Source organism: Dysidea avara, chromosome 2 (assembly GCF_963678975.1).
Source record: "Dysidea avara chromosome 2, odDysAvar1.4, whole genome shotgun sequence".
NCBI classification, from domain to species: domain Eukaryota; kingdom Metazoa; phylum Porifera; class Demospongiae; order Dictyoceratida; family Dysideidae; genus Dysidea; species Dysidea avara.
The window spans coordinates 2,205,236-2,266,183 of record NC_089273.1 but is presented as its reverse complement, the minus strand read 5'-3'; the positions used below and the strand labels follow the sequence as shown (position 1 = coordinate 2,266,183).

General features: G+C 37.5%; 2 protein-coding genes and 1 long non-coding RNA gene across 7 annotated transcripts in view; 2 read left to right on the top strand and 1 right to left on the bottom strand.

The window, feature by feature from the left end:
• Positions 1-353: 353 nt before the first annotated feature.
• LOC136246398 (uncharacterized) lies at positions 354-2,799 on the bottom strand. Its single transcript, XM_066037783.1, has 6 exons — positions 1,544-2,799; positions 1,336-1,492; positions 1,198-1,265; positions 1,047-1,144; positions 883-992; positions 354-827 (listed from the first exon to the last, which is right to left on the bottom strand). Exons 1-5 carry the CDS (start codon positions 1,702-1,704, stop codon positions 928-930), a joined length of 549 nt encoding a protein of 182 aa, XP_065893855.1. The 5' UTR covers positions 1,705-2,799; the 3' UTR covers positions 354-827; positions 883-927.
• A 5,783-nt stretch (positions 2,800-8,582) lies between these two features.
• LOC136246434 (pleckstrin homology domain-containing family G member 1-like) lies at positions 8,583-40,447 on the top strand. 5 transcript variants are annotated; one of them, XR_010696413.1, is made up of 12 exons: positions 8,583-8,869; positions 13,011-13,357; positions 25,783-25,992; positions 26,641-26,744; positions 29,076-29,201; positions 30,268-30,325; positions 30,490-30,582; positions 31,366-31,416; positions 34,744-34,773; positions 34,911-34,949; positions 37,184-37,250; positions 37,660-37,798. XR_010696413.1 is itself a non-coding variant. In XM_066037877.1 (12 exons), exons 2-12 carry the CDS (start codon positions 13,322-13,324, stop codon positions 40,309-40,311), a joined length of 930 nt encoding a protein of 309 aa, XP_065893949.1. In that variant the 5' UTR covers positions 8,583-8,869; positions 13,011-13,321; the 3' UTR covers positions 40,312-40,447. The 5 variants fall into 5 exon arrangements, 4 of the variants coding, with proteins under 4 accessions (XP_065893949.1, XP_065893950.1, XP_065893947.1 ...); XM_066037877.1 differs by lacking the exon at positions 37,184-37,250 and adding an exon at positions 40,270-40,447 and having other exon boundaries at positions 37,660-37,800; XM_066037878.1 differs by lacking the exon at positions 37,184-37,250 and adding an exon at positions 37,925-40,447 and having other exon boundaries at positions 37,660-37,800.
• A 17,409-nt stretch (positions 40,448-57,856) lies between these two features.
• LOC136246458 (uncharacterized) overlaps positions 57,857-60,948 on the top strand; it is a 133,003-nt gene continuing 129,911 nt past the window's right edge. The window contains exon 1 of the long non-coding RNA XR_010696433.1: positions 57,857-57,952. This is a non-coding gene — a long non-coding RNA (uncharacterized lncRNA). The remainder of the gene's footprint in view (positions 57,953-60,948) is intronic.

Sequence of the window (60,948 nt, the reverse complement as noted above, 5' to 3'; positions counted from 1 at the left end):
GTTTATACAGTTATAAGTGTTGGTGCTTGGTGTATGGCCAGACCAACCCATCTGTGTGTGTATGAATTGTGGGAGGTGATTCATTTACACTACAAAAAAAAAGTGTATTTGCTTCTGCAGTATAAATGTTGTACATCTGTTGTGTATGTCATATTTGATCATGTTGTTTACACATGTGATAAAGTGTGTATGTAACTATTTAATACATATGTGAGCCATTGTCTTTTTGTTTGTAGGCCAAATTTCAACCGTGTATGTGACTACTCAAATGTGAATCCTTTACCAGATGTGTCAGCAACCTTCATGTAATACATACATGTAATACATAAATATTATAAGCATTAGATTTGAAATAATTTTATGAAATTATTAATTTTATAAATGAGCACTAAAAGGAGGTTACACATGTACAGTCAGTGTTGTACATCAAGTACAAAATGTTAAAGTCATGAGAACAGTTCGATTGCCCATTCTGGGGCATTGTCTGGTTGTCTCCTGTCAGATACACCCTCCACCTTAATCTCAAGGCACATAGCCTTAGCACGATCAGATCGTCTACGCTCTAACTTTCTGTCAAGGCTATCAAAGACAGATTGCAACTCTTGGGATCTCCATGATAGCTTTTTTCTAATTAGTTTCTTTTTACTGGATTGCTGTTCACGATCATCCTCGCTGCCACTGCTGTCTGGATGCTCAGTAGAAACACTATCTACTTCAGATTCATCCGATGACATAAAATCCACTGTAAGAACGGCTCTTATTTCCTCTTTTCTTTCAGCATCTATCGACTTTGACAGATTTAAAGCCTTCAGCCTTGCATGTGCTTTCTGTATACAACAATTGGTAATTATAAAGTAAACCTAATAATGCTTTAAAACATACATTATGTTTTCTTTGATGCCTACGGGCAACTTTAGATGTAGATTGCTATTTGCCCCTTTGTACCCTTTGATGGGAACTCTTTCGTGACTTAAAATATGTCCTAGCAGCACCTATCAATATCATGTGTCCATAAAGCCATAGCAAATTCACACTATCATACTTACGTTTTATTAACGAAACATCATACTGAGAATCCTGAGCAACTGCCTTGACATTGCGGGTTATTGAGCTGTTTACATCCTTATTGGACTGATCATCAAAGCTATACGTATCCAATAAAAGTATGGACGTACATTGATAGCAACATATTCATACCTGACTGCATAATTCCATTCACATTCTTCTTCGTCCACCATTTTCTTATATACATCTCGAACAAGAGTCTGAAATTGCAAGAGTCTGAAATTGCAAGAGACATGTTTACATAATGCACACTATTATATAGCACCTCACACTAAGTTCTCGGAGCACATTTATGAGCTTAATACCAGCAGGATTCCCTTTTTCCTTCATCTGCTGCTTTAACATCTCTTCAATTCTAGCTGATGACGATTGCAGCTTTTTTTGCCGTTCTTGGAGATCTTTTATTGCCTGTGAAACATCGATGTCCCTATTGAGATGGTCAACATTGGACAATGAGCATTACAATGGCAGTACTAACCCTGAGTCTGAAATTGGATCGTTATCACTTATTCCATGAGAGTGAAGACCAGGTGTGGATCTTGGTGTGGATGCATGTAGTTGCTCGAGATGTTGATGGAGGTGTCCCGTTTCTTGTGCAGTTACTACTAGTGCTGGTAGTTGGCCGAAATATTCCTCCATTAGCAGAAACGGCGCGGCTGGTGCTTGAAGTCGAAGCAGGTGACTCGGAGCTATCCACGATTCTCCGTAACGCGTCCCTAGGGTTTACACTTCTTGACGGATGGCGGTTTCTCTCGGGTGTATCACTAAAAGAGAAGATTGGCGTTCTTTCCTGCGAGCTTCTTCTTGCCATCTTAAAAACGTCCAGCTGCTTAGCAGGTGCAGAGTTCACGTGGCATCAAATACTAGGGGTTACTATTGACAACCATCTCGGACCACAATAATACAAATGGCGACGTTTCCGAGGAAACGAACACGACATTGTGGCCATTGTGATCAAGACGTTAGCCATCGTGTTTACAAGAGGCATAAAGAGCAATATTATGATTTTAATAATCGCACTTGGACACAACGCAAACAGAGACAGTTTGATGATGATCACGATGAAGTCGTGCTGAATGACGTCATTGGAGCAGGTTCGAGTGCAGGTGAACATTCCGACTCACTATGCATGAACCAATGACATAATACTGTGCCAACTGTTACACTGAATAATGGTCCTATTCTTCATGTGAACAAATCTTTGCATTTCACGTAAGAGCTGAGATTTTCAAAGAACACAGCTAGCTAGCTACTGTACACTGTATAGCTAGCTATTGTGTTTTTCCTGCAAGGCAACTGATGAATCTGTCAATTTTGTGATCTCACTTTGCTGTCGAGGAATTTTCTTGGTAATAGAACACTTTAGTATAGAATTACTATCTGACTATGGATTTTATGTGAAGTTAGCTAATTAATGTTTCCACAAATTGAAATGTACATGTGCACAAGTCATAATACAAGCACATGTACTAATGCATATTGTGTATTGGAGTTGGAGAATCTGTATAGAGATGTGACAGCTATGCTATAAATTAATCTTAACATAACGTTTAAGTGTCAAATACCGTTAGCCCCTAATGCTACACATATAGCTAGCTACTGTTAATCCTTTGACAATATAGAAGCATATATTCTTCAAATAGTGTTGTTCCTTAGTCACTTCACTTTCTTTAGCAGTTACTGCAATAGCTACAGTGTATACTGTATACAAAAATAATAAGGTTGTTGGTCTAAGTCCTCTTCCTTGATTTTATTATGATGTTATGCTTAGGAAATAAGATTGTTTATGTATGCAGCTGATGACATGTTCCTAAACTAGTTTAAATTGTTCATTTCGTAATTTTACTTTCTTGCGTACGTGTGCGCACACAGCAAATATTATTGTCAGATATTAACCTACAGTAGGTATCGTACTTTATCTCCTGACCTAGTGCTTTAGCATTCAAGTGGTTTGTATGAGGCTTTACGGTGAAAATACATGTATTTATTTCCTTAGAGGCTACAGACTGGAATGATTACAGTGATATTGATTGCTCGTGCTGTGAAGATCATCATAATGCTTCTGTTCATGAAGCAGGTACAGATGAAATAGTTGAGGAGCATTGGGATGTCTCTAGTGAAAGTATAGATAGAGATTTTAATGTTTGTGAAGAAGATATAACTAAAGAAGATACCCACTTATGGAGGAATAATGTTGACCCGCAGCCACCTGAAACTAACAGAATTGGGATGTTGCTTTTATCTTTTCTACTTTTATGGACGTCATTTTATGGAATTTCAGCAGCAGCTCTAAACCATCTAGTTCAATTTCTACATTCTATTTTCTCCCTGCTAGCTCCTCTTTCACCACCTATAGCTGCATTGTTGGATATTTTTCCTAGCTCTCTATACAAATTAAAGAAAATGTTTGATCTGTCAACCGATCCATTTGAGAAATATGTAATCTGTCCTCAATGTAGTTCTTTGTATACTCAAAAAGAATGTTTACAAAAAAGCCTAAGTGGCATTATAAGTGCTAAGCCCTGTAATCACATTGAATTCAGAAATCACCCGTTTTCATCTTGCAGGAATCCTTGTGGTCACACACTCTTAAAAGAAGTGATTACTAAAACTGGTAAAAAGTTTTATCCAATCAAGAGTTATTGTTATTATCTTCTTGCGAAAAGCATATCATCTGTTTTAAGCCAACACAACTTAATGGATCAATGTGAACACTGGAGATCTCGCAATATTTCAGAAAACAATTTTGCAGATATTTATGATGGGAGAGTATGGAAAGAGTTTATGAATTATGATGGCAAGCCATTTCTTTCCAGACCATACAATCTAGGATTGATACTTAACTGTGATTGGTTCCAACCCTTTGATTTAAGTACTTACAGCGTTGGAGTCTTTTACTTGGTAATTTTAAACCTTCCACGTACCATCCGATTTAAACCTGAAAATATTTTGATTGCAGGAATAATTCCTGGACCTGGAGAACCTAGTTACAATGAAATAAACTCATATTTAAGATCCCTTGTTAAAGAACTTAACTTTCTATGGACTGATGGGTTCACGATGATGCACAATGATAAGTCAGTAGTTGTTCGAGCTGCTCTGTTGGCTACTGTGTGTGATGTACCTGCAACTGCAAAGATTGGAGGATTTGTAGGTCATATGTCCAAACACGCTTGCTGGAAATGTTCAAAAGAATTTCCATACAATAAAACACTAAACCGTGTTGATTTTTCAGGAATTGAATTAGGACATCTACGAGAGCACTCTCAGCACAAAAGAAATGCATTGAAGGCAAAAGATGCTACAACTCCTTCTGAACGTAATCATCTAGAACTGGAAAGTGGAAGTCGGTTCACAGAATTGTTTCATCTCCCATATTATGACTGTAATAGGTTTGCAATCATTGATCCGATGCATAATTTACTATTAGGAACTCCCAAGAGAATTCTTCATAAGGAGTGGTTAAAAAATGGATTGATTAACAACAAAGCACTAGAGGAAATACAGGAGAGAGTCCATAACTGCACAGTACCTAGTGGTGTTGGTAGAATTCCTTCCAAAATTTCATCAAACTTTAGTAAATTGACTGCAGATGAATGGAAAAACTGGACTTTGTTGTTTTCTCCACTTGTGTTGCATAATTATCTACCTCAAGATCACCTAGATTGTTGGCAATCATACATTTCTGCTTGTGAGATTTATTGCTCTTCAACACTAACATTAGATGACATCGACAGAGCAGAAGAGTTGATGAAATGCTTTTTCACATCAGCTGAATTGCTCTATGGTGCCCCCTTTTTAACAATAAACACTCATTTACATTTACATCTCCCTGACATTTTTAAAGACTATGGCCCATGCTACGGATACTGGCTATTTAGCTTTGAACGCTATAATGGCATTTTGGGAAAGTATCATACCAATCAACTTTCTGTTGAAGTTCAATTAATGCGTAGGTTTATCGAGAATGCACACATTAGAAACATTGCTAGACCTTATGCACTATCTCCAGAGCATTGTTCTATTTTCAAAACCTTGCTAGGTGCCACAAGTAGTGGTTCTGCATCGGACACTGTGTTTGGCCAAACAATTTATCCAGCGGTAGCTGGTGATTTTACTGATTTTTCTTCATTGCAAAATGGCACGATTGAATTTTTGTCACCTTTTATATTATACCATTTTGATCGTACTGAGATTTTCAACTTGAGAAGATGTTACCAGAAATTTATTCCAGATGTAGATGTGCTAGAAATTCCACAACTTTGTCGCACATACAAAAAGGCAATGTGGTTTACCCAATATCTAAAAAGCTCCAAGTATCCTAAGGAAGTACAAACTTGCATTTTAGCTCACTGGGTAGGGAGAGATGGACAGGTAATTGATGCAGCTGCTGGTGACTTATCATCTTGTGGTAGGATAGAATTTTTTTTCAGCCAGCGGCTATTGCTTACCAATGGCCAGTACACTGAGACAAGAATGGCCTGTGTAAAGTGGTTCCAACAACATGATCTTAGGCACGTCTTAATGAAACCAGCTCAACTTTGGCATGAAAATTCCTTTAAGGCATTCGGTCCTGCATCATTTATTCCAATGGAGAAAGTACTGGAAATCTGTGTCTCTATAAGCTTATCTGTAGATTCAGAAATGGTAATTGCTGTAAATCCTTTGAGAAAAAAAATCTTTCTATAAAAATATTATTACTCCATGAAATATGTAACCAATTATGTTTTGTATGCTTATCTGTTCATGTACTTGATAATTAGTTATGTGTTAGTAAAAAGTAAAGGTATTCTCTAACTATGTACATATTCAGTCAATAAGAAACGTATGCATGCCAGTTTGTAGACTTGCGTCTAAAAAGTTTCATATATAATGACCATGAAAGTTTCTCAACAATAGTATTTGACAGTTAATTATTTGGTAGTTACCACCTTCATGCTTTTCTTGTAAGACATACACTGATTATTTTCTGTCAGAACTGAATTTTATCAATTTTTATTAAGTATGGAATGACTGTATGCACATGCATATTTCCAGCACATTTGTGCTATATTTCCTTCACTTATGTGTTACATTAGGTGAAAAGTACATCTGTGATGAATATAACATTTTTTGTGAATGTGAAATGTAGCAAATATGAAACGTAAATGAATTTGTATGCACCACAGATTTATGACATGCTGTATTTCACATATTAAACACTTCATATTTCCTTTAGGTATTGCACAGGTCACATATGTAGTACATATTGTCTTAAATATGTGCAACATGTATGATACTAAAGCACATTTGAGCAAATACATTTTTTCTTGTAGTGTTAGAGGATCGGTATTTTCTGTCGGTTATGTAATATTAGATAAATAATATACTGGATGGAGTTACTGATCTATTATTAGCAGACCTGGGTCAAATATGTATGACAGTATTATATAACATGTTGGCTAGAGTGCTATTCCGGCATAAAAGAAAGTGTAATATAATAGGCTAGAGTGCTATGCCAGCATAAAAGAAGGTGTAATATAATAGGCTAGAGTGCTATGCTATCATATTATTACAGAGTTCAATTGCTTGAAAATACATCAACACTCCCTAATAGATCAGCCAGTGGAAAACTGAAAATAATAGTACATAGCTCCTTAGATTGATACTCTCTAATAGAACAGTCACTTTGCAGTGAAATACTCTAATAGAGCACTATTTACTAATCAAACTGTAGGAGCTTAACACAAGAATAATGGGGAAATTTACTCCTTGTTACAGTATTGTATTTCATGATCACACACACACGCACGCACGCACGCACGCACGCACGCACGCACGCACGCACGCACGCACGCACGCACACACACACACGCACACGCACACACACACGCACACGATGTGATTTAATGCCTCTTAATCAACATGAAGTAGTGGTGGATCCAAAGGGGGGCACAGGGGGCATGTTCCCACCCCCCACCTCCATCCCTTTCAAAAAAATCACATACAAAATCGAGATGCTCTAATAGAGCAGTCATTCACTCTAATAAAGCAGTCACAGTGTTCATGAGGCAGTTAGTGTAGCTTAACTATGAAGCTATATATAAATAAGGGTCTTTATAATATATACATATAGTACAGACTTTATTGCTGTGACCTTTTCTTTTTTTTTTTGCTCTTCAAAGTTTGGCAATGTGCACCCCCTCTTTCCAAACTCTGGATCCGCCCCTGTGAAGTCAGTTTCTACTTAATGTGCGTGGCCAGACTTTCTGTGAGACACACTCACAGCTGGAGTGAATCACTCAAGGTACTAAACGTCATTAAATAATTCTAGCAACATGATAGTTTTGTAATGCATGTATTCTTGCTTCTATAACTTGGCACCACCTGACTGTTTTATTAGAATATATGTGCATGACTGTTATATTGGAGTACCATAAAGTGACACTGTATGCTCCAGCCCTACCTCATCAGCACCATCTCATTCTGTTAACTGTTAGGCCACTCCAAATAAATTTTCTGTTTCCTGTCCACCGCCCGCATCTAGTTACAGTCAGCTCTAAATATTCCATTATTCCGTATTCTTCCATTATTTTCCAGTTATTCTTGCATACTGACAAGCTCAGTAAAAGCCATCTTGAAACAGTGTTAGCTCATGTTTCAGCAGTGCCATCAAGTTGGCATAAACTTCACATTTGTGCTATTTTTGCAACTTGAAAAGGAAGTACAAGCTTAAGCATGTTTTTTATGCAGATTTTCTTGGTTGTGTCAGGCAAATAATAATAATTTGACAGCCTATTAGTTTGTATACACGTTCAATAATAGTCGGGCAGCTTAGGCCCGCATATAGTATGTAGGCGGCAGTAAAAGATGACTCAATACCAGGACATTGTATTGTATTATTGTATTAATGCTTTACAGTGACCAGCACTGAAGGTCTGCAGCAACATGTGCTGCAGCCTTAGGAGAATGATAATGGAGGAGATTTTATCCCTCTTGTATGTGAGACCTTTGGTATTTGGTCACCATATGCCCTATCAATTTTAGGATCCATATCTGACAGAACAACTGTTAGAAACGGTTTACCTCGAAAGTTTGCTAGGCGCCAACTTCTCCAGCAACTGTCTGTGACTTTGTGGAGGTACAATGCAAAAATGATACTCTGCCAGTATTCGCTTACTGCTGAGGATGAATTTCCTAACTTTGACATTGGTTAAGTTAAGTATGTAGCTAGTAATAGGTATATAGTTAAGTAATAAGTAGCATGTATGTGTGTTACTATAAAAAAAAATTACAAAAGATGACACCGTTTTTTTCGCGCAGCCGGCGCTTATGTATTCATCAACGTTTGGCGACGCCACACCTCTTTGCAAAAAGAGGAAGCGTTCACCACCACCCCAGTTTCTGCTAATGTAGTCTCTCCTTCTACTGATTCTAATTCGTTACAAGTCACAAGTTCAATGAGAAAGTCTAATAGTACTGTAGATAGAAAAATTATAATAATGCTACGCTGCAGTTAATACAGCACGTGATCAAACTAACCGCACGTGATCTATTGAAGCCAAAGAAAACATAATTTGAGGACTCATCATCCAATCAGGAAGTCATACTACTGTTCAGGGCGAGTGTGGGCTACGCTAAGATAAACATCTGTTCGTCTACTGATTGTTGAAGAGATCATCTTGTAGCGACTAGCGTAAAAGAATTTGTTATTTCCCGTGTCATCACCGTGCATTGTGAATTGTGTTGTTTGTCATCGCAAACTCATCGAGAACTTGATCATTGTAAGAAAAGCAATAAGAGATAAGTGATTGTGTTTTAAGAGGTGAGTGGTGATTGTTAAACTGTTTATTAACGTCTTGTAAACATGTTTTCGTTGTGTCTTCCTCAACACGCGACCTTTATTATTATTAAGTACAGAACTCAGATTGAGTAATATATGTACAAATTTACAATGTTGTTCTTAAATTGATTAAAAGATTCTGCTTTAACCACCGATGATGATAAACTGTTCCACATGGTAATAGTTGATGGAAAAATGATAATTTGTAGGATTCAACTCTGGTTGCTGGCTGAGAAAGCTTGTAAAACCTTTCACTACTCGTAGAGGGAATGAAGTGACGCATGTTTTTATCCTGCACGCTCTCGCTCATTATCTTCAAAGTGATGTACACTTTCTTGTTGTCAGTCTTCTCATTTGATAAATGAAGTGTTTTAATTTGTTTACGCCTTATCAGTAATGTCAGCATTGTGTGGTAATTTGGTTACACCTGGAATTAGTTTATAATTATTATGCATGACTTGTTAGATCCTTGGTACATTTCTGTTGTACAAGGCTGGGACTGCAAAGTTGTCATCTGATATTCCATACAGCTTGATTTGAAATGTTAAGAGGGTTTAATGTCTTTTAATAAGCAATCCTACAATTGAGACTGGTAGATAGTTCAGTAGGTTAACACACAACCAACTATGACATGTGATGTACAGTTCTTGTACTGTGTACTAGTAGAGGTCGAGTGTGTATGTAGCAGTGTTTATCCAGTAGAGTTGATACAAACATTTATACCTTAGTACATGTACCATCCAGTTTGGTAATACAATAATTTTATCAGACACTGGACAAGGATTTATCTAAATCACTCCATCTATGAATCATTAACTGACACTTAAGGAGGTTATGGGTGTAATTCAGAGGCTATCCTAAATGTAGAGAGGTCCCTAGAAGGACTGTTATTGTAATGTCAGTAAAACAAACAAGACTCTTCCACTGAATTAGAATCGTACAGATAAAGTCTTTCTTCTCCACACTGTATCCCGATAATGACCAGTATATTATTGATGTCATAGTTGAATCTCAAAAGACACCAACAAAATTAATTTTGTCCTTGGTTTATAAAGTGGTTGTATACAATTCAGAGGTGTGTTCCATTATATGGTTATATAGAACAGGGTCTAGTGCTGTCAGTTTAGCCTCCTCCATTCTTCTCACTAGAAATATGATGGTATGTGAGGTCACTATAATAATATTCATCACATTTTGAGGTGTTTTCAGTGTGAGCAGTGTCTATGACCTGACTTCGTATATAGTGTGTATGTGTTTGTGTGTGAGGCAGTATAGCAAAGTGGCTAGAGTATCCACCTGAGGTTCCAGGTTCGATGCCCAGCTATACCAAATTGGTGTTGTTGTTGTTGTTTCTTTGAGCAAGAAATTTTACATATATAGTTGTAGTCTACCCAGTTGTTTAAATGAAGACCTGGTGACTTGGTGTCAACTGGGGAAGCAGAAATATCTGGTGTAAACTATGGTACAATGCAAAAAAAGGTAACAACATATTCGCAAACGTTCGCAATGCTCACAAACTCACCAACTCATTGCGAAATGCTCGCAAGCTACTTGCGAAACAGAAGAAGTCTTCACGAAGTGCTGATGTAATTCAGTGGCCCTGCCCATAATTAAGTTAATTGGCTGGTGATCATGAAATGGAGTAATGTTCGCGAAGTGATCTCTCGTGAATGGTTGCGAAGCTCGGCAAAGCTTTAGTTACCTGTAGAAGTGCTCGCAAAGCTGTTCATAACACAGTTCATGAGTAAGTAAAGAATGCTCGCGAGTTGCAGGCTGGCTTAGCTTGTTTACAAGTTTACTGTGGAATGTTCGTGAGGTGCTCATGAAGTTCGTGAGGTGCTCATGAAGTTCGTGAGGTGCTCATGAACTTAAGAGACACTTAAAAGGCAACTATAAAAGAGCTGGTTAATTTATTTTCACTAAAGTAGTATGTGTGTTATGCTGTTGTCGCTTGCTTCTACGTACATATTTGGTGCTGGTGCTTAGTGTGTCCTATCAGTTTCTTTATCTCAATGTTCATGCCATGGTTTTCAGTAAGTATACAAAACAGAGGATTCTCAGTTTACACTGGAGTAGTCATAAAGTGTCTACTATTGTGGAGTATTTGGTACTAGAAGATGGGATAAGAGTTTCAAAAGTAGGTGTGCGGCGATTTATACATTGTTACACCACAAGAGGTACTATAGCTAGACAGCCTGGCTCAGGGTTTCCTCCAAGACTAACTCCTGAAATTCAAACCATAATCGAAGGAGCTATGAGGGAGGATGATGAAACTACTACAACTCAACTACAAAGTAGACTGGCCGTTTATGGTGTTTATGTATCTCTGGCTACAATTCTTCGTGGAAGACAAAAGTTGGGTTGGATATACCGTGGATCTGCTTACTGTCAGCTAATCCGCACAGTAAATAAACAAAAAAGACTGGAATGGGCGACTATGTACCTGCACGACAACTTCGAGGATGTCATCTGGAGTGATGAGACGACTATCCAACTGGAAACTCACCGACGTTTCTGTTGTCGTAAGGTGGGTGAAAAGCCACGTCTAAAACCCTGCCCCAAACATCCTGTCAAAGTACATGTTTTTATTGAATAAAAAGGTTGTTTGTATCATGCAGTGCACAAAAACACCTTTTTAATAGTTCAAATGTTGTTATACTGAGACATTAAACCACAAAGTCTAGTTACGTGATATTGTATGTAAGACAAAGAGCCACTAGTACTGTTATTACACACTTTATAATGGGAAGGTAGTGAAAGTCTAATGTGCAGGTGGTAATACCAAGCTCTCCTTTTCAACTTTGTAGTGTTCCAAGATTACTGGCTGGAAAACAATAACAGAGTTGTTGTGTTGCTTATACATTGCTCAGCCTGTAGTGCTTCACACTATTGAAGCTCACTGATGTTCGTTATGTTTATCTGAAGTAAGGTTAGTTCAGTTTGTTTACAAAGCTGGGTTAGCTGTACCATGAAACAAACAATGATATGACTGTTACATATCCCTGAGTAGCTTCTCAACAGCACTATCGCAATTGTTTTCCCTTGTGTTTCTCTACCTCCATTTGCTGTAGTGGACCGTTAAACATATTCAAAAACATTCAAGCAATTGCTTCAACCACTATACTTTTGATTGGCAGTCCCTTTAACAGGTGTTCTCAAGCATTCTTCACCACAAGACCAGTGCAAATTCACTAACAATCTCTTGTAGACTTGTAAACAAGTTCTTATGGTATTTCAAGTTGTTACGGTAAGCAAAACTAAATCAAATCTAGCTGTACATGGACACTTCTGTCACTGTAATGTCACCTCACGTGTAATAAAGTTTCTTTATCTGATGTGTTATGATTGACTAGCCACAATGTTTGAACAAAACAAAACCTGAATAAATCACATACACCAATCTACCCCACTAGTAGCAAGGATTGGCAATGACCAATAGTGTATTTCAGTAAACCTTTAACAATTATAGCCTGTGGTTTGTAGTTAAAATGATTTAGTATCAGTCATGGAGTCTTTAACAGTTGTTGCAAGAATTGAAACAGTCATGTTCATACGTGTATACATACACCTTTCAGCTTTTTAACTACTTATCATTTCCCAGTTATCATCATATTTGATGAGGATGATCAGTAGTGATATATTGTGAGTTAATTTGTGACATTCCTGAGAAATATGACTACAAAGTTAATACAATTCTGTGAATTGCACACAATGTGTGAAATCAATGGTTAATAGTCAGCTGTGCTGGAGTATATGATATTGTGTAATTTTTGTAAACACAGTGGACCAGTGTAATATGGATACTTTGTGACCTGATTATCAACATGTACTGGTTGAGGAGTACTTTAGTACCCTAACTAAATGTTTGTTTAGGATGGTGTCCTCAATTTTGCAACGCCTTGGTGTTTTGGCATATATAATACTCTGTTTATGGGTTAGCTGACATATTTTAAAACGAGTTATTAAATTTGAGTTGGACGTTGTTAACACTACAACATCAAACACAAGCTGGGGATCACATTTGCAAGCAACCTGTCTATAATGCAGCCAGTGAAGTTTGTTGTAAGACTTGTTCATGTTGTTTGTGATTCTCACATACCTCGTTACACTTGCTCCATTACAGATTGATTTAAATAATGCCCACCATCATTAGTACAAGATAGCTGGATCACATGATCTCAACAAGATGACAGATGCAGAACACCCTCGTGGTCAGATGGTGTTCCAGTCTCGTCTAACAAGTCTCAAGAGTGATGAACAAGTTGGGGTCTCAGAATACAATAATGACCAGTGTTAGCATTTAAGGTGTACCGTAAGGGTTGGGATGATGGGGATCACGTAATAAGCAGGGAGGTGTGGTCCCCTCAGGCAGATAATGACATAGACGATATAGAAGAGAGTGAAAGATTAGGAGAGAGTATCAACCTGCCATCCATGTTGTCACCTCCTCCAAGATATGTGCCGTCACAGGTGTGTGTGTCTGTTAATATGAATGTTGTACATCTGTGTGAAGGTACAGTAGTAGTAGTAGTAGTAGTAGTCAAAATGTTGTTGGCCTCGCTTTGTTCCAGGCTCAATGTGTATGGAGTTGTTCGACCCTTACAGTAAGTTACATAGGCCAATACTTCATAATGAATGGAAAACACACTATTGTCACTAAATTATGGCTTGTATATAGGTAATGTATTTTACCACTTGTCTTCTCAGAAAAGTTGGAACTTACTTGTTTTGAGTGTTGAGGATCAATATGAGATTATGGTGTACATATTGTATAGCCTGATGACTTCAGAGTGTTTTGTTAACTAGAGATGTCGTCTACCCAGTTGTGTTAATGATGACTTGACGGTCCTGTTCTACTTGTTAGGGTACAAATGACATGTTGTTAACAACTCCAACTCATCTCATAACACGTACAAGCTCAAACCCACAATCACTCCTCACATCTTAGTGTATAAAAGTGTCCAGTGTATACCACTCTTATCAGAGGAACAACACACCTTGTATGTTGTAACAAAGTGATTGAATTTTTGAAGGCCTTACAAGGCCCATAATAAAAATAATATGTGACCTAATTTTAGAAAACCGTCAATATCCGCACAATTTTCAAAATGCATTTTATTTGCTCTTTGTTTTCTACAGGGACAAAGGAATGGACTAGCTAAGTTTCAGCTTCATAAGTTAAACAGAGTTGGAAATACAACACTAGACAGCTGGACGAGCAAATAAATTGATAGGTACAGAAGTTATCGAGAAAAGAATCTACAGGCGCTTACATAAACCATCATAACTTACTGATACAATGATGTACGGAATTGAATCTTCGCTCATTGTGTTTACCATGAATTTGTTCATCCACCAAGGTATAGTTTTTTACCCAAGGCATGCTTCTGTGTTCGAGAAGGAAGGCAAATTCACTGAAAAACGATTGTCGGTAAACTCTTTTGTCACCGCAACGTAAACAAATGTCTGTGACTTTGGAATCCTTTCGTGTATGGAGATGAAACAAAGATTTTGATACTCCCTATGAACAGGCGAACACGATGATGCCCAGGATGTATCCATTGGAGGCTTAATTTGCCCACCAGTGAGGCAATAAAAACTTGTCTAAATTTTTTTCTGGAGCTTGCATAATTTTTAAATGCATTTTATTACAAAAGTACTATTGTGCGTATATCAACGGTTTTCCAAAATTCGGTCACATATTATGAAGAGTGCTGTACGTGTAGCATGTGTTAATGTGTAATCAAATTTTTGAGAATTTTTTGATCTGTAAAGTTTATTTTGACTAATTCACCTATCAATGTTAAGCCCAACCCACCCCAGGAGGGTGGGGTATAGTAGGAATTTGACCTGCAATAAAACCAAATTCCCCACCCTGGCCTACCACTTATATTCCCACCATATAGCGTGGGGATAAGGAGATTTGACATGGAGCTGTGGTTTTATCACGTATTAAAAGTCAGTGCTTGATCATTTTTCCCATCCTATGGCACATTTTAAAGTTTAATCCCTTCCTAAAGCCTGATGTTGTCCTACTTAGGGGGTGGGGCTTAACATTGTTAGGTGCATAAGGCTTCAGCTGTGTTTTTCACATATAAATACACTTGGTTATCATCTTCCTAATATTACATCACCAATTTTATTCACAATAAGGCATCGGTCAGGCAGTCAGTCAGTAGAAAATTCCACTGAAAACTTTTTAAAACTTGTAGCAACCCATTGAAGGTCGTACCGAAGGCACTATTCATACAAACAAACTTGACAATGGCTAAGGTTACAGGCTTGACTTTTCACTGCTTCAGCCCAACAGGTGTGTTTTGACATATCACAGTACGTACAATGCCTGCTTCATGGACTCACCTGTGTCCTCCTTTGTCATTTATTTTGCTGACAGCACAGGATGTCGATTTCCTTTAGTGCATGATGCTAAGTTTGATATAGAAATCATCTGTATTTTCTGTAATTGATTGCAGAAGTGTTTCTCAGATTTTTCATTTGTAACACTGTGTAATAATTAGTAGGGCAGATTTTAGAAAACATGGGGACAGGCTGGATAAAAGCACCAATTTTTTTGGTGATAACTGAGACCCTTTTCAACATTTTCATGCTAGGAGCCCAATTAAATAATTGCCCCTAATCAATTAATTTCAAGTGACTGTTCTATTAGAGTTTTTATCATTAATTTTGTGCTACCAATGTGTTTTAATGGATTTTAAGACACTGTTATGTTGCAAATGTTTATGAAATATGTTCTGAGCATTCAATGACAAATACTAATCTATTTTACAAAATAAATAAATAATTTTAGACTACAGCAAGTTTGATACTGAAATTTGATTGGCTGAAAACGTGGTCTCTAAATCTCATAGAGCCACGGTCATGTCCAATAGAGACCACTCTCTGAGACGATACGAAACACGATAATTACGCGCCTGTAACATTGGCAATGCATGGGTGTTTAAATGGCTAGTAACAGCCGTACTGAATTAGAGGGAGGTGTAATGGGCTTGTTTGTACTAATCAACACTACATTACTTGCTTACAAGCGGATGTCGGGGCACAACAACAGCAATAATGAGTTGTAGTCCAGTTGTTGAGTCCAGTACTTCTGTACATAGCACGCGCCTGTAACATTGGCAACGCATGGGCGTTTAAATGGGTAGCAACAGCCACGCTGAGGTCCCGCAATGTCGGGAGGTGTAGAGGGCTTGTTTCTAGTAATTAGCCATACATTTCCCATTTACAAGCAGCTGTCAACTCAAGGTACAATAACGAGTTGTAGTCTAAATAAGTTAGATGTCAAGAACCACTGGGTTCTTGACGTCTAACTATTATATAATCATGATGTAAAAATGTTATTCTGGATTTTCAAGTAGACAGTTACATTTACAGATTAGTGCACAATAAACTGGCTTTTTTGCAACTACATCTAGTCCCACATCCCTTTTCGCTTTTACAACTGCATTTTACAAACTCCATGCATGCACTGGAAGCTATTGGCTGAGTAGTCCAAACTGGAATCCATACTTTATCATGTTCATCCCAATTCCAACCCCAAGAATCTGGCATAGATTGATTTTGCTGAGAGTTGTGACTAGAAGTCCAAATGCTTGCTTGATAAGTGGCCCTTTTAGCATGTTGCAATAAGGCATCTGACGTTGGTAGAATATTTTCCATTGACTTATTTTCCCGACAAAATAATTCCATTCTTGCTTCATCTACATCTTCCAACGTGCTGCTTTTGTTATATAAAAGAACTGTATACCTTTCCAGCATCCTAAAGTGTGAAGTTGCAGTATCAAAATTTCAAATGGTTGCAGTAATATTCTAGAAAATACTGATGTAATTTCTGGGAAGCTATTCCAAGCTTCCCAAGCAGTTTTTTTGCCTCTTCTATAAAAACTTGATGTTGTATCACAGCCTGTGAAGCTATGAAACAATGGCAATGCAATAGATTTTTGCTCACCCAGATTGGAGCAGATGGTATTTATATGCCAAAAAGCAAAGTTTTTTCCGGTACCAAATGCCACCCAAATGCTTGCATCAGAATTGACAGAGAATGAATGTGATAATTTTCCAATAAGGATGATGATTACATCTGTGTCTACAGTGCGTACAAGACAAGTGCTTAGCCCTTTCTTCAATGAATCAATCAGGTGAATTACAAGTCTCATATCCGCTTCCTCATGATTACACTGTTGCATAGATTGAGTAGTACTGTTTGTCAACACAAATGGACCATCAGTGACAAAGACTTCTTTATTATCTGGATATTTGAATGATATAATTTTACCAGATAAGAACTTGAACAGTTCCTCTTTATTTCTTTCATCACGCAAAAAAAACTTCCTATTTGTTGGTACCTTGTTTTTTCCTGCCACCTTTCATTGAATACCCAGACCTCACCTTTCCCTGGTAGAAGCTATGATACTGTCAGTAATGTGTAATAGATATCATTCAGCTTCAACAATATAACAGCTTATAATCAAATGAAGAAGAGAGAGCTGGTGACCAGCTCCAGCCTTTTTATCAAATCTCTAAGGTCAAGGTTACAGATAACAACAACAAATTAAGAGTTCTCATAACAATTCTAATTGTTCATATCTATTATTTACAGTTCTAATTATCCATATGTATTACATCTCCCCGCTCTTAGATCAGATGTCCCCATCTTTCTGTCTTGGTCTTAGGCGACTTTTCCAGGAGTTGGTTTCCTCATGTGGTAGCACAGTTGGTGATGCTCCCTCCTGTTGTTGGTCTTCAACATCATCATCAATTGAGCTGTCAGGGGTTGAGCCTTGGATTCCCTCAGCCAGGTTAGTAACACCTTCAATATTCTGTGAAATCGGCCTCTTATCACATTTATTCCCACTGCCAGTAGTTCTTGTTGGCCAAAACTTATCAGGTAATAATTCAGAGCAATATCTCACCCTGTCATAAGCTACTCTAAATGATTTTGCTTGCGGCTTATCCACCGGACGAACAACCACTCCAGTTTCATCCTGTGCTATTATTCGATAGGGCCCATGAAATGGCCTAGCAAACTTGTAAGACTTACATGCTTTTGCAGCCGGCATGTACACCATCACTCTATCACCAACTTTAAAATTAGGTGGCTTAGATCGCTGATCATGATATAGTTTCTGATTTTTCTGGGCTTTCTTAATATTGCTTCTCGCCAATTCCCATGCTTCATCCATCTTAATTGTTATTTCTCCCTTGTAAGTGTCCACATCCACTTCCTGCTTGGAGCCACCGTCCATATCCAATACTGTTGGCAATCTGGGATCCCGCCCATAGAGCAAGTAAAATGGAGACTCTCTCACTGACTCCTGGACACTTGCCCTATAGGCAAACAGAACAAATGGAAGGTGACTATCCCAATCTTTTCCACTCTGCTCCACCTTCTTAGCCAACATACTGGTTAATGTTCTGTTGAATCGTTCTGTCAATCCATTAGTCTGTGGATGATATGCTGTTGTGTTTAATTTACGTACACCTAGTAACTTGCAAATTTCTGTCATCAGATATGACAGGAATGCAGGGCCCCTATCTGACAAAAACTGGCATGGAACACCATGACGGCAAATTATCTCCTGTACAAACAGCTTTGCAATAGTGAGTGCTGTTTGATCTTTGGTTGCAAATACCTCTGGCCATTTTGTAAGATAGTCAGTAAACACAACAGCATAACGATTTCCAACATGTGAAGTAGTGAACTGGATCACATCAACCCCCACTCTATGAAATGGCCCCTCTACAGGTATCGGCGTCAATGGAGGGTGGACAGCCCTACCAGGGTAACGTGTAGCACAGACCAAACAACTCTGACACCATTTGGAAATGTCACTCCTCATTTTAGGCCACCAGTAGTGCTTTGACAATTCTCCATGTACCTTCGCATCTCTCAAATGAGCACCGAATGTTCCACTATGAGCCTCTTCAAACAATTTAATACGGTCACAATCTGGAGGAATAAGGCGCAAAGTTTTATCCGTCTCAACATAATACAGAACATCTTCCATCATGAGATATTGATACCTACTCAATAAAATTTCCCTTGCCTTCTTATCATCATCAGGTAACATTCTCCCTTCTTGATATTCAATGATTATCCTTAATTCTGGATCTTCTCTCTGCCTGCTTCCTATACTTTGTTTGCCACTGTCATGCGATACTGGTTGTACTGCAGCAGTGATAGACAATTCAGACTTTTTATCTAAACAGCTGTTCTCTCCTACCTCTTCCACCACCACAGCAGTCACTTTACTCTCCTCCTTCTTGTCAACATCGATATCACCCTGAACCACTGCAGCAGCCACCAGTAACTCCTCTGTAAACTCATCAGGCAATGATGACTGATGCACTGGGAATCTTGACAAACTATCAGCACTAGTATTACTTTTACGCGAACGATAATGAATAATCAAATCTACCTCTTGTAAGGCCAAACCCCATCGTGCAAGTTTGCCTGAGGGATGAGGAGTATTCAATAAGGATTTAAGGGGTTCATGATCACTAAATACATGACAACGATGTCCATAAAGATAATGGCGGAAGTGTTTGACAGCCCACACAACTCCTAAGGCTTCCAATTCTGTAGCACTATTTCTCTTCTCGTGTGACTGTAACGTTCGACTAGCATATGCTATAGGTCGCACTGTTACATCCTGTTGTCTTTGGGCCAATATAGCACCCAATCCAACTCCAGAAGCATCGGTCTCCAGGATGAATTCTTGGTCAAAATTAGGAAATGCCAACACTGGTGCTTGGGTTAAAAGCTGTTTCAAATTTTGGAAGGCATTTTCCTGGGCTTGACCCCAAGAAAATTCAATGTTCTTTCGTGTAAGTGCATAAAGAGGGTTTGCAACTGTAGAAAAATCAGGCACGAATCGACGATAGTAAGAAGCCAATCCAAGAAAAGAGCGTAAAGATGTTAAATCATGTGGCTGAGGAAAACACTGAACTGCTTCTACTTTCTTAATATCAGCTGAAATTCCTTCCTTAGATACAACATATCCAAGATACACAACTTCACTTCCAGCTAGACAGCATTTCTCTGGCTTCAGCTTCAAATTAGCATTTCAAAATCTTTCAAAAACTTCCCTCAAGTTATACAGATGTTCCGCAAAACTTTTCCCCACCACCAACACATCATCTAAATAAACCATACAACAATTCCTTGATAGTCCCACCAATACTGTCTCCATTAATCTCTGGAAAGTAGCCGGTCCATTACATAGTCCAAATGGCATTACACAAAATTCATAATGCCCTGAATATTTGCTAAAAGCAGTCTTCTCCTGGGACCCAGTATCCATTTGTACCTGCCAATATCCAGCAGCGAGATCCAAAGTTGAGAAAAACTGAGTCTGTGATAACATATCTAAGGTATCATCCACTCGAGGTAAGGGAAAAACATCTATCTTAGTCACAGCATTTAATCGTCTGTAGTCCACACAGAAACGGTAGCTGCCATCCTTTTTTTCAACCAAAACAACAGAGCTAGACCATGGACTACTTGAATGCTGAATCACTCCCTGTTTCATCATCTTCTGAACCAGTTCCTCCATCTTGCTGTGCAAAGCAAAAGGGATTCGTCTTAATGGGTGGCGTATAGGAGGACTGTCTCCAGTGTCAATTGAGTGTGTAATCAAATCTGTGCATCCCAATTCCACTGGATCCAGGGCAAAAATATCTGAATACTCAGAAATCAACTCCCTTAGTGAACACAACTGGTTATTTGTCAAACCAGACATGTTTATTTTCAGCAAATCAAACAATTCAGACAGTTGCTCCTGTTCTTTTTGTACTAAAACATGTCTACTGTGTTCATTCAAAGACTCAGTAATCACAGAACTAACCAAAGTAGTTGAACCATGATCGTCATCAGTACCCTCTGTCTCACAAACAGTCACACTACCAAGTAGACCCAGCTCTTGTCCTGGTTCTAAATATACTGGTTCACATTCATGGTTCTCCAAAACGAGAGTACACTTATTACCGTCAAGACAAACCAATGCTTCTGGGGCTGACAAAAAACTACCTTCCAATTCGACAATGTTAGGCTCAAACATAGTCACAAGTTGTCGATCAAAGCATATATCCTTTACTTCAGCCCTCACCAATTTTTGATGTCTTGCAGGTATCCTTGTTGCTTGAATCAAACAAACTGCTCCAGAGTTCAGTTCAGTCTTATTGTCCTCAACAGTTTGTAAAGGTACCTCAGCTAATATTTCAGACTCCAAGTTAATGGACTTGATCACATCACCACCCTCTGCATCTTGCTGAATTTCTTGAGATACAACATCTACCTTACTGTCATTGTCTGACACAGACACATCATCATTCAACATATCATTATCATTCCCCGTCTGAGAAGCTTGAACAAAAAGGTATTCCAGTCTAGACAACAAATCTGTACCAATAAGTAGTTTGGCTGGTGCCCCCCTCTGTACCTGAATCAGAGCATTTGTTGAATATTCTAAACGACTCACTGTAACTTGAATCTGCCGCACCACCTGGAGTCTGTCCCCACTGTAATTCTGCAACACAACTGTGGTAGGTTCCAAACGAGTCTCCACTGCTGCTCTCCATGCGAGAGGTCCCGGGTTCGACTCCCGGACAAGCCCCCAAATGTAATAGATATCATTCAGCTTCAACAATATAACAGCTTACAATCAACTGAAGAAGAGAGAGCTGGTGACCAGCTCCAGCCTTTTTATCAAATCTCTAAGGTCAAGGTTACACATAACAACAACAAATTAAGAGTTCTCATAACAATTCTAATTGTTCATATCTATTATTTACAGTTCTAATTATCCATATGTATTACAAATGTATGTATCCCAAACTAGATCAAGTCGTGAACAGTTTTCAAGCTGTCTGACTAGGTGAGGTATAAATATTGAATCAGCATATTCATCAAATGTAGCGACACTTACTGTTGGTAGAAGGTGAACCAAAGCTGCACCATCAATAACACTGACATCGAAAACTTTGGGACATTCTGGTTGGCCATCTTGTGGAATCAAATTTAATAGATTAGATTTTTTTGATAATCGCAGTTTACCACTGTCTGATATAGAGGGTGGAAAGGGCTGGTTTTCATGACTGAAAATGTTTGCATATGACAATCCCTATTTTTAGCTACAATGTATAGCCGTGAAAATAATGACACATCGTTTTTCAGATTTTCAACAGTCTTGGACTGCTTTGATTTTGACTTATTTTTTGGACATTTAAAGAGTGAAAGATTGTTTCTTCTTATCGGATCATGTATAGACCTAGTGCAATAAACCAACACCGATTTGTAGTAACTATTAAACTGCTCTCTTCCCAAAGCTTCAATTGTAAAAACAGTGTCTACTGCTGACTTGTCCATTATAATTCCTGCATCCATTGTTGACAAGTCTTCAGATTGATCTAAAAATGGGTTACCCATGTCTTCAAATGCTTCCACCAAAGAAAGAACTTTCATTTTAAAATTGCTTTGTGTTGAGTGTCCTTCATTGTGATGAAAATGATCATCATCTTTACTTTCCAAAAATTGCTTCTCGAATTCTTCAATTAGCCGTGCCTGTTCTGGTCCAGAAATTAACCATTTCCTTAAAGCAGCAGGATTCTGCAAAAGACCAATTAGCACCACCGGCCTCTTTTACACAAGCATTGTTTTGTTCATGAGCCTGGTAAATGGGTATTGCAGAAAATTGATTTTTGGTTTTCTGTGTAACCCAATGACTTTCTCATAAAACTCATTGTAAATAGATGTTGGCAAGTTTTGCATATCACGAATATGCACAGGCATCCATCGTGCATAGTGATAGTGATCCAAGGCAAAAACCATAGTGTAATTGCTTTGATAGAATCAAGGTATAGTGGAAAATTTCTCTCACGGTGAGCTCTCACAAATATTAGGCCAGATAGCTCTAAATTGAATACAGTGTCCCAATACAAAAACATGGATAGGTTTTCCTCAAGTTTTCTTTCCATTCTTGTTGGGAGCTAAATGAACCACCTGCTTGTAAAAAAGCCTTCTTTTGCAGTATTGCTAGAGCTAATGCACTGACCTGGTGAGCATTTCTTGTTTTCATAAGGTGAAATGCATTGAGAAAACTTTCTGCAGTGCCTGTTGATGCTACACCAGATTGTGTGAGAGCAGTCACCCATCCTGACCCATCAAGATAATCTCCAACAGAACTCCACAAAGCCATCTCTATGTGAAGGCTACCCATCATAGCTACACATTTGTCTTCACTATGCATATCTGGCCTTTTCCATTGCACTAACTTGGCTAAAGCAAATAGTGGTGCATCAAATGCTATAACTGGAATCTGGCCTGGGTTTAGGAAGTGTATGGCTTTAGTTTGTACAGTGATTCCATGCTTCACCATTGCAGCAGAAGCAGCATACTCATAAAACAAAGGCATTAATTGAGAACTGCTTGCGCATGTAACTTCAGATTTAGAAGATAATGCATGATAAGCAGCCCATGATATCCGTTCTTTTTTGTCTAACTCTTCCTTGCTTATAGCTTCCATGACATGCTTCAGCCAATTGTGTTTAGTCTGCACTGCTTCATTAAAATGTGGATGAGACAATAATTGTGAGCTTGTTGAAACAGAGGAAACCACAACAGCATCTTTCCTCAGAACAACAGCTGGTACTATTGTATAGCTATCTGGCAAATTTGGTAGCTTTTTAGCTGCAGAAGCAGTATTTACAGTGGGTTGGGATAGTCCTTCATTACACAGGGTAGGAAATTGAAAAAGACTGATACCTGTTCCATGAAAAGATTCTCTAGATGTGGTACTTGAAGGATTGTGGTCTAAATTGTCCAGAGCACCAATAGTAAATAATCCATGCCGCAGCTGATGAGGGCACACTAAACCAGTTTCATTGATGGAATTACAAACAGATGTGGCTATTTTGTTTTCAAGTTCCAAAATCCTATCATAACTGACAGAAAGACCCAAGCGGTACAGTTCAGAAACTATTTTCTTCGATCTGGTTTGTGTATGCATTTTCAGCCCTAGATAGAGAGGCAAAGGTGGCTCAAATTTTCTGTAGTGATGATGTGAAGATTTATATTGTCTATTGCAGTAGTCTGTGATATGGTTAGGCAGCTTTGTGAGTCTTGATGTTTAATGGTGCATCCATTCAATAGCATTGACACAAAATACTTGACATTTGTTGGAACTGATTGTTGCTGGCAGTCTACACCAAAGGAGCCATTAAATTTTGTAATATTGGAATTCAATATGTCTTTGTGAATGATTTTAGCAGCTTTTGCAAGAATTATTACATCGTCTTCATAGTTACCATTCACAGCTTGCTTCATTATCTGTTGCATTCCCTTGTCAAAAATAAGCAGTGTATTCTTTCCATCACTTTGAGCTTGAGGAAAATGCGAAAGTATTTGCTCCTTCAATCTAACCTTGTTTATTTCTTTGGGAATACCAAAGAAACTCAAGCGCTTTTCATAGAGTGCTCTTAGTTCAGAAAACTTGAATAAAAAAACTCCTTCCAGTACTGAGGCTTCTACATGCGACAAAAAGTTCAGCAAACGCTCTTGCTTCAAGTTTTCTTTCCTCAATTAGTACACTAGAACTTTCCTCGACTTCTCTTAAGTAATACCTGTGATGATTGCGGAGCTTAGCTAAACAACTCAAATGATATTTAGATTCCAGAGCAATAAGGTCCCCTCCTTCAATTTTTGCGAGCAATGAAGTGTCGTTCAGATCTTTATCAATAGTACACACACTACTGTCAGTTTCCAACATGCTGAAGTGATGAAGCTTACCACAGCCTTCACAATAAATGCATTTGTCCTTATCTAAAGACTGGCGCAAAGGGCAAGTGTGCTTGGGACCACAAATATTTCCAACCTCTAATCCAATGTCTGGAGCATTCCTTTTCCTTGCTTTTTCTAACTTATCTTGACCAAATTTCAAATAATAACTTTTGTGCCACTTTGCTTTATTTTGTACAAAGTCCTGTTCTGTTGTATTTTCAGGTAAATGAGTCAGTGGTAATGGTAAAATTTCTAATTCTTTAAAATCCTTGACTCTATCAAGGAAACATTGATATGGGATAGACTTATCTGCTTTGCCTGGTGCATTTAATAGACATTTCAAAATTTCAGTTGCTTGCTACTGACAGAGAACACACAAGGACCAGTCCATGATTTTGAAACTAACACTGTTCTTACAGCAGAGATGACTCTACAGCACAAACAAATCAGTGATTTCAAGCATTAAGTGTTTTATATTACCTGTATTCAGTCTTTGGTTGAACAGGAAGTCTTTGTTTGAGTAGGAAGTTGAAGATTATCACAAGCACACGGTCGTATTGATAAGCACCTCTTAAACAATTAATTATTTCTAGAGGCGTTTAAGTCAGAAAACTGCTCATGTGTTTATGTATACTATATCTTGTGTGTATTTACCTTTAAACTGACATAGAACTGAACGTTTGAGTTGAAACTATTATAATTACAAAATACAATTACATGCTGTTATTCTGAATTCTCAATTACAAATCCGAGGGCTCCTAGCATAAAATGACATCTAACCATCTCATGGCTATGTACAAAAAGTTTGGTGCTTTTATCCGCTCTGTCCCCATCTTCTTAAAAATACCCATTTATCTGCCCTACTAAATAGGCTTATGTAGCTGAAAATGATGTGTGATCTTCACTTTTCAGATGTAGTTGTAGACTAAACTGGTGTCACCATCCCTTTATTCCTGTAATGTGTAACACACATTCCCAAAGTATCATGCACCTTTAAGGGTTAAACGTTTCAGTTCAGTATTGGACTCTTGTGTTATATAATTAGAACAACTCTATGAGATGTGTTGAGTTAATCATTATTCTCTGTGTTTTGTTCTTACAGGATTTCTCCCAATCAATGCCATCACTAAACACTGATGGACAGTTTGGTAGTGCTACTGGTGGGGAGCCATTTGTATGCTCTTATCAAAAGGCCATTGATGAGAACCCTTTATCTCCAACCACTGAACAACGTCGTACTAAACATGAACGTGTTATCGATGAAATTATCTCAACTGAATTATCTTACGTGAATTTATCCCAGATTATTGAGGTGTGTGCGTGCATGTGCACAATTATGTGTAGTGTGTGTGTGTGTGTGTGTGTGTGTGTGTGTGTGTGTGTGTGTGTGTGTGTGTGTGCGTGTACACGTGTAGTGTAGTATAGTGAACTGGCTATTACATGTTGAGTCATTAATTAATGTGCAGTTTGATCAGATGTGGGAATGTGGCAAAGGATAATTTGTACTAGACATAGGGATCAGAAATTGCCTGGCTATTTGGGGAGAATATTATTGTTAACCTTCCCATTAAAAACATAACCTATACTAATATTGTATTAATTGTTTTGGTGAAGCAACAAGACTACATATTGTCATGTTACGATATGAACATTAACCCCCTGTGTATATCACACTAGTAGTGTTGTGTGTGTTAGTGATTGTAGTTAATGGAGAACACTTAGTCTGATTGTCTATAATACAGGCTAGACTACACACATACACTTCATACAGACTATTGTACATGCTCAAACAGTATAACCTAACATTGTTTACTACACTGATGAGACTTGATAATCCAACATGTTTACTAATCTGACACAACATCTCGGTAGTGATGAGTGTGGGAGGTTTATCTGTTGTTATGTAACTGTTTTCTGTTTGTTGGTTGTGCTACTAATTACTGACCATTATTCCTTACAGGGTTACCAGACCCCACTGGTGGAGAACATGGACTCACTTGGGGTCACTGATGGAGACATCTTAGCTTTGTTTAATAATATTGAAGAGATCAAGGACTTTAATGAGTATGTTGAGATATTTGTGCTGTGTTAACTTCAATAATATAATTTATTGTGGTGCTGCAATCTATTGAGCACACACACGCACACAAACGCATGTACACGCGCACATTACATACACACACACTACACTACACAAAAACAAAGGCTCTGGCAGCTATGCGAAACATAGCTATTGCCGCCCACTGGGATGCCTGTGCACCACTCAGGCACTTGAACCTTATGCAGGCAAATCCTCCTGCAGGGCTAGTAACTCGCAGGAAGACTGTCCAGGTCTCACAGAGAGAGGTCGCGGAACCTAAAGTTCCACAACAACCCCAACACCACTAAGCACGACAAGGACAATTCAGCATTTGTTTCCCCAGTTTACTCCAGGTACCCATTGATGTTACAGCTAGGTGGGCTGCTTCCCCAGTTGATACTAGGCCATAGAGATGTAACAATACAGTGTATAGACGTATCGATATATTGCCTCTTGTGTATCACGATACAGCGATATATTGCGCGGTGCAAAGTGGAGTCTAAGTGATGGTCTATGTTGTTTTTTATGTTGTTTTTTGTTAAGAGAAATAAGTGAGCTGATTTTTCTTTGAGAAGCATTACATACTACTCAGTTTAACCACAATGTACAATAATTTGATTGTCAGCCATGTTAACAAGCTACGATGTGTCGATATATTGATATAGTTTTACTTTATATTGATACTGCAATATTGTCTTAAAACGTTACAATACACGATATATTGTTGCATCTCTACTAGGCCACTACGTCCCCAATTTACACACCTGGGTAGACTGGAGCAATGTGAGTAAAGTTTCTTGCTCAAGGAAACAACACAAAAATGGCTCAACCAGGAATCAAACTGGGACCTTTCGATTATCAGGCTGATGCCCTAACCACTTGGCTATGCTGCCTCGCACCCACACACGCACACACACACACACACTACGCACACACCACACACACTACGCACACACCACACACACACACACTACGCACACACCACACACACACACACACACACACACACACACACACACACACACACACACATACATACACAATTACAGTAAGTACAGTTGTACAACCTGACAATATTTGACAAGTGTGTCATTACCCTGAATGTTACACAAGACTAGTTCATGTGTTTACTATTGTATGTTGTGTTTGTGATATCTGTGGCCTTCCTTAACCCTCTCACCGCCACAATCACCAGATGGCGGTTTCCGATTATAAACGCCCGTAGAATCACATTCTAAACGCTCTGTAACTTTAGTCGAGCGTTTTAGTAGCCCCTGCGCTTATCCTGTAGTGGGCACGCCCTTAAGTGAATGGGAACAGGGGTAACCGGTCTCTCGCGCACTATTGCGCGATTAGATGGTGCAATCGCATGCTTTCGAACGTTGATAACAAACATTGTAGATGATTCTTCGACGTGATAATGGCACTACTAATAAAGAGAAACAGTAAGGAGAGGGAATATATAGGCATGTTGCTACTTTTGTACGCCTCGAAACAGTGACCTCGTACTTGTATGCACATGCGCACTTGCTCAAATGTTGGAAAATCAGACTTAGAGATAATCGCTTCAACTGTAAACTGGTTAGCGATGTTTATTGTGTTATTATAAACAATATATGCTAGCCTGTAAAGTAGTGAAATTTCACGTTTGGTTTTGCTTAGATCGATTTTCGTACTTTAAAGTTATATAATGGATTTGTGGTTGCTCTTGTGTAAACAACAACTTCATAATCGAATTCCGTGTTCTATAGCGAGTAAATTGATATTATAGTTTTATAGGATTATATGGTATGGTGTGCAGTTTAGAAACAGTAGATAGGAGCCTCTACAAATGTGGCGGTTTAGGGGTTAAACTACAGTACTGTATAGCAGGTTTATAATTTATCATGACTGCAACACTACTTTCTGGAAACCTAGATTTCCACGAAAATAAATTTGCTGAAATTTTTGTTGATTAGTAGATGAACTTTGGAAGAGGAGAGGGCATACAATTACTAGCTGAAGGGCATACATGATTGCTAGAGGTGTTGTACCTACCATTGATGGCCGTTTATCGAAGCCAGCTTGGCTGCCTTCACAGAATACAATGAAGTGGTGGTTCATTTGGTACATCCTTGTTGTGTGTAAGGATGGTGTAACAAATGATATAACATAGTAACACGATGCCGTGTTTGAATTTTGCCCGTTGTATTGGTGGTGCACAGAGTTACATGTTCCCTTGTCCATAGGATTTGACGCGCTCTTGGTAATAGTCCAAATCATGTTTGCATTTTGTTAAAACTAAATCTGTTATAATACACTTTGTTGTACGACAGGTTCATGTTAAAGAACTTACAACAGTGTAAAGATGACATCAAACGGATAGCAAAGTGTTTCATCAGAATATGGGAGAATGCTGAAGGGTTTAAGATCTACTCTGATTACTGTACCAAGTATCCAAGGTAACTATGTGTGTTCCAATTAATGCCCACTCAAGTGTACGTTAATATTGACAATGATGTATAGTAATTAAAAATATGTTTAACTGATTTGGTTACTAGACTAGGTTTTGGCTACATGTCATATACATAGATACAGTAGTTTCTGTACTGTATTATATGGTACTGTTTTTATTGTAACTAATTCCTTGTTGTTGATTCTATGTAGCTCTATGTCTACATGGTAGGGCTTGGACAAAGGTTCAAAACTTCAGATACCTTTGGAGAGATCTTGTAACCTTTTAACCCCTCCAAGCTTTACCTCACAGTTGTGCATGCACTTCCTCCTTAAGGCAAACGCCCATGTGACTAGCTGAGCAAACACTAGTTGTTTTCCATTTTATTGCTACTCTGTTATCTATAGAAACATTAGAGTGGACAGCCGTATGACTTTTACAGCAGCAATACAACCAGTTCATGATGAACAAGATTGAGCCAAGTCCTGTCTTTGTAACTTTTTTCAGTCGTCAATTAAACAAACGTTTGTAATTTATATACCCACACATTATACCTAAAATTTTGTTGGTAAAATTCATGTGTCTTTAGTTCTGGACCAACCCAGTTACAGGTACAGTATAAGTTTTAGTAGAGCAGGTAAATTCATCAAGGTATAGTGCTCCTCCAAATGGACAAAGAAGAAAGCTAAAGAAACGACAATAGTAAACGTTATTTCTACTGCATCATAAACAAATGCCCATAACTTGCTAGCCTTTGACTGTACAAGCATGAAACTAAATTTTTCTTACTCTCCATTAACTGGTAAATTCATTGGTATGTAGATTTTATTTATTGAGCTTTGTTTAGTGTGTACTGTAGTTGTGACTGTACTACAGGTGTAGCTAGGGTGAGGCTACTACGGTGTTCACCAATCACTGGTACCAACAGTGTATAATGGTGTACTACTTGTAAATGTGTAGCAGCAATTTGATAGTAAATTTTCAGTGACAGGATGCCAATCATAAAATTATAGAAAGCCTTTGTACATAATACACATGTTAGTTGTTTTAATACATTATTATTGTTTCCACAGAGCTATTGAAGTATGGGGGAAATATGCAAAACATACTGCAATGATCAACTTCTTCAAGGTCAGTGTGTGGACATAACCATCACAATAATTGAACAATATTAAGCCTGCAGTAGGTAAAATGCTAGGCAGACATACATAATGTCACAAAGTCATGTAATACACAACTAGTTATTATGATACAGATGTGTTGTGTAATAATCACTATATTGTATTATTGTACAGAAATGTCAACAGAAACTTGGACACATGTTACCGTTAGGAGACTACCTGTTGAAACCTGTCCAGAGAGTGTTGAAGTATTCACTATTGCTAGAAGTACGTGCGTGCATGTGTGTGTGTGTGTTGGTGTGTGTAGTGTATTGGTGTGTAGTGTGTGTTTATATTTCATATTTATTTGTCTGTTTACAGTATATGCTGACATACAGTTATACATACACACAACAGTACATAATGGGGGAGGGAGGGAGAGTGTCAAACTGTGCTATACGCTGTGAAAAATGAGCCCGTAAATTCCTATGGGAATTTTCAAATGACTCAGTGATTTGTGTTGATTGGTGACCAATTATAAGTGTGCTGTCGGCACACATGTGCACACGCGGAAGACTCTGAAGCTGCAGTACAGAATGAAAGAACAGCAGATTTGAGAAAAAAATATGGTACATCACAGGTAACTAACCTGGAAAGCAGACATCACCAGGAACATCGATACTGCCTTGGGCAAATCCAAATTCCAGTTCTCATGTGTGCTGCATTCTGGTTCATCATGAATATCAATCTCATACGTGACACATGTTCGTTTGAAATTTCATCATAGTCGCCGTCCCCTGCCTCAACAGTTCTGCTAGCAAAAGTGACACATCTAGATGGAATTTCCGCCATTTTGATTCCTTGTGGATCACCCTCCTTAAACTACTACAACAAGTTCAATCTGGGAAATCAACAGTGATCAGGTTTATGAGAGGAAATGAAGGTATGCGGGTTACTTTACGGGCTCATTTTTATAGCTTATAGCGTAGTTCAACACTCTCCCTCCTCATTATATTGATAGAAGTAATTCATCCTTCATTACTAGTCATCATTTTTGTATTGCTTTTACAGAAGATCAATGATTGTTTGAGTACTGGAGAGGATGGGAAAGAAGACATTATTGTAAGTCACATGTGTTAAATAGTAGCCGAAGAGGGGTTCATTGGTTGGTCCCAATTACACTGGAAACTGTTAATGTGGACACTTGAGGACACCTACATAATCCAGATACTTAGTTAAGGTCCCAAAGTATCCCTTAGTACATTAATTGACCTGGAAAATCAGGACACCTTGATAATCAGGACACCTTGATAATCAGGACACCTTGATAATCAGGACAATATTGGTTGGTCTCAAGGTGTCCACATCACGTAAACTGGTCCTGCTGTAGTTACTGCAAGTTATTGTAATTATTTCCCACCATTACAATGCTATCAACATCTCCTCCAGGCTGCTGTATAGACGATGAGTAAAGTTGGTGAGCAGATTAATGAAATGAAGAAGAAATACGAGGCAACAGTTAAACTGCAGGTATCACTTACTTACTATCTATATTGTATACATAGTGTACATCTGATCCTGGTAGAGTTTGTGATGATGTATTACTGGTAGGGTGATGGTGTTGTTAGGAGGAGGATGTTATCTACTAATTACTGTTATATTGTCTGTTACAACTGGTTTAAAAGGTGTAACTAAGTACTCACTACACAGGATCTATATTAGGTGTGGTACAAATCTACCAACTCGTAAGAAATCAGAGTTAATCAGTTTTCGAGAATTACTCATTGAGTTGATAGCATGTACCTATGTGCAATGTACTCAGATACCAACTGTCTCAAGGGTGACCAGAACTAGTTAATTTGTATTCTGTTACAAGTACACTGAAAAGTTTGGAATTTTCAACTAGAGTAGGGACCATAACACATCGATAAAAAGTACTGAAACTATTTGGAGTAGTGTACGATATTGAATCGCAGTAAAACAATAAGAAGTGTTACATCCCTACTGTGCATTTCCATTATGGTATCTTGAGCACAGAAAGGATATAACACTTCTTATTGTTTTACTGTGATTTAATATCATGCACTACTCCAGCTTGTTTAAGTACTTTGTATCGATGTGCTGGTCCCTACTCTAGTTGAAAATTCCAAATTTTTCTGTGTACTTGTTTGTTAACTTTTTTTGTGCATAATTATTATGACTGGTGAACCCTCGTATACCGCATCTGGAAATGGCGCTGTGCACCCATATATCAATTATCGTCTGAAAAGTGAAGTACCCATTACGCTTTGTTGTCAGCTATGTTCAACCCATGAACACAGCATTTTGGATCAAGAACTGTTCGAAAAGCACCTCTGCAATCCATGCACACCAAAAGAAAGATGTACACCCCAGTTATATCAATTATCATCTGAAAAGTGAAGTATCCATTATTTTTTGTTGTCGGTTATGTTCAACTCGTTACACAGCAGTATGATTCGAAAAGCACCTCTGCAATCAGAGTAGCCACTATGAAAAATACGGACAATTTCCATTACGAAGGGAAGCTATCACATGTTACTGCCAAATCAACACTTTTCACTGTCAGCAAAGAATGGGACACAAAGGAGGACACTGGTAAGTCCATCAAGAATACATTGTACATACTGTGGTATTCCGAAAGGCACCTCTCGGACTGAAGCAACGTCAAACTGTGAAAAAAAAAGAAGCTCGTAGCCTTAGACATTATCGAGTTACGTTTGTCTGAAGGCATCAGTCAGTTACTTACTCAGTCAGTCAGATGGTTACTCAGTCAGTCAGTTACTTACTCAGTCAGTCAGATGGTTACTCAGTCAGTCAGTTACTTACTCAGTCAGTCAGATGGTTACTCAGTCAGTCAGTTACTTACTCAGTCAGTCAGATGGTTACTCAGTCAGTCAGTTACTTACTCAGTCAGTCAGATGGTTACTCAGTCAGTCAGTTACTTACTCAGTCAGTCAGATGGTTACTCAGTCAGTCAGTTATTTACTCAGTCAGTCAGATGGTTACTCAGTCAGTAACTTACTCAGTCAGTCAGATGGTTACTCAGTCAATAGAAAATTCCATTAAATATTTATATATATATATATTTTTTAAAAATTCTGTAGGAATATGTTGAAAGCGTTTCGGGTTGATCTGAAGGCTTGTTTGGGCTTACGTAACCAATACTGCCTCATCATCATTAGGGAAAATTGAGGCTGGTTTTGGGTGATATTATTTCGTGGGCCGCACCTACTCCTTTGTGGTCCTCACTATACACAGTACTATCGTACTGTATGATTATACCTGGTGTATGTTGTGTCTATAGTGCTTCTACCTGAGTGGGGTCTTCCCTTAGGAGCCATAGAGTAGTGCTACACAACTCTACTTAGTTCAAAATGGAAAATATGATTAACAAAATGGCTTTGATAGTGGTAGCAAATTGACATTTATATTGCTCCACTTTATTTTTCTGGGGAAACCTCTCACCTCTGTACCTGTACTACAGCTACACTGGGAAATCACTAACAGGATTTGTAATTTTATGTTGGAATGCTTTTTGACGAAAGAACCTTCAATTCATACATGTTGTAATTTCTAGTAGCTTTGTTATGGGTTTTGTTGGTGTCACTTGTATGGCAGCATGTGTGTACGTGTGAGAGTCTACTAATACACATGTACATACTGTACGTACAGTGTTGGGAGTAACGCGTTACGTAATATTATTACTTTTGTGGTAACTAAGTAATAGAACGAAAATATAACTCAAGCTACTTTACTTACAAATTTAATGCGTTACCTAAGTAATATAGTTACTGTAATGAGTCTGATATTACGTAATATTATTGCTACAAGTAACCGAAGTTACTAATCTCGTTAGTAATCCTCTGAGTAACGCCTAGCCACAACGAAGTAATGAAGCCTACTGAATGCTGGAAGCTTATTCACCAGCTTCTTACTTATAACCAAGATTTGCACTTTGTCCAACAACGTAATCATGTCACGTGATAATGTGGTAGACAGCTTAAGGCTGTGGACACAAAGTAATATGTGACCGGATTTGCGAAAAGGTACCTTTTCCACACATTTTACATACCAGCAAACAAAATGATGTAACACTTGACTCCTTATACTGATTAACTTGCTCTTAGTATTAAAATGCAGCCAGATACTGTAGCTACACTCATGGAAAATTTCAGGCAATTATATGAAATGATAAAAAAGTTATGAAACATGAAAGTTCAAAAAATGGGTCAAATTTTGTGTGTGAAAAAGTTACCTTTTCGCAAATCCAGTCACATATAATGTGTAATATTATTATAGTTACTTTATTTTATGGGTAATATGTAACTGTAACTAAATAGTTCAGTTGCAAGTAATACGTAACTAGTTACTTTTACAAAGTAACTTGCCCAACACTGTGTACGTATAATCCAATCTTTATTATTGTAGGAGATTCAAGCACAGTTAGATGGCTGGGATGTATGTTATTATGTGTGGTGTCAGCATATACACTTGTAATCTGCTGTATGGTAGCTGTAATTGTGTAATTTAAAATGCATAGTGTAATTACAAATACATTGTGTAATTTGAAATACACCTATATATTGTTACTATAGGGTAATGACCTCACCACATATGGAAACTTAGTGTGTCAGGTACGGTGTGTTGTATTCTAATAAATTAGTACATTTACTTTTATTACACGTACTTTGTATAAGCTGGAAAGTTTGGTGGGAGGAAACTTTGGTGATTTTACCGCGATAGGATTTTGGCAGAAAAAATAGTTTGACAAATTTGTTGAGCTAATACAGATTTGGTGATAGATCTGAAGAATTTTAGTTTGACGAAACACTTTTCACTCGCCAAACTCTCCAAACTTTCCGGCTATATGGAATACTGTACACATACAAGTATAATGGCTGACAGTAGATGAGGTTGGTAGTCAGACATCTTGTGGTCTTGTCCACCCCCTTAACGGCTTAGTAAAAATATTCTAATCTGTCATGACAGTATGTGTCTCAGAACCTTCAGGCCTACAATACGTGGTTTTCCTAGCAACGTAAGTGCTATATTATCCACACTTCTTGCTAATGTGACCTAAATATCAGTAATACCAAGAGTTCATAATATAGAATTCTTGGTAATACCATATTTGGTTACACTGACTATGTTATAATGCATAACCATTGTCTTCTGGTCTTAAAGGTAAGGTTATGCCTTGTAAGCTTTCATCCATCTTGTGTTATGGACACCTACAGTGTACACATATTGTTTGTTATGTCAACAATACTAAATGTTTAGTACCTGCTGTGATAGAAACCTTACTACTGTATTTGTAAACTAAATACAGTATGCATATACACCCTGTATCAGTGTTCAAATACACATCAAGTACTTCATCCCAAGCTTTAGAATATACTCCATTTAAGACTGCAACACAAATTTCTATGAGTATATATCTTCCACAAAAACAAAATCTGCTGAAATTTTTGCCTGCAAATTTTTGAATACATGCCTGGGTCCATTAAAATACCGGAGTGCTAAAACTAGGCTGTAATTCTAATATACTAAAATATCACTTTTCAGCAGTGAAGTCTTAAATGTAGCAAGTTCAACATACACTACTAACTGTTTTGGTTACAAAGGTGAGTGAAACAGGTGGAAATGTGATAGTTACATGAAGCCTGCAATACCCCTAATGGACGATAATGTGATAAATACCAATAATTATACAATTACTACAAACATGTATGTTATGTGTGTGGTGCTAGTGTAGGGGTAATTGTAGTTGAGGAATGTATTGTATTGTGGGAGGTTGTGTAGTAAGTGATTTAGTTTACAATATCCCAATCAATAACCATATGTGACTTCTCCATTTAAATGTTTGCCTCGCCAAACTGCTGACACAACCAGTAATATAAAGGAGTTGAATATGTGTATACTTCTTGTACTGGAGCAAGTCATGTTGTCTTGTTTAAATACTTTTTGATGAACAATTTCTGGTGTTTAAACTACTGTTATTACAACAAGTAACCTACACAACACAAGTTACATACCTGTATGTGTTATGGGGAAAACTTTACATGTCAAGTGAATACAAATAGCTAGTACACTAATATTTCATTACTGGTTGATCCCTGCTTGTTTGATAAGCTTAACCCTTAAACCCGCATAATCCAGAAAACTGGATTTAAACTTAATAAATATGCATGCTTTGCACAAAGCGCTGTAACTTTTGAAGCGTCCATCCTATGGCAATGCAATTTATGTCATTGTACTTGGTGATGTAGCAAGGATTTAAATGATACCTAGGGTTTTACCCTAATGCTAAATGGTGAAGCCAAAACTAGCTGTGAAAACAATTTTTCGGTAAGGAAACACACAAACCCTTTACATACCTTTATAAAATGGTTGATAACTCGATGGTAGTTGATCCTATTGCCTTGCAACAATTTCTATTCAATTCGTCATGATTTTTTTTATCAGGCCATATATGGCTCATGTGAGTAAACCCACAATTGAAATTAAACACGTGGCAAGAATTTAGAAACACGCACTGTGCAAAAAGTGGGATATAATATGGTATTTCCAGTGGCTTATTGAATACAAATAAGCCTTAATATATATCCTGTATTATACTCATTTTATACTTTAGTATAATCCATACTATACTATTGCATATATGGTTTCAGTTTATTTACCACATTACCTCAAATAGCTTATATCTAATATAATGCCCACACTATACCATCGCATATATGGTTTCAGTATATTTAACACATTAACTGAAGTCTTACATGAGATTGTTAGTATAATACAGGTTATATCAAGCTTTTTTGTATTCAATAAGCCACTGGAAATACCATCTTATATCCCTCTTTTATCACAGTGACGGAGATGCAACTCATTTAGAAACACGGAGATGAAACTCTTCACTGTTCGTCGCTTCATAACAAGTAAGCTACTCTAGTTAGTGTTCATTTAACCTTCTAGAAGTAGCCCAGTGAACACAGTTTTAATCTATGTGTATTTGTAGGCCATAAGAATTAAGTTACCCCACCTAGTGTCGCCATGCGTGCCCATATTGTGTAAACATGCATTTCCAAAAAGTTCTCTGCGGGTTTAAGGGTTAAAACTTGGCTAGTTAGTGTAGGAGATGATGGATATGTGAAATGAAAATAGTACAAATACCTTTCAACTTCACTTTCACAGTTCCTACGGTAAACTACTCTAATGGAACAGTCACTGTTGAAGCTGTGTTATTGTCATAAAGACTACATTATTAATTTGTACATATTTGATGTATTTAACATTTATTTCCAGTATTTAACATGTATTTCACATAGTTAACATATTTCACTACAGGACACGTTCCGGTATCTCGGTGGCAAGCCAGTCAATACTAGTATTGGGCTGACAACAGAGAGACACTTAATCCTCTTCCAGAGGTTACTGTTAATGACTAAGAAGAAGGAAGATCATTTTGTGTACAAACAACACATTAATGTATGTAACTGTGTCTGTCCGTCTCTGTGTGTAGAACTGAACGATTTTGGCAATCAATTGATTATCATGATAGCTATTAACAATCGTGAACTTGATCATGCATGTTATCCATATCTGTGCTTAGTCAAAATATGGACAACAAAAGCAAACACAATAGCGTTGAAGTTCAGAAAACTGTAAAAGACTAGTAACTTGAATGTGGACAGCAAAGATAACAACTGTAATACTGACACATAACAATTTGTAGTGTTTGAAAAGCAGATATGTGATTTGACGTAATTGGAGTATTCATGTGTTGTATATGTGTAGTAATAACTGCTAGTATCTATCGTGATATTATCGTTATCGTGATATAAAAGTTACTATCAAATCGTGATAGTGATAGTTGTACTATCACTAAGCTCTGTCTGTGTGTATTATTATGGTACAGAAGTGTTCACATACAGTCAGCTGGTTGTTATGAATATCACTAAGGTGTTAATCTGTTTATCTCTTGACCTGTGCTGACATTATTGTAGTGTCCCATATCTTAAAAAATTTTCAGTGAAATAAGAAATAAAAATTTGCTGGAAAGAATAATAGGTGGGAAAAAAAGCAAAATAGGCTCATCCCTATTTATTGGTTCTAATGTGTGTTGTATACGGAACTGTTTACAGTGTTCACATATTACCATCTAACTGGCTCACTCAAAGATGAATAGGGATTAGTGTTGATTAGGCTCCGGCCTATTATTCCCAAAATTTTACCTATTATGCTTTTGAGCATTGCTCAAAAATTAAGCCTATTATGCTCAAAATTATGCTTTCAAAATCAAGATTATGCTCTAGAACTGACTGTTTTATTAGAGTATATCAGCTTTTCCTGACTGCTCTATTAGAGTAAGTGACTGCTCTATTAGAGTATCTTGATCTTATTTCTGCAAAGCCGTGTAAATAACCAACAAAGAAACAGTTTAATAAGTTATATTACGTGTTTGTAAATATGAAAGAGAGAATGAGAATAAATGTCTTAATGATTAAGACAAAATATACATTACAACTGAGCATAAGGGGCCTAGGCAAGACTTACATTAACTAAAAGTAAATTAAATTACAATATACCGGAAAAAAAAATCCATATCTACATAATTATATGTAATACTTAAAGTTTACCTAAGGTGGTCTAAAAGATCCCAGCCCGGGGAGGCTCTAGAATTAAAAATTCTGTAAGAACAGGACACAGCAATGCGAGCTGCCTGCTCAAACAAGGAAATTAGAGATGAAAGAGCTGAAGCAGCTTCATCCGTAGATATCGCATCGCTGTTGAGAGCCTCCCGGAGCGGGAAGATCATTGAAAACATACACTAATATGCTTTCTTTCAGGTGCATACGCGCACATTTTAATTAAATTTTCAAATATCGTCCCTATTATGCTGGCATTATGCTTGATGCTTTTGGTCACCTATTATGCTTTAAATTATGCCAGCATAATCGGCCGGTGCCTAGAGTTGATATGGACATTCCTTATAGGGTAAGTGTTGTATTAGTGTTGCTGATGATCAGTGTAATCATTGATATTAGCTAATTTTGCAAATACTAATATCAGTAATGAAATGCTTGATTAACTGAAACCCACAATCAATCATTAAATACTGTAGCAAACATGTGACAGTACAGAAAGTGGTGAACACAGTGGTAAAACATAACTATTTATTAATTATACAAAAAGTATAGTTGTGAGGCTGTAACAGGCTGTGTTGGCATCTAATGAAGAAGTTTTAAAGATTTAGCAAGAGTGATATAGAACCGAAGTGTGCTGCCATCCTACTAGCTTTGTTCCACAGCTTTGGAATTAGATTAAAGCTTGAAAGACAAATAGTTATGCTAGACAGCAGTTGTGCATAGGAGAACAGAAACATGACAGTACAACACCACCTAGCCAAGTTGTAACCAAGGAAATATGCAGCGTTTAAACTAGAGGTGTGGCTTACAAGCCATACTATTCAATTCAAATGACCAAAGGGGTTCTAATAAGCCATGTACCATTGATACCAGAAGGTGTGAAATGTACCTTGATGTAGAAGTGATACTGAAATGGCATAACATGACAAGTTTCTTCTGTGGGAAAGGCCAGTCAGTGACTTCCACCAAAGCAACTTGTATCGCTCAACCTTAGAGAAGTTTCATATTCTACTAAACCTACACTGTGATAGTCTACACAGTAAAGAGAAATGTTAGTCTTTTCATGCTCTTCAAAGTGGTACCAAGCAAAAATTTACCTCGTATCTTACCAGTGACGTCATTTGTACAGGTAGTATACTGGGCACATGACACCATTTACAATCCCAATGAAGAGTTTACAATGTCTTATATATATGGTGACATGGGTCAAAGGATGTCTGACATGTGACTATTCCATTAGAACATATGATTATAGTGTGACTGTTGTATTAGAACATGTGATTATCATGTGACTGTTCATTCATATCAGGTCATGTTGAAGTGTTCTGATGATCTACTACCACAAGTTTAACCAGATCAAGACCACTACATATGTGATGACAACATAACTTGGTGATATTGACCACACACAAACAGCTATTAAAACTGGACTTTGTTTTACATAGATTAAATGTGTGTGAGATAGAATCTAAGTCATAAATAATAAATAGGAATTACAAACTAGTGATATACACAATGTATTACTGAAGGGAATTAGTAGACCATCATGAGAGATAGTCAAAACAGTTAGTGACCTCTTTAAGGTACTTGGAGAAATGTTGTTTCTTCATCACAAGTGATAACACTCTTCTCCAGGAAGAATCCAACTTCTTTCCTACAATAGAGAGGTGACTGAAATAACAACAGAAACTAAGTACACTTAACCCTTAAACCCACAGGAGAACTTTTCGGAAATGCATGTTTACACAATATGGGCACGCATGGTGACACTAGGTGGGGTAACTTAATTCTTACAGCCTACAAATACACATAGATTAAAAGTGCATTCACTGGGCTACTTGGAGAAGGTTAAATGAACACTGTAACTACAGTGGCTTACTTGTTATGAAGTGATTAATAGCGACAAGTCGCATCTCTGTTTCAAAATTCTTGCCACATGTTTAATTTTGAATGTGGGTTTACTCATGTGAGTCATATATGGCCTGATGGAGAATTTCACGACGAATCAAATGGAAGTTGTTGCAAGGTGATAGGAGTAACTACATTGAGTTACATGTATCAACCATTTTATAAACGGTTTGCATGTTTCCTTACCGAAAAGTTATTTTCACGGCTAGTTTTGGCCTCACCATTTAGCATTACTAGGTATCATTTTAATCCTTGCTACATCACAAGTAGAATGATGTAAATTGCATAGCCACAGGATGGACACTTCGAAAGTTACAGTGCTTTGTGCAAGGCATGCATATTAAGTTTAAATCCAGTTTTCTGGATTGTGCAGGTTTAAGGGTTAACTGGCTACAAAATGGATTTGGTGGAGACAAACAATTTCCTATTTGTGCCATGGATGTAATTCAGCGACATATAAAATTACCAATATCAAATATTAACACTTTTAGTTACAACACTACATACATGTGTAAATTGGGTTGAAATTTTCTACCCTACGGGATACCCCTTGAGGTTACACTTCACATGATGGGTACTGTACAACGATGTCATGTTTATCTACTTCATCATAATTATACCCCTAGTTTACCCTGATATTAACGGTCATATTCACCCCTAGGGGATACCCCCTGGGCTTACAGACTTCACCCGTTTGAGCAATGCCACCATACAGTATATACCTCCAGGGAATACAGTATACCAATAGCTAATTCATCATCTGGTAAGCCATACCTATTAGATCAGTTGTTTCTACAAGAAAAATGGGTTGGTCAGAAAAACAAAACATGTATTACTGCACTGTGTGCAGGTATGATACAAGCCACACAAGTGTCGACGTGTAAACATAACAGTAGATACATTGATAACACATTAAAGTTTAATGATTTCTTTTGTTGGGATGTAAAAATGCAATTAAATAACCATCATGATGCAAGCAAGATGACATTAAGAAAATGTTTATACAATGAAATATGGCCGAGTTATGGTCCTTTGTGTATCGATATGCAAAGGAAGAAAATTGAAGAGATAGTTCTTCTGCACTTACAAAGCACAGACTGAAGTTCTGGGATGGAAGGATGGGAAGAAGGATAGAACCATTTAAACCAAACTTTAACAGTGGGTAACATGATATGGTGTTTGTAGCTTTTAGACATCTTTTACAGTTTCTTGTATTTTATGAGTTTGTTTAAAAAGCATGTCATGCATTTAATCCAGTTTTCTGGATTATGGGTTGTCAGTGCTTGCGTTTTTTAAAACGACTGCGAGTTTAAGATATCGATAGCAACAGCCATGTTGAATTAGAGGGAGGTGTAAAGGTTTCATTTCTGATACATTTGTGACCAGATCTGTGAAAACCAGACATAATGGTGCTATTCTAAATGTTCAGTATAAGCCATTGATTGGAATTGGTAAAATATTCGTGTAATTAAAAAAATCCATAAAATCTTTTAAACGGTCTGTTCTTTGTGAAGAAAGGATAAAAACCTTGATATCATCTTATTTGCCTACTCAAGAAAAATCTTTGTTTCGTTGCAGAAAACGTGAGTCATGGGCGTTTGTTTACATCAAGTTGAAACGGTCATATGCGATCGATCTTTCTTCACTTATTTCGTCACTGTATGTAGTGAAGAAAAGTAAATGAAGGAAAAACTTACCCAGTAATGGACTCTCCTGTTCAGTAATGGACTCCCCTGTTCATGCTGAACATGATGACACAAGTTGCAACTCTGTAGTTCATTGTGTTGTAAGTTACAGTGTTCATATATTTTGGTAGTGTCTGTATTATTTATTTCCCAATACTTGTTCAAACCTATCTTTCCATTGTTGCTACTCAGTACGAATGTAACTCCAAAAATTGTTGACATACAAGGCTGAAACTTGGCCAGAACATACACTTGGCTAAGTGGATTATAAATATTCGCTAATAAAAATTTTCACCATTATGCTGGGTTTTCACAGATCTGGTCACATTTCTCGTCTATGGGCAGCTGTCAATACTGTATCAACTTATGTTTCAGCACAATAACAACTCACGTTTGCTCATGATACAGAAATGAAAATTCTTACTCTCGCAAATCCATTCATTTGTATATTAGATATTTCAATCAGTATCTTCTTTCACTGGATTAAAACACATAAAATTATTTGTGACCGGATCTGCGAAAACCCGACATAATGGCGCAAGCCTAAATTTTCAGTATAAGGCATTGATTTGCAATGGGTAAAATTGAAAAAAAAAATTCATTAATTTTTTAAACGCTTTGTTCTTTGTGAACAAAGGGTTCTATGATAAAAACCTGGATATCATCTTATTCGCCTACTCAAGAGCAGTTCAAAAATCTTTGTTTCGTTGCAGTAGACTAAAGGATTCGTAAGTAATGAGCGTTTGTTTACATCACATCGAAACGATCGTACGCGATATATAATTTTTTTCACTGATTTTGTCTCTGTATGCAGTGAAGAATGGTAATAGAAGAAAAACGCTTACCCAGTAATGGACTCCCCTATTCATGGCGAACACAATGGTGCAAGTTGCAACTCTGTACTGCATTGTATTTGTACGTTAGAGTTGTTTTTGTAAATGCATGTAATTTATTTTCCCAATACTTGCTGTACAAATCGATCTTTCTGTTGTTGCTACTTTGTAGGGCTGTAACTCCATGAGTTATTCCCATACGAGGCTGAAACGTGACAAGAGCATACACTTGGCTAAGTAGATTATAGATATTCAATAATAAAGAATTTGAAAAATGTACCATTATGTCGGGTTTTTGCAGATCCGGCCACATTTATGCGCTGTAGCATGCATTCTTTACCCAATGCATTTCAATGGCAAATAATTTTCATTCAGCGGGTCACATATCAAACTAGTGCTGAATAGCAATTTTTACTATTCGAATAGTTGTGAACAAAATGACCAAATACAGCTGTATTGGATTATTCTTTAAGCTTATACTTCTATTGAATAAGTACTGAAACCTTTTGTTAGGGAGCAAGGTAAAGCCTAAGAGCTATTTCTATCTTTTCTAAAATAGAATTTCTACAGCATAGGTACATCACGTCATTCACAAGTTTCAATACAATGTACAAACTGCTAACGATTATGTGAATAGTGTGGTAATGAATCGAATAGTGTCATACCAACCGAATAGTCAAATAATCGAATAATCGTTTCAGTACTATATCAAACAATACTTTATGCGTAGAATGAAATTTCTTTACAACAGACTACTGGTGTAGGTTGACCTTTACCATTAGGAAATTTGTACTGTTAGAGGTCAACATGGATCATGGAATACAGAGAGGTTTTATACACACTGTCCATTATGTGGATTAGTGTTCTAGCAACACATTCACTCTGTTGTGTTATGCTTTAATAAAACTTACTTCTTTGACTGCACACAGCCTTTAACCTCTGGTCAGTTGTCGACGTAATAAACACTTTGCTTTTCAGTGATGACAAGATAGTTTCCTGGTAATGGGAACACCATCCTAACACCATTGCACACCTGTAGCAATGAAATAATTATACAAACAAGTAATGTTTTATGTGGTTCAATTATTAACCATATTAGTACTTGTTATTGTGGCCATCCAGAACTGGAGGGATAACCAGTGACCAGAGGAGGGTGGAAGCGGTTTAAGTGCCGTTAAAATGAATTATGCAAAATGCTCATTTTCTGTGATTAACTAAATCGTGCAAATGGTGTAACGAAGTACGGCATCTTGTCTTGTTGAAGAATTATACATACCTGGTTAGTGCAAGCATACTACACGCGAAAGCGTTTCATCAGTTTTGCATTGAAAACTAAGTAATTTTACAAAACAAAATACATCATTGTAATGCTTACACTAAGTACAATCTAAATATCTAATGATCTCCAGTGATCCCCATTGTTCACTAGTTTTGTACTACGACTATTGAAGCTCATGTGAAATTCTACACAGAGGTATGCAATTAACGTAATATTTTCGAGCAGCACTTCCACCCTCCTCTGACCAGTGACTTTACTGAGAAGAAGACACTCACCTCTACAACATGAGATAGAAGGGCAAGAACAAACTTAGTGGGGCTTCTAACAGACCAGGAAAGTTACCAGTCACTTATCCAATAATGTATGACCACAACCACAGACACATATACACCATTAGGAATAAATTTGAGAGGATACCTGTGTTTAAAACTTAATGGTACAGAAATGAAACAGATCATCTTACCCCATACATACACACATACGCACATGCATCTGATTTACTGTATATGTGTAGATATAATAAATTACTTCATACACTAACATTACATTACATTAATCCCATACATTTTCTTTACTGGTAGTAGCTCAACATATTCTCCATCAGTATCTCCTTTTCCAATTATGTTGGACATGTCTCCGCTTAATAAGGTAACCTTTCTTCACTACTCCATTGACATAATCTAGTATTACCTCACCTGTGGTAATGATAAAGGCTCACAATATCACATATAGACCAAACAGTCAATATTGTGAAGTGTGTAACAAAACCTGAGCAGTTACACCACAGCCATGCAATTTCAGCTCATATTCAACATTTTAAATAGTTTGTAATCAAGTTAGAGAATGGGAAAATATTCTATTTCAGTACTGGGATTTGTATGACAGGACATAGTTCCCTATTTTTTGCACATTACACATCTCTCATCTATAGCAGCCTTAGTTACAGCAAGAGTTCACAATATATATACTGAGGAGAGTATCCTACTGTCATATAAGGGCGAATCGTGAAGTTATGACATAACGATAAGGTGTTGTGGTTTGTGACGTACAAGCAGCCGTAAAAGTGCAAGAATCGTTAGCACCATTTCACACTCGCGACGCTCAGGATAGTTGTATTTGCGAATGGCCTAGCAAAAAACGCCTACGAAGCAGTCTTAACCCATGAAGGAACGATTGTAGTTCGGTGAGAAACGCTTAGAGCTGGAGTTAATTTGGTTGCTAGCGACGTTGTTAGGCACGCATTCAATCGATACCATGTTCAACTAATGACATCATTAATTATACAAAGAAAAACGGGCGAACTCAGAAGTATTACGTCATGATACGCCCTTCTACAGGGGTATATGAGAGTAGGATACTCTCCTTAGTATATATATATTAGGAACTCTTGGTTACAGGTAGTAAAAATCAAACTAATTTTTACAAGACCAATTTTTGTAGAATGAGATTCTACACACACTAACTACAATCACACACAGAGTAGTTTACATTCCCACAACATACACAAAACCACTGGTCTATAATGATCTCATGTTAACATTACTGTGGTAAAGTTGTCAACACTTTGGTGGTAAATCCCCAACTATATCATGTGATGTAACCACTGGACAAATTGACCTTTAACACATTACTGAAGTGTCACTAAATCACTAATGGAGTTATTTTACTGCTAGCTACCATCATTCCAATAGGACAAGAAAGTCATAGTCTGGCCAGTACAACCCAGAACTGATCACATTAAACTGGTGCTCAACAATAAAGACATGTAATAGCTAGAGAAGAAAGGGGAAGTTGCATGTTAGTCTGTCATTTTGACAGATCATGTAAGTAAGAGATATTATCTTGAGCACTGACACAATCGGTTGACAAGTCACAACCTTTCATATCAACTATTCTAGTAAACAATCACGATACAATAAGTACAGTAACACAAGTAGCTATTAAGTGTCATTCTGACATTTTACTACATAGAAATCTATCCCTAAAACAAGGGCCACTTGCAGATTTCTTGTCATGTTTCACTAGAGAATATTACAACTGAACAAGTTGTTTTCTGTTACTATAACCAAAGGTGTTTACCAGTTTAGTACTTCACAATTAACTGCTACATAAACTCAACATGTGACCGGATCTGTGAAAACCTGACACAATCGTGCAAGCCTAAATTTATAGTATAAAGCATTGAATACATTGGATGAAATGCTTGTGTATTATTAAACAAAATCCGTAAATTTTTGGATGCTTTTTATTTGGATGCATTTGTTTGCATCACGTCAAAGTGGTAGAACGTAATCGACCTTTCTTCATAAAATTAGCCTTTGTATGTAGTGAAGAAAGGTGTCACACAGAAAAACTTACCCACTAATCGATTCCCCTATTCATGTCAAACATGATGGTCAAAACTTTAACTCCATATATGTCATTCCATTTGTAAGTTACAACTGTTTTAGCACCTGTATTTGTACTTGCTGTACAAATTGATTTTACTGATGTTGCTACTTTGTAGGCCTGCTACTGTGAAAGTTATTGGCATATGAAGCTGAAACTTTGTCAGAGGGTACACTTGACTAAATAGATTATAAATATGTAATATACAGGAATTGTATGATCGTGTCGGGTTTTCACAGATCCGGTCACATAATTATTATATTGTGTTAACATGTAGTGTGATTGGGACAATGCATCACATTCAAACAGAGCTTAAAACAGATTACACACTCACTTCCAACAAATATCTTGTATCTTCTCAACATCTAGTTTGGCTGCTGCCTCAAGGAAAGCAATCTTTGACTATGACTCTAATAATTTGGCGAAGTCAGCAGCAGACAATACATTCTCATTGAACTTGTTGATGTCAAATGATGTTACTATCGGAGGAGGACGAAGTAGTATAAACTCTTGTTCTTATTGTCTCAAGATGATGGATTCATCATACAGGTGAGGTCTCATGAAATCCTCCAGTATACTGGAGCTGACCTATTATAAACATGTTGAAATAAGTTTGTCCCAAGACTGCAAGTTATCACTACACAGACTAATAGAGCAGTCATGTATTCCAATACAGTAAGGTGTAGCAGTTTTAATGAAATTAAAGCTAAATACACCAAATATGGTATGAGAGAAAAGAGTACACAGGGACAAATATGGCACAATATAAAGCTAAGTGTTATGTTGCGTGACACAACCACTTTTATTGCTATATTGTGTACCTCACAGGCACATGTCCATGACAACCCCAACAATGCTAAAAGTGAAATGAAAAGTTGAGTACTTGCTCTCTTCCTGTCTGTCTGTGTGTTAGTCTGTCCTTCTCACATGTACAAATGCACACAAAACTTGCAAACATGAACAAAGCAAAGCCTCACAGCTATTATTCCCAGTCAATCAACACTGGGATTCTTGCATACCACTTGGGCACTCAGGATCAAGTGTCATGGATAGAGGCTACAAACCTGAAGTTATGCAGTGACCCCTAAAACACAAGTATAGTTAGACATTTGTTTCCACAGTTGATATCAAGCCACCAGGTCCCCGTTACTGTTGAGCAATGTAAACAACAGCACTGCATGGGCATAACGGAGCTTTGCACTTGGAACCTTTCAATTACCAGGCTGGTGCTATAATTACTTGGCTACACTACCTTAAACAATGCACGTGTGTACACACAACATACAGTACACAATTAACACACAGTACACAATTAACACACAGTACACAATTAACACACGGTACACAATTAACACACACACACACACACACACACACACACACACACACACACACACACACACACACACACACACACACACACACACACACACACACACACACACACACACACACACACACACACACACACACACACACACACACACACACACACACACAAAGTACACAACACAGAGAGTGTAACAACTAACCTACACAGGTAAAACGAAATCACCATAACATGATCAGAAGTAATTGTTAGTGAAATCTCATTAATATGGACACCTCTGGGACATCATGAAGTACACCTAGTGGCATCCCAAAACTCCTAATATTTCCTAATTGTTCCTTATACTTGTTGCATACATGTAAACAACTTCATTGAAGGCACTTGATGAACTATAAAAAATTGACAAATTTATGTAATTCATCAAATCTTTCTCCATCAAAATTCTTGTATCACAAGTGTCTATACTCCAAAATTACAGTACAGTCCATTAATAACTTCACACACGCGTGACATTTTGGCGTGGTGCCACACAACTTTTCCCGTGGCAAAAGCAAAATTTATGCGTGGGACTGGTCATTGCCATGCCGTGGCACAAGACATTACCATGCGTGGAAAAAGAGATTGCAAATGCAACGCGTGGAGTTCTGTCATGCTACAACCGGTCCCCCCAAAATCGGTTCCCCCGGACCAGTTGCAGCAACCATACTTGGTCCTCCTGGACTGCTTGTAGTACTGCAGCCTGTCCCCCCCGGACAACTTACGCCACCACGGTTGGTCCCCCTCTGCCATAAGTGGTCCCCCACTGGCTTTATTATAGACTCGATCACAGAGATCTTTGAGAAGGCGTAGGGCTAGGCACAAGGTGCCCCACTGTGCCGACCTAGCTTCCCGTTCCACTGTGGCTTTCGAGGTGGCCTTATAATTACTAGTATGCGTACATGTTATACAAGATTGAGAAACTCTAATAGAACAGTCACCTAAAATCTACAGTTGCATTGGTACATTTAGCCTGCTAAGGATATCTTGCAAATGAAATGCATGCGATCTTGTGTATGCTATTCTTTAGGTCTATAATAATACTCTGCTGGCATGATTGTCACTCTATACAACTCTTGATCAATGTAGTCCACACAACAAGCAGTATGATCTTTATTATTATTATTAACACTTTACAGTGACCAGCACTGAAGGTCTGACAGCAACATGTGCTGCAGCCTTAGGATTACCTAATCTAATTTCAGGGACTTAGACCTAATGACTTGACTTACTGACTGACTGAAAAGGTGTAACAGAAAAGGGGCCAAAGCAAGGAAAAAAATCCCTCCAGCCCCAGGATTCAAACTGCAGCAGGGGCGGATCCAGGGAGGGGGGGGGGGGGGGGGGGGCCTTGGGGGCTGAAGCCCCCCCCCCTTCATATTTAGGCTTTACTTGATCAATATGCAGAGTATTATAATGAAATTTTGTCTTAGCATAATTATATGATCACTAATAATACAAATACTCATAAAACCACCCTATAAACGTCTTTCCAAGGTATTATCAGTGGATTTATGCTAAAATTTATGCAACAAGGACCCGAATCAGCATTGGAGGTTTACAAGATCGAGATACTCTAATAGAGCAGTCAGCTAACTACTCTAATAGAACATTCACTGGAAACATGTAGTTGGTTCTGTTATGGAATTTTTCCAAATCTGCCTGCACCTATACATGCAATGAAATGAATTGGTCTGTTTAAAGGGCTTCATTCATCTACTTGTGTATGACAATACTTAATTCAGGTTCACAATTTCCATTGAAAATGCTCTCAGATTCAATCTTGTATTGTTCAAATTTCAAAATTTTCCACTTTCAACATTATTATTCTAACATGCATCTATTCAGTGTTGTGCAATTGTGAGAGGGGTGCATCATGTACTTGGTTGTCTGTACCTACCCAAACTTTTCCATTAGCAAAATGCTTCAGAGAGCCATACCTATAATCTAAAGGCAGTATATAAAATATCTACAGGCAGAAAATATTATGAATTTTATGTGAAAATGTCTCCAAATTGCAGTGTTTTAGCATCTATTTTTCAAAATTTTCCTGGGGGGGGGCATGCCCCCAGACCCCCTAGTTCCAGCATGCTTCGCATGTTGGGAAATGTGCTTCGCTACCTCTACCCAAGAGATTAGTACCTTGAGTTAGCCCCCCCCCTTTTATAAATCCTAGATCCGCCCCTGTGCAGGTCACCCAATGTCTAGTCGGGGCCACACTCAGTCTTCCTCCAGGAGGGATGGATTTTCTTCCTTAAACCTAAAGTATTTAGATCTAAACCATTCAAGATGTTTTGTCCTGTAAAAAGCTTTAGTTTCTGGAGGGCACAGATCTCTACTCCATATACTGGTTCACCCCCTTTGATAAACCCGGGATCATGCAGCTGCTGTAAACATTAGGGGTAAAAACACTGTAGCTAGCTAGTACATACAATGGGACCTCTCTTAACAAACTCCCCGAATTAAGGACACAATAGAAAAACCTCCATCATAATAAGGACAAAATTTTTTGTCCCAACTGGTCTGGTCAATACATTTTACCTCTAAAAAAGGAAAACCTCTATATTACAGCAAAAAGTGGCAAAAAAATTCTATATAACCATGTGGCACCCGCGACCCTGTGTAAAATGGTGAAATATACAGTAACTTAAATAGTTGCATGGACATCAAGTGGATCTTTCAGATTTGGCAATTATTTAACTTGATTGGTAGTCATTCTAGCCTATACCATAGCACTGGCCAACAGTGAGGGTGATCTGGTCATAACACTGATGCTTCAAGTTCACACACACATATATATGGGTACATTTTCACACAATTATGCTTTGAAAATAGCCTATTGTGCTTTTGAGCAGTGCTCAAAAATCCAGCCTATGGTGCTCAAAATTTAAACAGTGTTTTTGAACATCAAGAGGTGGTCAAGTTTGAATAGCCATCACACAGATTTTTGAAACTGAGGTCTGAGGTAATAAATGTTGCAGTGTTTAACCAAGTAAATAAGGTATATGATATGGCCGGTATAGAACAATAAAACCATTGCGTGCGGTGATTCAATTAAACTATTACTTGTCACACTCTAAGTTTACTAACTTATTGGCTTGTAAGAACCACGTAAGGTCACCAAACTGCATTAGTTCTAGTATCATTAATGGAGAGTGTAAAGTTTACACACTAAGACTAGAATAGAACTTTTCAAGTATAGCCTGCTTGTATAGTATTTTTGATGAAACTGACACTTTAATACATGCCGACATGTTCAAAAAATTATTGTCTAGAACTATTGAAGCTGCGTATGAGGCATGAATCATGCAGCTTGATTGATTATTACTTTACAGTACTACATACAAGTATAGAACAAGAGATGTACAATTAATAAAATCTTTAGGGTACAGTACTGATGGTCCACTAGCTCAAGGCTACCGGCCATTAAAAATCAACAATTTACTTACTGTATCACATTACTTATAAAAATTACATTACTTATACTTAAAGAGTTACATTAAAGGGGGACAGGGTGTGTTGGAACATCTACTACATGGGTATAAAAAATGAAATGTACAAGGGTCGTCAGCTAGTAGTTCCCGATCACTGTTCAAGCCTATATATCCAAGTAAATTAATGATTTTCACCATTGGTAGAACAGCTGTCTAACCCATACTCCAGCCTAAATCACAATATAGAGATTAAATCATATTTATGATAGAACTGAGAAACTATAGCCAACTGTTCGGGTGGTGTGTCATAGTCTCTGGAAAGTGGAGATGGCAAATTGAGCATTACAAGTTACTCTGAAGTGGTAAAGATTCCCAAAAGCTTTATTTGTAGCCTCTTCTGGAGATGCATCTTATAGTGTTATCCTGTCACATATATACTGCTGACAACTGCATGTGGATGACTACATGACACTAAGCTGTGTCATAGTGGTGACTGTTCTATTTGACTGATTGCTCTATTAGAGTATGGCAGATTCAGTTCAGTTTTTCTAATGTTGGATCAGCTAAAATGGCCTACATTACTGTACATTACAAGTTCGTCGGAAATTATCCAGGTTACAAATATTACATAAAATACACTACCAACAGTTATCACTCCAAATTCCTCATTATTACTTACCAAAAACACAAGACAGCTTGTCAGAAAAAGAAAACTGTACAACAACAATATGAGTCTATATGATTATTATGGTTAAAATAAATCATCCAGCAATTTGTCAGCTGGAACACAACAAGACTAAGTTAGTAGCAAGCAGAATGTGATTTATCTTCCTTCAGCAGAAAGTATAATGAGAGTTGTTCTACCCGGTAGCGTTGTACCATAGTACTGTACATTAGAAGGCTGGCATTACTAGCACTAGAAGTTGACTGTACAGTACAGTCCATTTATAACTTCACACACGCTTTGCATTTTTGGCATGGCGCCACGCAGCACCACGGCACTTGCCACGAAACATCACACCAAGTTTTCTGTGTGGCCACGCCAAGTTTGCTGCGTTGGCGTGGTGTGCCACGCATAGCCATCACTGGCTGCCACGCATCATCGTTACACCACGTGTGACTGTCAACCACGTGTGTGTATAAACTACAAACTCTACAGTAGTTACATGTACAGTGCTGTACTATAGGTCTGGGACGAAGCTTTGAATGTTTTGTGGGTTTGAAGGTTAAATAAACTTCGAATTATAAAAGTATCGATGTTCGTCTCTTCGCAATCGACCTTTGTGTGCCATGCCCACTTTTGAACCATCAAATTTTAGCTTGCTACCGTAGTTGTAGCCTTAGAACACCTTATGAAGTGATAGATAATGCATCATTAGTTGGTGTTTGTCTATGCATGATAGCAGACATGCCCATTTGCAATTGATCGATCGCGTCATTCAGTACTGCTGCTATGCACTTTCCAAATGCTTACAAACTTATTAAATAGTATTAGAAAGACAAAACTTAAGAAGGGCATTGGCTTATATTAGCCATGCGTAGCAATGGTTTCAAGTGTGGTAATCAGAGAACTGTCACGCTGCAGGTGGTCCCCCGCCGCAAGTGGTCCGGCCGGACCAATTACCATGCCTCAAGTAGTCCGGCCAGACCATGTAAAGTTGCTGCAGATGGTCCGCCCTGCTGCAGATGGTCCCCCCAAAGAAATCTTCACTATGAGCTTCCCAGTCAGTGCTAGCTCAACGTCTTAATCAAAACGCACTGCCCTCCACAAAATACGAGTCCGGTGAAGCGAAATTTGAGTAATGCATGACCTATAATTGCTATTCTTAAACATATAATTCTGAACATCGCATTGTTTTGCATTTGCACGTGGTTCTCGTGTAACACCTTGTGGGCACCAGTGTCCCTTTCGATCCCCCTTTCAAAATTACTAACAAAACCTACTCTTATTATTATTATTGTTTACTGTGGGCTTTTCTGGCCAAAATTATCACTCTAAAACCAACCAGCCTTACAATACCTTCAATGGTGCCCTTGGCAGTATTGCTATAAAACAGTGGCCAAAAACACTTCTGATAAGTTGGTTCAGAATTTAAATTTTTTATTTACCAGAATTTTTTGACTGACTCTGCCTGCCTGATACATTCAGATGAGCGTACTAGACAACCGCTAAGGCAGCAGGTCTTCTTTTTTCACTGTTAGATATCCCTTCAGCATGACTGGTGCCTTTTAGCATATGGCTGTATATACAATGTATGCTTCATGGACTAACCTACGTCCTCTTTTGTGTGCCATTTATCTTAGTCGACAGCCCAAGGTGTCGATTCGTGCAGTGTGATGGCTTCCTACATTACGGAATTCATCTCAGATTTCCATTGGTACTTGAATAATTACAGAGATCCTTCTCATAGTGTTCTTTGTTTGTAATGCTGTGTAACAAGCTGGACATACGTAACTGAAAATGAACAGCAATGGCCACTTCAATTTCAGCAATAATTGATAGTTGGGGGTAAGAGTTCAAATGCTAAATTAATAAAATGGCATGCCCGGCAACATTCCTCCTTTTGATGCAGTATGTGCAGATTTATTTGTAAAAAAGCGTTTGCAAACATGAAGAAAAAATTGGGAAATTTAAGTTTGATTAGGGGATCATAGAAATAAAAGTAGTGAATTAAGGCAGGTCACCTATACCTGCAGATATACTAGTGGACATCATGCTTGAGCCAGTTATGCTTTGAAAATTACCTATTATGAGTTTGAGCAGTGCTCAAAAATCAAACCTATTATGCTAAAAATTATCTTTCAAAATCAAGATTATGCTCAAGTGCTGACTGTTTTATTAGAGTATATCTGCATTTCCTGACTGCTGTATTAGAGCATCTCGATAGAGCAGTCGAGAATGTTTACCTGGGACTGCATTGAAATCCGGTTAAATGGTGGACTATCATAGATTAGGTATATAGACTAGATAAGTCAACGCCACTAAAAGTTAGCTAGACTACTTACTTGAAACCAAAAAAATTTAACCATTAAAAATGAATAAGTTTTCCAATAAACTGATAGTGCCTGAATATGTATGTAGATCTGGGAAGTTGTACCCACAACCTCAGGATAATCACATGATGGACAGCTGCAGTATGTGTAGTGGTTCAATCCAATGAGGAGACTATGGACAATATATGACCAGTCATGGGGAATTCTTTTGTAGCTGCTTCAACTTGACAATCATACCAGTGCATGCATACCCCCATCATATGATTTCTTATCTGGAGCAGCTGGTGTAGCTAAGTCTGTAACAGAGACTGTCAGTAAACTAGAATACATCATGAACCTCATCGGTATAAAGAGTGTATAATATTTAATAGTTGAATATTTTAAAGTATTATAGTTTCAAAAGAGTAGCTAGCTAACTTTCAGTGTTGATGACTTAGCTAGATAAGTTTATATACTCTTGTATTAGTCCATCAATTCATAGACTTTCAATGTAGTCTCTGGTAACCATTCTTGACTGCTCTATTAGTGTGTACTTTAGTACAAGTAACTGCTCTATTAGATTGTTATAGTAGAAGGATCCAACAATGCTGAAAAGAAGCATTGCTGGTGCTGTGAAATCCAACCTGTATGTCGACATGACCTATATCAGGCATTTTCTGTTGGTTGTTCTCATTTTCCTAGAAATCTACTTATACCCCAGATCACCTCCCCACTAAACCAGTCACTACTATGGTTTTGTACAATATTTCATAATAAATAGTGATATCTGTCTAGGTGTTAAATCACCAAATTCTTGATTCTAAAGTGTCCATTACAAAGATGTGTCCGATGTGACTCAGTCAAGCTACAATAGTTCAGAGATGACAAGTCCTCCTGAAGACATGACCAGTAACTCACAGGAGGATGTACCATGTCTTACAGATATTTTTTTAGCCTTTAAAATATTATCTGAACCTCATTCACTATGTGAGACATCACCATGTGAGACATCACTATGTGAGACATCACCATGTGAGACATGGACAGTCACTGCCTAAATTGCTGGAAAAATAGTAGCGTTGTACTGATAATCTGATCAATAATCAGTATTGGGCGATATTGGTTACTAGCTGATTAATCGGTTTTGATTAAATCAAAGCTGATATTAATCTCCACTGTGCTGTGTAGTATAATGATGTGGGGGAGGTTAGACATAAGTTATTTGGCATTTATGTGTTGATGGTTTAGCAGTGACTGTCAGGTTTTAGGCCATTCCCTGAGGTTTTAGGTTTGTATGTACATACTTGTCTCACTGTATAGCAGTAGTAAAAACCTGGCAAACATCAGTAGCTTTTGCTTGTGGTATACATCCAGCTTACAGTTTAGCCTACAATGAGGTGTATATCAATGATTATGTCACTAATATGAGTCACTTAGTAATGATGAGAATGAGTATTAGTGATATTAGTGTATATCAGATCAGTTATAAGTATCTGTTGCTTAATTCAGTTGTTGTAATTGTAGGCTAATTCTGTTATCTCTGCAACACACTTTACAAGGCTGCAATTTAGCAGCTACAGCAGCATTGGTTGGTGAACATAAAACTTTCACCACTACACACCACACTACATACCTGCACAAACCTGTTACACCACAATACCATAATCCTAACTTGTTAAAATACACAACACCCATCATAACCATTACACTAACATTATCATATATGGCAGACCACTAACTACACATGTTTGTAAATTATAGACCAATGTAATCTACTGGACTTGGACTGGAGAAATAACTACAGAGACCAGGGGTACTTTGTAAATATCAGAACAGGAAATCCACAGTTATAAAGTCTCTCATCTAACCAGCCAACTAATCCACAAACGTGCCATTTGTGTACAAAGTGGCCAACTGCACTTAAAGTTTGTAGTACTAGACACAACACAACAAACATACCATACACATGCACGCACTCACACATACCACACACACAGAGCTGAGCGATAGCATTGATAGTGGAATAGATTGCGATAGTTAATCATGAAGACAAAAGCAATAGCAGTGCATCACTATCATGATAGTAGCTAAGATTCGTGTGATCTATCATTAACATTTTAAGCCTGTATATCTTTATTAGTGCTTTCTTTACTAACCAGTGTTACACTACACAAAGCCATCTAAGTGCACTTGAAAGCATATTTATATCAGTTGAAAATGTACTTACCAATACAAGTGGTTCAGACTGACAAATGGAACATACTAAAGGACTTGCTACACTTTGAAAAAGCAGAATAATCCAGATCAGATGTTGTAGGATCATGCATTAAAGTTTTTGTGCTGCCTCATTGTCTGAGTTGTGTAATACAGACAACATCACCAACAGCAAACAGGCATAGAAATATTTGTAAGAGGATATACAGAATCAAGCTGTCTAAAGAAATATCCACTTGGTAATGTAGTAATTCAGAAACTGCCGGGATACAGTATTCACTATTGTGATATTTGATGAGAAACTACTGTATTGTGATTACAGATTTTTGCAAGCAGAAAGTGTCAAACAGTGCCACTGTGCTTGTTAGTGGAGCTGACAGTACATCAGAAATGGTCCAGTATCTTGTCATAGCCTAGCAATTGTGGCATGTAGTGTGATAATGACCCACCTGCCCGCACACCAGCCTCGCGCCTGCTTGTACTCGCACTTTTTAAATCTTCTGATGAGAAACTGAAAATCATCAAATAGTTACCTTATGAACGAGATTACTCAGTCTTGCGTGGCCAGACCACCTTTTACTCTTTATCATTGGTTGGGAAAAACAATGACAAAGAGAGGTCTGGCCAAGCACATGAAGTGAGACTAGAGACTACTACGGGTGGAGTAACAAAACATAACAAACCAACTGGAGGATTATACATCCCGTACAAACACATCATAAACACTTACTACACATGCTCACTGATAATTTCGTTTGGTATCGCTCCTGGTCACCTTGCTCCTGGATCCGATCGCGAGATGTATCAATACTTTCCGGATATTACCTACACCAGTCTCGTGATTTGCATTAGCCTTTGGTAGCCTCGTTTTCTTCAGATCCTTGTCGATAGCTGATAATCACTCTATAACAGGTGTTTGTGTGTGTTGTGTAGTATATTACAGTATGATGAAGTGTTGATTCTTGGTCGTGTTGTATCTTCTGGTAAGGGTAGAGGGTGGGGCGACTTAGCAACGCACAAATGGTCCGGACTTGTTTAAAGGACCACTGTTCCATCCAGACGATCTATGCAGAGAGGATATTATTAAAGCTGGTAAAAGATCAGTACAAGGGTAAAGTATGATAGAATCACATTGATCACTATCTCATTACTTTGTGACAAAGAATATTCTGATGTAGTGATTATGTCAGCATAATTTTGGGAAGCTGTCAGTACTGTAAGTGTGGTTTTGAAAACTGTAAGAAAATGTACACAGTTCGTTAAATATGAGATGTTCTAATAGAGCAGTCAGAAATTCTAAGAAAAACTAATTTAGGGATCATAGGAGTGAGTGTACCTGAAGATAGCATAAGTGACCGATTATCAAATGAAGTTTACACTTTACTTTTCATAAATATCTCCAGGAAAGCAGTATTAACCTCAAATTTTCACCAGGAGGCAGTACCTTTCTCGTATCTCACGTAAGTTTGAGAAATAGTATCTGATTAGTGTCCGTGTTACAAGTGGATTTCTGCACTCCGTATAATACGAATTATCGAAATTTTCACCAGGAGGTAGCACCTTTCTCTTAGAATATCTCATGTAAGTTTGAGCTGATTAGTGTCTGTATTACAAGTGGATTTCTGCATACGAAATATTGAACATTGCTACCTATTATCAAACGATTGTTAATTTCCGTTGATCAGTTATCGAATATTATGCACCTTTTCTACTCTGGTAACCTCAGTGCAACATACACACTCTTAATTAAGGAAGAGAAAAATGATGGGTGTGTTGTATGTACTGTGGTATCACAGTTGGGCTGAAGTCTAACAGTGACTGACTGATACTACCTGACTGACATACTTACTAATACCTTCAGACAAACATAACTCAATAACACCTATATATGACTATGGGCTTGATTTTGTCAGTCATGCAGTAGACATTCCTCTAAATAAAAGAGGTTCATATAGCTACACTGTAGTGTTGTTTTAGTTCTAAGGAACTAGAACTAAATCTAGTTTTAGTACAGCAATTTAATTCTAGTTCTAGTGCACTAGAACTAAACTAAAATTGTGGTCTATTATAGTTCTAAAACTAAACTAAAATTCTTTCAATTTTTGATTCAAAAACTAGAACTGGCATCATCATTCAACTGGCATCATCATTCAACTGGCAACTGGCATCATCATTCAACTGGCATCATCATGTGACCTGGAAATAATGTAGCAAACTTGAAACTTTGTTATTCTAGAGCTCTTGCATAACACAGTAACGTACGTATACATCTAAGACAAGAAAGTTTCAAGTTATAACACATGAAAAAGCTATTAGTAAGACATGCACCACTTTGGGTTACTAATGTCTCACACTACACAGTAGTTCAGTAAAACACTTCACAATGGAAAATAATATGAATTATTATACACAACTATGTATTTACAAAAATAAGACAAGAAACAGTTTGTATTTGATGTAATTCACAATTCATAATAATAAAAACCACAAACCAGCTAAATACAAATCAATAATACATAAAAGATGACATAATTAAAATAATTATGTTATTATTGGCTCACTCCAAAATAGATCATGGTATTTGTAGTAGCGCCCAAATGAACTCAAGTGAATTCTAAGGTTCATACGAAGAATGAATGAACATTCAAATGTGGGTTGAACAGTTCAAACTATATTAATTAGATAATGATACAGTTAACTATTCCATAATGATGTGTGGGAAGCTAAACATGTGGTATTTTGGAATTTAATCAAGTTGACTAGTGTTGATGGTGTTAGTGGTGTTACAGGTCATGTCTATAAAGTAAACTGTGAGGTTTTAAGATTTCCATGTTGTGCCAGTCACTTGCCTCAGCTGTATAGCCATAGTAAAACCTAGTAACCACACTTGTGGTATTCAATTTTAAGTTTTCTGAGTACAAGTGTTGAGTCAGTACAATTGCACGTGTTGCAAACTTGTGAGACCACATTAATATGCGACATTTATATACAGGAACCATTTCTATTTAAAAGTTGGAAAGATTTGTAAACGTTAGTTAATAAATGTTTGAACCCTGACAATCCAAGTTTGTTTGGGCCCTAGTTTGTAGGTCACTTGCTAAATTTGTCTACAAAGTTTCTTACCAGCCTTAAAGCCACTTTTTACTGTAATATTTTCAAAGTAATCTTTTTCACCATAACATGGAGGGTGATAGATAACATCATAGTCGTCTACCTTGTCTGGACTAAACACACTTAGCTCTCAATATTGTTTGGGATTACTACAACTTGTCATTGAGGGACTTAGTGAGCCGTGACTTTTTCTCTAGTGTGAACTGAGAGATTGTACTAAGTTCTCTAGAGTGAACTGAGAGATTGTGGGGCTGCTTATTATTATTATTATGATTAAAGTAGTTGGTAAAGGCAGAGCCTGTATATCAGAAAGCCTTATATAGACCTGTTTAATGATGTTTACCAGTTACTACATTAGAGTGAGCTCCATTTCAGTTGGTACATGATCAGGTGATGATACAGCAATCATGAGATCATCGAAAATCAAATTTCTGAATATGTGACTGAATTTTGGAAAATCACCCATATGGGCACACTTTACATCTAAAATATTTAATGATCAAATCACAAACTTTATAGTGCAAATCTACTTGTTAATGGTTGTAAACCATTCTCAATACCTTAAATTACAAAAAAAATACTTGAAATATTTTCAAGAATGTGCTCTGCTCTTATTAGCAACCCACTAAAAATGAAAATTCTAATTGTTTCATGTGTGCCCATATGAGTGATTTTCTAAAATTCAGTCACATATAATCATCATATTGCCTTTATGAGACAAGTTACAGAATAAAATCCTCTTATGAAGATGGAGATACTCTAAACTCTAATAGAACAGTCAACTCATATAATCTAAT

Coding starts and splice junctions, on each gene's coding strand:
- LOC136246398 (XM_066037783.1), bottom strand. CDS start 1,704: ATGGAGGAATATTTCGGCCAACTACCAGCACTAGTAGTAACTGCACAA. Junction 1,266..1,335: donor ATGTGCTCCGAGAACTTAGT/GTGAGGTGCTAT, acceptor TTGCAATTTCAG/ACTCTTGTTCGAGATGTATA. Junction 1,145..1,197: donor GAATGGAATTATGCAGTCAG/GTATGAATATGT, acceptor GGATACGTATAG/CTTTGATGATCAGTCCAATA.
- LOC136246434 (XM_066037875.1), top strand. CDS start 13,322: ATGTTGTCACCTCCTCCAAGATATGTGCCGTCACAG. Junction 29,202..30,267: donor TACTGTACCAAGTATCCAAG/GTAACTATGTGT, acceptor TTGTTTCCACAG/AGCTATTGAAGTATGGGGGA. Junction 30,583..31,365: donor AGTATTCACTATTGCTAGAA/GTACGTGCGTGC, acceptor TTGCTTTTACAG/AAGATCAATGATTGTTTGAG.